Below are 72,089 nucleotides of genomic sequence, written 5' to 3'. Positions count from 1 at the left end.
ATTTCTTGACTTTCCCATGCTTATCTGTTGACACTCCACTTTTAATGCTGTGTGATTGACATCTTTCACATACCACTTTGCTCCAATGAGCTTGATTTCTTCCTGAAATTCCCCCCTGTGATGTCACCTATCTCCTACTCTGTTACTCCCCCTTATCTAACTCTTACCCTACATGGAATGTGCTCATTTGCTATGTGACAGTGTGATTCACTATCCTACCACTAATTTACATAGGATTGCCTACTAATGCTTAGTTACATGTCTTACACTCAGCTTCCCCCCTTAGCAACCACTAGACGGTGGCCATGTTGTTTTTGGTCTGCTAGTCCCTGCATTGCAAATCCATGCATTACATAAAACCCACATTTGTGGGTTTCAAACCTTTATTTTTCTGTTTTATGTAGTGCAGCCCGTTTGCACAGGGCTGCTCTGCGTTTAAACCTCGCCGATCTTTGAAAAAAAAAATTATTTTATTTCATGTTTGCATCGGATTACCATGCCAATGGCCACATATTTGGCCATTGGCATGCTGACTGCAACATTTGCACACTTTATTTGGAGCTGTCATGGCTACGTTGTGTTATTTGCAGTAACGTACTCAGTTGTCAACCTAACACAACTCTTACACGAGCTGGTTTCAGCTTCGTGGATCACTAATCTACCTCATTTGCATGCCTTTCGGCTGCAAGTGAGGTGATTAGCATATCCATGCCCAGCCCATGTAAGACTCATTTTAGCTGTCTCTTACACGGGATTTCAGGCTGTTCCTGGATCGCGATGGCTGCATGGAGTCTTACACGACTCTTAGACTCTGTGCAAGTCATTGTGAATCCTGCCCTAGGTGATCCACTTAAATAAGTGCCTGAAGGGTGGAGTTAGATGGGAATTATGAGATGCATGCTATACCAAGAAAATGTATAAACCCACCTGAGTAACTGTGCAGAAAAAGGCAGTTTTGACATGATGAAAATATAAAGAATGTAGCACTTCACTTCAGCATTTAAACATTTTCTGGGGACCATGCTCTCAGACCCTTTACCCCCAACACACACACACACACACAAATATGGAGATTTTCCTCCCATTCAAAATTTGTAATTGCATGATACCACTGGTCGCATACTAGCTACTTACAGCTTGTCATATTAAATGCCTTGTCAAGTGCACTTTAAATATGCGCCAAGAGGATAGTAACTTGCTATTACTCATGCTACATGTATTTTTATTGTAAGGGGGTTTTATTTTGCTTAGCAATTGATTCTTAATGTTTGTGTTGTACAATTTGACACATGCTTAAATTAAATCCAAATCTCTGTCATCAGTGCAAAAGGTACATGTAAAGAACAATACAGCAAATGCATTGATAAATATGAATATTATTTTGTGTCAATTGATGATAAATGGCTAAATAAAGGATAGTGGTATGACTGAGAGCTGGTCAATTACCCTGTTTAGTAAGCCATTTAACCACAACCTGTACTGGCCCTGACTTCTGACTTATGTCACAAAATCATACACATTTAATTACATAAACTATACTATTAGCAATTGTCTCATTCTAAATGAAACTAGATACTCTTAGTTGCGTATGCAAGTTATTCATTTGCCCTTGTAACTAGACACTGAGGAAGAACTCAGACATATCAAATGCATTCTATATATTGCTTCTCAGCATTAAAAGATGTAAAAATAAATTAAAAATTATTGAAAAAAAAGATGTAAAAATAAACAAAATGGTGCTCATATGCTGGAAAAGAGCAATTCATTAAGATTCAATACTGCTCTAAGGACTGTTCAATAGAAAGCTCTGTTATGTAAGCACAGGTTCTGTTTCTAAATTATTTTGTTTGTTAGTGGTCTCTTCTAGCAGTCTTGAGCATTCATTGTAGCCCTATTTAATTAGCAGAATATAAAAGGCATACATCCTAGCCAAAAATATTTACTTTAGCCATCTGTGTTTGGGTGTATGGCATTTCAATGACATACCATATCACAGAAACATACATGAACAAACTCAAATGTCTAATCCTCAAAATATTGAATAAAGCAGCAACCAAGAAAAGAAAGAAATCATCTGTTTTTACAGGGGACAAACCACCTGCACTGCCCATGTGTGTGCGTGTGTGTGTGTGGGGGGGGGGGGGGGTTGCAAAACCCCACTCTTTCTAGTAACTATATAAACACCAGGTCAGAGATTGCACTACAGCGGAAAGGTACAAATTTCCCATTCCCTACTGTACTGTGATCTTCCTTAGGAAAAGTTGGGATAGTTTGATCATTTGGTTTTTGGACAACTATACTGGATTTTCCTTAGTTCGAAAATGAAACATCTGTATCCTCTACTTGGACACAACGTCATCTGTGTCTGAACCAAAACACCAAAATCTAATGCTCAAAACAGAGAAGGGTGAAAAATAAACTGTGTTTTTTTTTTTCAGGGGATGCAAACTCCCCACCTCACCTACCAGATGTATCTACATTTATGTGTGCGTGTGTGTGTGTGTGTGTGTGTGTGTGTGTGTGTGTGTGTGTGTGTGCACGTATATCTATATATGTATATAGAGGTTCACTATGAAAGACCGAAAACCCACAAGACTGATGCCCGTAATCCCGAGACCAAATACTCGAAAGACGAGAAGACCGACGGACCACAAGCATGAAATTCAAAATCGCGAATGATCAACACACATACAGTACACACATACACATAAACACAATGTCCCCCAAACCCAAACAAATAATCCTACACTATAGTTAAGGAGGGAGGCAAGCTCCACTGCACCCCCATGTGGGGGCTTGTGCCCCCCACCCCCCAATTTAATATTCTAACTCCAAGATTGCACAAATACACACACAACACACAAGATAAACTCACACCCACACATTACAGTCCCTCACACACACACTCACACACTGCAGTCACAACACACACTAACACACACTAAAGCGCCTCACAAACACACACATACACAGATACTTACCTGAACCACAACACCAGAAGCGCTAACTCAGTATCCCTTAACAACGGAATTTTGAATTTTGCGCTTCTGGAATTTCGGTAATGTTGGGTATCGGGCTTCTGGTCTTGGTAATTTGACCATCGGGATTCTGAGCGTTCGGTGTTTCATAGGGGACCCATATATATATATATATATATATATATATATATATATATATATATATATATATATGGATCTCGTACTATTGCACGAAATCCTACCTAACCGAAACCAAAACAACCAAATACAATTTAGCGAAAGTGCTTTTCACCGACAAAGCACTTTCAATAAAACTGTGCAAAAAATATATATATATAAAACAAAATTAAAAAAAAAATAACATATTACTCATGTTTACGCAGGGGGGCATGCCCCCCTGCACCCCCATGCAGGGGGCTGTGCCCCCCACACCTCCACACCCCACCTACTTTTATATTCTCACTCCAAGATTGCACTACAGTGGGGAAAAGGGAATATTCCCTTATCCACACTCTACTACAATCTCAGCAATGGCCATTCCCCCATGTTTTTCTTCTTTTTTTTAGCACACTTTCATAAAAGTGTGCTCGGCCGTTTCACATTCGGTGAAACAGCCATTCGATGAAGAGTACGGATCCTATATATATATATATATATATATATATATATATATATATATATATATATAGATAGATATTAACATATATTAACTCCACATCTCGCAACTCAAAAAGGGAGACATATATAAAACAAAGAAATCCCTGCTGACACACTTTTAAAAAAATCACTGACAGTGATTTCATGTGCTTTGGTGTCCTGTGCATAGGGCAGTTGTCGCTCAGGGAACCTGCATATTTACCAAATGTATAGCACCTATTAGAAAACAGATTATGATTTTCACTTGTTTTTGTGAATGTTCAGGTGCATATTAAAAAGCATGTAGAATTTCCCCACACTAAATTTCTTAATTAGCCTTTGTTTTTATAGCTAATTAAAGTGGTATAAGTGGAAATTTCCTGCTTTCAAGTGTAGCCTGAGAAGGACTACAATAACCGTACAATATAGTTTATCACAGAAATTGTACAATAAACAGAAATACCATCCAGCATTGTAAATTATACTCACTAGCACAAACAAATTGTATTATGCATCTTTAAAAAAAGGTACTTTCTAGACTCGTTTTATAATTCCTTTATCTGAAGGAGCACTCTTCACCTGAATATACTTCACTCTCAAATAGCAGTCATCTGGAAGATTTGGCAGACTTATAAACATTTTGTCTTGTCCTTTTATAGGTTAAGCTAACATAAGTAATATTTAAAGTGTAATTTAAATACTCTCCTTGATGTGGTTCTTTTAAGGAGTTAAACCCCTGTTTTCACTTGATGTATTCTTCTGGCAATAACACGTGGACATAGTTGTTTAAATTTAGTTGTTTTATATAAAGTTAATTCTGCAACTAAATTAAAAAAGCATTCACAATAACAATGCAAAGTACATGCATCACACAAACATAGTCACAGGGTAAGAGTTTTAGTTTGCTTACTCCTTAAAGCCATCTACTTTCAGCATTCACAGGCTCTCTATTCATCACTGTATAAGAAGGCCACAGTACACCTACTTGAATTAAGCATAGATTGTATGGTTGTAACAGAAGGGCTTCAGTTTTCATATCCTGCTTATATTCCTTTTTGTTGATCAGAACTAAATGTGTTACCAAGACGGAGCCTTAACCATTCCCCACACCCTCTTCTTGTTCTGTTTCTTAACATTAGACAAAAATGCCGTTTACCAAATTTTATGAGCATTAAACTGATTAATATGTGAGTAGAACAACACTTATTCAAATTCTGGACAACTTTGAGGAGTAGTTTAAATTATAATCAATCTGCCATTTTACAGTCGCAATTAATTCTTTGCTGTGAAATGATGCAATCATGTTTTGAGTTGCAGTCAATGAATAAACACAGGCCTTCAGTTTCTAGTACTTTAAAACGCCAACCTTTAACCACCGCTCATTTCATTACTTTAAAGGAAAATCTGCACTTAGCCTGTCTTGTACCTGGTTGCTCAATAAACAGAGGCTTCAGTTTTCAAAGATGTTACTTTACTAACACATTAGAGAACAAGTGCAGTGCTGTTTAAATGTAATTGGTACTGAAGGTCAAATTATATATTTTTTTCTTGGTACGAGTTCTTTCCCAAGATAGATAACAGATTAATGGATGATATTTAGTCAATGAGGCAGAACAAAGTGGGCACTTCTTCGGTCATACTAGAAAGGATGACACGGTATCCTTGTGAATACTTTTATTTTTTAGCAGAGATTTATATTCACTGTGAAATCAGATAATTACTAGAAGCATGGCACAGACCTCACTAGCACATTATTATCATTATCTGCCATGTTCGTATTGTAAGAAGTGGCAACCAAACGCCACACTGTCAGTGAGTAATAAAAGGGACTGCCATGTTCATCTAAAACACTTCATAACAGAACTGGAAAAGAAAACAAATCTATTGATAGCCTTATAAATAATGTCACTTTTATGCTATAACTGTAGCCACTTTACTAGAAAGTGATGACATTAGTACATATTCATTTAGAAAAAACCAAGATATATATCAAAGATATACAAACAAGTTCTGCAGTTTTTATTCTATTTCGAATTTTAGCTGACATTTGTAATAGCCCTAATTCAGACTGAAAAGTTGGTACCTTCACAGTTTAATAACAGTTAAAGATTTTTTTATATTAAAATATTCATAGATTTGTCACATTTATTTTTATGAACTGAGCTGTTGGGCTTAGCCAATCTACCTTGTGTAGTGCACTGCCCAAAACCAATTACTGGGTGTATTTATTTATCTGTTAAACAAGAAAGGGAATTGGTCCATCTGCCAAGATTAAAGGAAATATATATGGACATTTTGGAGGAAAGTAGAATATCTGGAGGAGTGGATTTTTGGAATACTACACCCTCTTCTAGAATGTTGCTCCCACCCCATAAACATACACCAGAGAGTGCAAGTTTTAGATACCATAAATTTCCATTACTGATAAAAAAATGTGAAATCTTGAAATGGCAGGCTTGCAAAAAGTAGCACACACAGATATTAATTTTTAAAAAGGTATAGAAAATATATGATGTAATAACACAAAATTGTGGAGAAATCAAACAACTGTTTTTTTTTCTATTTAAATTTTAACTCATCTGTTATTACAAAATAAATAAATTATTTTTAAAAAAAGTGTGAGGAGTGCCATCCATTGCATGTGCCTAGCTATGCCTGTGACCTGGAGAAAAATGTAGTCTTTCAGAGAACAGGCAAACTCAGCACAGGTTGGATTTACATTATGGTTATTGACATTCACATGCAATGGGCAAGACCACAGATAGTTTGATGAATCATTTGGTGATGACACACTTAAGTGAGTGTTTGAGAATTCCTACTTATTTTATTTAATTTGTTAAACTGATATACCTAATTCAGTTTATGCTTCTTTATCAATGAAATCTGTCATGTGATTTATAAGTACTATGGGAAATTTGTCCAAGATACAGGGAAACTTCCCATCTTGGTTTGGGAAGTCTGTGAGTTACGAATAAGGAAGAAATCAAAGGGAATAAGGGTATCACAGTCATATATTCCTGTAGCTAACATGTTGTAAGAGACATATCCATATCCCCACTACCTTTGAATTAGAATGTGTACATTTGTTACCAGGAAAGTCTGACTGGGACAGAGACCATTTTCAGCAGAAGCCTGGGGTGAAACACTCCAGAGGCATTGTCTTTGGAATGCATCAATATTCCACCAAATGTCCTTAAAATCTCAGCTAATGACATTATTTTCTGGATAATGACAAATATGAAAGGGAAGTATTTGTACTTGACAACTTCATTATTAATTGCTATGTAAGAACCATTTTCTATCCCTATCCCTCTCTAAACCTCTGCAGTCTTAACCAGCAGATTACTGTTGCAATAAAGTTACAGGAAAAAGAAAAACACACTTGAGTGGTTCTTTCTTCTCCCCCTGACAACACAGCTACAGCTGTTACCCTGTTGGACTGCATTAGCGATTAGTGCCATGTCTTTACTATCTGATAGCATGCAAAAGTAGAAAAGTCCAACACCTTTGCTGGACAAATAAGACATATTTTGTTGCTTCTATTCTCACAAGACTCTTAAAATGATGAAATGACCATCCAAACCTATTTCATACTAGATAAAGTTCTTTAATATTTCAAAACTCCCTTCCTAAATCAGTTTGTGGTTTCTCCCTTGGCTCCTACCTGAACGGATAGTGCTTTTCAACAGTGTGATATACTGTTAAAATCATAACCACCACTATAAAATTTTGCAGTCACTTCAACTTTGCCAAAAACATACGAACAAAGCTAAATCCTTTTTTACTGTCACTTTACTGTCAAGTAAAACAAGTTATTATAGTCAACAACAAAATACACATATCATAATCCATGGGCTTTTTGGAATTCACTGGACAACCAATTGCACTATAAAAGAGCCCTAACCTGGCCATCTGCATGATTTTTCCATCCTCAGCAAAGCAGAAAAAAAGTATAGTTACTATTTCTTAAAGGGACAATCCCAGCATTTAAAATTCGGGTCCACTCTACAGCAGAGCAAAGTAATGCCCACTCGAACACGTTACTCAAATTCCCACCCACAGTGTCAATTAACTTGGAAACATCCTGTATAGCTTCAGTTCCAAGCCTGCTTTGGCTCCTAACCGCAACTGCCCTTTAACTTTGTGTTCCTGTCTCAGTGCTGTTGGACTTAAATCTATGAACTTTCTCACATTTGTTATGTTGGTTAAGCATATTTTTTTAATTATTTTCTATTTATGTGCCGATATATTGAACTGTATCCCTAACAGGCAGTTTCACTTATACTTGCTGAATGGTCCCATTCTGGTGTTTGTATTGAATACAATGTTTTTTCAACCATGCTTTTTAAATGTGATGACTTTTGCAGAATGTCCATGATTTTTGCCCATTTTTTCAGGTCTGTTTATCATTAAACTGCGCTTTTCAAGCAAATTAGTGTTGAATGCTAAAGAACTGTAGTTGGGCAATACTTACAGGCATTTGTGTTTCTGACTTCGTACCCTTCAGTAAATTCATGGTTATGTAGAAGCTGTAATTCTACAAACTGTATGGAAGAGTAATATTTAAAAAAAGTCTCCATTTCTATATATGGCTTTGTCTATTTTTCTTGCTCTAAGATGCTTCCAGTATTAACGTCACACACAAAATTCTACCTCTCACAAGTGTTTCTTATCCTCTACTGTGGTAGATTTTTAGGTTAATAAATAAAATGTTTCCCTCTTTTTATTCTATTGGCAAGCTCCCCTTGCTAGCCACCACTAGTTCAGACTTTGTCCACTCTAAGCACCTCTGTTGGATAAGCGGAAGGAACTCTGCATAACACCTGCCATCTCTCCTGTGCGTTCCATGCACGATCGTTACACTTGCAAATTAGTCACATTCAGAAAACCGGCGCTACCTGGGTCAGATGTTTCAATAATAAGTGTTTATCAACTGCTCCTGCCACTAAAAGTTGGCTTTTTAGAATGATTGTTCATTGTTGATTGTTTCTATGGTAACCATAATAAACAATCATTCTAAAAGGCAAAGTTTTGCTGGCAGGAACAGTTAATAAGCACTTAGTAATGAAACATCGGTCCCAATTGCAATTATTCATTCCTAGTGAACTGCACTGTATTCTTTACAACCTGGTAAAAAGCAATAGATATGGGATTTACATAACTCTCAACCTCTTAGTGCAAGAAATCTTGGACAAAACCTGACAAAAGGGGGGAGGGGGACAAAGGCATAAAAATAGAAACATATTTTAAATATTGCTTTTATAAACTTAGATAGTGGCTAGAGTAATAGGGTTTGTTTTAGCATGCATTTTCCGAAGGATTTGAAGACTGAAACTCAAATGTATGCCATTATTTATAGGTTCATAGGTTCATACTAGGCTATCTGCCCTAGGGCATTTATAAGCCTAGCCAGAATGCATTTTAAATTTATTTTGCTATGCCCTTTTTTGAGGTTAGTATACTGTGCCTCTGTCTAACAGTGACACAGAAGTGATACCCGGGGTAAACCTACGATCTCCCATCCACTCATCAAGATTCCTCTTGAAGAGAGTCAATGAGGGACTCTGCCTAACCTGGACTGGGATTTTATTCCAGAGTGAAGGGAGCCTCTGGGTTATGAATCTGTCCCTCCAGCATGTCCTATTTATTTCAGTGCTGAGGTTCAAGTCTCTCGAGCGTGTAGCTCGATGGGATTTGGATTTTCTGAGGTGCAGTATGTCCATTAATTCCGGGTTGGACATGGCTTTATACGTCAGGCACAGATTGCCTCTGAACAGGCGGTATGCCACTGAGTAGAGCTGGAGGTTCTTTAACCGGGCAGCATATGGCATCTGTTTGAGCCCTTTGATCCTCTTGGTGAGGTACTTTTGGGGTCTTTCCAGTTGCTGCAGGTGTCTGGTAAGGTACATCCCAAAAGGGGCATTGTACTCAATTATGGGCCTGATGAGGGATGAGTAAAGAGGCACGATGACCTCCCCTGATCTAGATGTGAATCCCTTCAAGATTAGGTGGGCTATATAAAATGTTTTTCTAACCACTTTGGCCACGTGGTTGTCAAATGAGAGATTGCTATCAACTTGGGTCCCCATGTCCCTAATTACTTCTTCTGTACTTAATGGATTACCACCTATGTGGTAATTTGTGAGCACTGTTTTGCCAAAGGGGATGACTACACACTTTTTGGCATTTAGCTTGAGGCCATGGCTCTGGCACCAGTTGTCTGTTTCTATGAGGCCCTTTTGGAGGATGCTTGTATCGGCTGGAGAGTCTATTATGGCACCCAGTTTGCAGTCATCTGCGAACTTGGTCAGCCACAGTCCTTCCGTGTTGGCCTGTACCTCAGAGAAATATATATCAAACAAGAGAGGTCCCAGGACTGAGCCTTGTGGAACACCACTTGTAACTGGTTTGGAGTCTGACATGGCTCCAGCAATTCTAACCATGTGGGTTCTGTCCTTGAGCTAGTTTGCAATCCATCTAGTGACATAGGGGTTTATATTTAAGCTATTGAGCTTATCTATAATGCCCGAGTGGCATTCAATCATCAGATCATCCCAGTGATTTGCCAGAAAACCATGAATTTTATGAGGAACAGACCAAAATTATAAGCCAAAAATGTAGACATTCTGCGAAAATCTGGACAGTTGACAGGATTTACGTTCCAAGATAATGCTGTTCAGTGATTAAAAATTGAATGGGGTGGTTGATTGTAATTTATTACAGTTGTTACTTTACAAGGAGCTAGAGACACTGCTCAGCCAACAAATATAGTTAGGCACATCAATAGCGATCCAATAAACGATCCAACGAGACTGTTTTCTGAATGTAAAAAATAAAATGTTTGTTTGATTCTAGCACGCTATGGATATGAAACGATGTTTCCTTCTGTGCAGGGTACTAATTAATGTACAACAGTTTGTTACAGAGGAAGTACTGCAACTAAAAACAGAGCTTTATATGGTTTTGGAATAAATGTTGGAAAAATGTCATATTTTGCAGGACATTGCGTACATTTTGGAGCGTAAAGGGTCTTATTTAACTTTACAGGCATGAACGATGCCTTGTTTTTCTATTCAGTTAATTACTGATATGGCACAAATAAATATTTATTTACTTATTTCAGTTAGATAAACGGCTAAGTGGACTATATGGCCAACCTATTTCAGTCACGATCTGGGCACCATTGTGTAAGACATTAGCATTACATTAGACAGAGAATAAAAAGAGTACACAGTGACAGTGAATATGATAAATTCTCTTTTGATTTAGAGTATGCAAATTTCAGGTAGTCATTCTACCATTGGTCATTTGTTAAAATTATGTCTTTACTGGAAATATGTGACTGCAGTGTTAGCTGTAAGAGACAGGCCTATAAATTATATAGTGCTACATTACTTAGTAGAGCTCATGGCCGGCCTTAGGCATAGGCTAACTAGGCAGCTGCCTAGGGCACCGCAGTAGCAGGGGCACTTTTCCAGTATTTATTTGGTGTATGTTAGACTAGGATGAGGGCACCGGGTGATGCTGGGGAGGGTGCCTAGGAAGCCTTTTGCCTAGGGTACCAGTTTACCTAAGGCCGCTCCTGGTATAGCTATGTACCTACAGATTCTTAACCCTGTCCAGAGGAATGTCTGGAGTTCTTCTTATGCTTTGGCCAGTACTCTTGAGATTTGCAATCTAATAAGCAATAGTCTTATCAAAATGTTATTTAAATGTGTCTCTGTAAATGCTTCCTTCAGTCTTTAAATGTAAACTGAGAAACTGTTTCTTTTTACGGCACTCTTGCAGTAAATAAGTGTGGAATATCTGTATTAATGTAAGTTTATGGTCATATTTGAAAATGAAAACAGGTTTTGCCTAAGCTTAATTCTTCTTTAAAGTACAAATAAACAAAATTAAAATGGAACATTTACTTCTCACACACCTCAGTGATTAACAAAGAAGTACAGAATTTTGAAGATACATGAGGACCAGATGACCATCTTTTGTAATTTGCCTGCCTTCTGGATATACTGCAAAACCCTAAAAAACTAACAGCTTAGTCATTTTTTAGCCACTGTTCCACCTCTTTACTTTCCACACAGCCTCATATAACCATGTCAAATGTATCACCTGGATCCAATGTCTGTTTTCATCTGAACAGACCAAATCCAACCTCAGCTCACCTTTTAGAAAGTTGTAGATCTAGGCCTCTGACTCCTCCCCTACCCATAATCCCCACAACTTCCCCTAAACTACTTAAGATCTTGTTTGACACCTGATTGCATCAGGTGTGTTTCCAAGGGCTCTGACGGTTTTCAACTAAGAGCTTATCTAAAGCTAAGAGCAACTAAATGTTTAAAAATTGTCTTCCTATATATTTCCTTTTTTTGCTACCTTCTTCTCCCATAATCTGTCAAAAAATAAAAAGAGTTAATTATTTTTATATATATCTTTCATAGGTAAAGTAGTGTTTGGATAGCTTAAATTGTTAAATAATTTAATAGTTTAAGAGTTTAACAGTTAAAATAGTTTTAGAGATGATATAGTCTATTTTAAAAAGTTGCTACTTGAAGTAGTTTGCATTGTTTGATAGCTTTACTTCATACATGCTGCAGTTTTTTTCTATCAATATGGCTGAGAAAGTTCAAGGCATTAAAAAGTGTACAGCCTGTGGCCATAAGATCCCACTGCAGGACCCTCTTTCACTCTATTTGTATTGCCTGGGGGCAGAGCACTAAGATGCTGACTGTGGGGCTTTTGCCTGTATTGAAATAAAGGCCCTACAAGTCCATTGGAACAAACTAATGTTTAAGGGTTCAATTCCTTCAAATATAGGGTTCATTCCTCAGCCCTCCTCTTCAGCTTCTTTAATTCCCTCTTCAGAGTCTCCAGTGTAAAGGCCTGAAAAACTGAAGACAAAGGATAAAGAGAATTCTAAGCAGAGAAAAGACAAGTCTGATGAAAAGAGATTAGACAAACCTAGAAAGTGGTCACTGGATCCACCTGGACTCTTAGGTCAGGTGTTAAACACTCTGAGACAGATCCATAGGTTTCTCAGATCCAATCTTCTACACTTCCTCCTCAATTCTCATTGAAGCTGGTGAGCCCTAGACTCAAGTCACCCTTTCTCCAGGAGAGAAATTCTCCTAGACCACCTTCTTTGGCATCTTCTTCAAATTCACTGAAGATCCTCACTGAAGCAGATGTCTACCAGATAATGTGAAATTTTTATGTACGCAGAAACAACTAGGGTCTCTCCGGGCACTATCATTTTCAGGCATGGCAGGTACGGGTCATCCCCCCATTAATATCTCTGGTACTGGTCCTAATCTCTGGGTCCAGTTTCCATGAGTCTTCTTGAGGCTTCTTCTTAGGGGCCAACAGTCCTCGTGACTTTCACTCCGCAGCATTCCTAACTATCTTGACTGCAATATTGTTGGATTGGGATGAATCTTGGAACCAAAGTCTCAGAGCTGGGACTTTGGGGGTGAAGTTGACTCTAAAATTGCCAGATCTATCTCTTCCCCTCAAGGCCTTGACTCTCAATAGCTTGATTTTGATGTCAGCCACAGAGCTGTGTCTGGCCTGAATTAAAATCATTGATCCTTTTTCAGATAAGATGGATGACCCCTCAGTCCTGATTGTGGTCTCACCTTTCCAGGCTTTTGATAGGACATTGGTTAGTCCAAGGAAAGAGGTGCCACTCTTATGCTATGCTCCTTCCCAGTCCTTATTGGATTCTGTTACCAACTCCATTCTTTCAAATCAATGGGGACAATCACCTGTACTTGGTCTTGAGGTTATTTGATTTCTTGAGTTCACAGCCTAATTCTGACCCTTTCTTGAAACTTATCCAAGACAGGGCCCTAACAATCAGACTTGCAAATCGAGACACTTAGACTCCTCCTGGGAGTCAGTCATGGAAGATGCAGATTTGGATGATGGTGACGGGTCTCTGTGATCCCCTCTAGAAGATATCACCTTTGGTGATATCCTAGAATTGATGAAACAATAAGGGAGTTGATCCACCAATATACCCTGTCCAGAACAATCTTTCTTCCTTGAGGTTTTGGAACTGGTTCATCTGCATCTTGGGAGCTACTGCCTGCTGATGAATTCATAGAAATAGTGGTTCAGTGGGCATGGAAGGACCCTGATGTGGTGGAGTCAATCCCCCCAAAAAACTTACAAGAATTTTGGTTGCCCCCAAAGACAGGAAGCATTGGATCATAGGAGATTACTAAGCTATCGACCCAGAGATCATTTTAATTCTAGCCATTTCAACCCAATGTAATGCCATAGATGTGCTAGTCAATACCCAAGATTGCATTTAGAGATGACTGCCCATGTCCAGGAGGGTTGTGGGTGCTATCCCTGGTCACAGTGCCCCATCCACGCATCCAGGTTCCTCTTGAACAGCATCATAGAGGTGCTCTGTTTCACATGAATTGGTAGCCTGTTCCAAAGACATGGCAGTTGGCAGGAGAAAAATCTGTCCCTTCAGCATGTCCTACTTAATTTTAAAGCCATATTTAAGTCCCTGGAATGGGTAACACTAAACTCATTTGATTTACAGGTATGCAGAAGGTCATTATGTTTGGGTCTCAGATTGCTCTGTAGGCCTGGCATAAGTCTCCCCTAAGAAGTTTGTACAATACAAAGTATAGTGACAGGGATTTTAGTTGGTCTGTGGCATATGCTGGAGGCCCTTGATCTTTTTTGTTAGAAACCTCTGAGGTCTCTCTAATTGCTGCAGATGCTTTGTACTGCACATGCCGAATGGGGCATTATACTCAATTATGGGCCGGAAAAGTGATGATTATAGGGTGGGCTATAACTTCCTTTGCTCTCAAGGTGATGCCTTTACTAATCAAGTGTGCTACATGGAAAGCTTTCCTTACTATGGTAGACACGTGGTGGTTGAAGTTAAGGTCACATTCAACCTATGATTCCAGGTCCCTTAACATTTCATGGATACTTAGTCTATTGCTGTTGATTTTACAGTGTGAACAGACATTGTTTATGCTGAAGGGAATTATGATTGATGCATTTCTTTGCATTCAGTTTAAGACCATGACTACACCAGTTGTTGGTCTGTGTGAGACCATCCTAGAGTATACTGACATCATTTGAGGATTTAATGATTGCACCTGTTTTGCAGTCATCTGCAAACTTGGTCAGCCACAGCACCTTAGTTTTGACCTGAACTTCTGAGAAGTATATAACAGTAGCTGGCCCAGCACTGATCCCTGTGGCACCCTGCTGGAAACAGGTTTGCTGGTTGATGTGGAGTCACCCACTTTGCTAGTGTGTGTCTGGTTTGTGAGCCATTTGGCAACTCATCTTACAACAAAGGGGTTGGGATTGTGGCTTAATGGCTAAGGTGTTTGCCTTACAAACACAAGGTGCAGCGTTAGAGTCTCACAAGGAATAATTGGCTAGGCTTAAAATGGCTTGCAAGGGCAGTTAGCTTAGTACTAAACTATGAACCTATGAACATTCAGTTTGCTAAGTTTATTGATAATGCCTGGATGTGGGATTGTGTTGAAAGCCTTTGTCAAGTTGAGTTCTGCTGTGTGCACAGATTTGGCCTCATCAATGGCCTTGGTCACAATTTCAAAGAAATCCACCAGATTTTAACAGGCAGGATCTGCTCTTCATGAAGCTGAATTGGGTAGGATCTAATGTTTAGAGGTCAGCCATGTCTTTATTTATGAGGTCCATAATGATATGTTCCATGGCCTTACAGAGGAAGCTGATCAGGCTTATGGGTCTGTAATTAGGTTTCTCTCAAAAGAGCTCTTGGAACATTTGATCAGTTGTCTTATTTGCCTGTTATGGCTGAGGAGGGTGCTTTTCCATTGTTGCGGTCTAGCCTTAGTTTTCTTGGACAGAAAATTTGTGTGTTATTGTAGAGTTGTTGATGCTGGATGTCCACCATGGCAGCTTGGTTTTACTTGGGGCTCTTGCTTGGATTCTTTCTGGCACAGCCAGTTTATACACGTATGCAAGTGATTGTATAGGGCTTTAGTGTAAGCTTTGGCATGGTTACTACTTTCAGCTTGGGGTGTGGCTTTGAATGCATTTATACCTTTACCTAGGAGGATATAGTTTGCCTTGGTGAAGCTTCTTAGTCTAATTTCACCCTTTGTGAATTCTGCTGTTAGTGTCTGTTCAGAGGTGACTGATTTGTGGTCAGTTTTAACTAATGAGGGTCCAACAGTTCCAGTAGTGCATCTATTAGACATGCTGGTGAGGACCAGAATTAGAATGATTGTTCCTCTTGTTGGGGTATGGACAATTTGTGCCAGAGCATTTGATTTCACAAAATAAAGGAACTTTTGTGCTAACGAGTTTGTGCTGGAGTAGGTTTCTCAGTTAATGGTGGGATAATTGATATCTCCCATAACCAATGTGTTCGGTAAAATTTGGATTGTCTTCAGTTTGGTTAAGTAGGCTTCATGGGCGGCATGGCCCAAGGAGGGGGATCTATAACTGGCTATGGCTTGAATGGGGGTCTTACCCACTGTAACCTGGATCTTGAATAATTCAATGGAGTTGTCCAGTCTAACTAGATGGAAGGTGAATTTATCTCTAATATAGATTGAAACACCACCTCCTTTTGTTTTCACATGTTAATTTTGTGGTCTAAAGGTGGAGAAGGCACTGTAGATTTGCATGGCCGGGGTACTCTCTGAGGCCTTAAACCAGGTTTCTGTAACTGCACAGATGTCTACATCTTCTTGTGATAGAAGGGCTTCAAGGGAGTGCAGTTTGTGGTTTAAGCTCCTAGCATTTAGCAGCATGACCCTTATTTTGTTCTGATTGGTTAATTTCACATCAGTAATGTTGTTTTCGAGACCTTGACTAAAAAAGGCACTATGGGGGAGGCAAAAGCCTTTGCCAGCAGCCAAATGTCTATGGCTGCCAGCTGCAAACTATCTCTGGCAAAGCAGTAAGCATTGTCAGCCATGGCTTCCCAGGCAGACTGGATCTGGATCCCCTTTGAATGACACCAAAAAACTAAGCCAATTATTGACATCAATCATTTTTTCTTTATACTGTGGCATCATTCTAGGTGAGGGTAGCATGCTGCTCAAAGCTAGAGAGATACCTGTCTGGGAAACATACTCAGAGAGCTTGATTATGTCTCTCTCTTCATATAGTCCAGTGAGGTACATCTCAGGTCATTCACACCAATATGAACTATAACAGAGACATAACAGTATATGTTGCTGAGAGACCTGAGTGCATGTGTGATTTGATGAATCCAGGCACCAGACAGGCAGATGATTATGACTTTCTCCTTGTCCAACGTGGTGAGTGGGACATCTGTGTGTCTCACTATTGAGTCTCCAATGACAAGAAAAATTGTGTTTTGAGTGTTACACCTTATTGGCTTGGTGGGTGAGACACTGGTGTTGCTATGTGTCATGGGTGCTGTAGAGACTGTGTTAGATGTAGCAGTCTTGTGTTCTGGAGGTCTCTAGTGTTTCGGTAAGTTTTTCAAGAGAACCTCCACATATGTGGATTTATGTTTTTGATGCATGACACGTGTATGAGTAGTAGTTTGTGTATGAGTAGTGTTACTATGTGAATATGTAGTGGTGGGCGAGTTGACAACCTTCTACGTGTTACTGTTTTGAGGACAACAGAGAGCATGGATTCTAGATTCTTAGTGTAAATACATCTCGCACTCTGTGCTAGATTGTGTTATTAGTAGAGAGTTGTCTATGTACATGATGCAATTGCTACACTGCCTCAAGAGACCCAAGTCAACAAGGCCGGCAGGCAGGAGAAACAAGGGTAGTCCAACTGTCCATAATGCTAGGTTGATGACTGTTGTCACAAGGAGAGGCTTTTCAGAAATGATTATGGAGGAGCTCAGTGAATGGATATTTTTGCCTGGCTTTTTAGGGAGTAAGGTTCCAGAAGTGGATGCCATGGTAGTAGTGGCAATCAGTAAAAAGGAACTTTCTGAGGAAAGTACTTCTCTCCATCCCCCTAATAAGGAGTCAAGGGCTTTGGACAGATTCAGGAAATAGACACATTTGTCAGCAACCCTCACACTCAGACTACAAAACTATCTTGTCCACATGGCATGTTTTCAGAGGGACTTCACTAAAGAGCTTACCAAGTCCCTCTCGGGTAACCTTACTGCCTACTGTACAATACATGTCGAATGTGTCCATGCGTCTGATTTCTAGTGCAGCTGATGGTACAGCTAAAGGAGCAGGCACTGACATAACCATCCATTGACACATTGGGATGGGATTATATGTCTTTATGGAAGGCTTTAAGATATCCTTTGCTAACACTCCATTTTATGGCCTGACTCTATTCAGATCGAAAGACAAGAAAATGCTTATCTGAAGAGAACAAGATGGTAAAATCCTGTCTGCCATTAGAATTCATTTTTTAACCCCTCAGTGGTCTTTTTCTATTCACCAGAGAGGGGAAAAGATGTGGTTCATAAAATCACAGGGTTTTTACCAGAACGCTCCTGCAGACAGCCCCCCCCCTGAGGTAGAGGGGGAGGCAGTTATAATTGATGTCACCTTAGGTGCTGAAGAGGATAGCCCTTTCAACAAGAAATCCTGAAAGACTGTCCAACTGCTGCACTCTGGAGGCAGTTGAGGGGCACTTATTTCTGCACCCTCAAGCCTGATGAGACATTGCAAAAGACTGCTGGGTGCTGTGGATAATCAGCTGAGGTTATTCCATTCCCTTTTCTTATTCCCTCAGAGAAAATTAGAAAGATTCCTGATGTTCCATCCAGTTAGATGGAATCTGTAGCAATGTGAGTACAGAAGTTGCTAGAAAAAAGAGTCATCCAACAGGTTCCCCTGGGCCAGTTAGCATCCAGAGTCTATTCCATGTTCTTTTTACTTCCAAAGAAAACAGGGGACCTCAGGCCATTTCTGGACCTAAGTCATCTCAATCAGTTCATAAAGCAGACAAATTCTGTATGGTCATGATTCAGTTCATTTTGCCTCTTCTGATGAAGGATAATTGAATGTGCTCTATAGATCTCCAGTACACCTACTATCATATAAGGATACAGAAGCAGTTCTGGAGGTTTCTATTTCTTGTTGGGGGCCCATCATTTTCAGTGCAGAACACTGCTGTTTGGTCTCACCATAACCCCTGGGTGCTCACCAAAACTATGGCAGTGGTTGCAGCATATCTCAGATTGCTAGAGTTCAGGGTTTTCCCATATCTAGATTATTGGCTTCTTACAGTTACAACCAGGGATCTCCTTGTCCAGCATCAGGACTTCTTGATCCAGGTTGTACAGAGATTAGGAATTGCAGTCAGTCAAATAAAGAGGCAGTTGACACCCATTCAACAGACAGAGTTTATTGGATGTCAACTCTATATGCTCCTGCAGACTGTCAAACTTCCAGAGTCAAGATTTTTTCTCTGTGACAAGTAGCTCCTCAAGTTCTTTAGCACTCCTTCCCTCCAGCAAGACTGATCCATTGTTTACTAGGGTTAATTGCATTAATAATCACACTAGTTGCCCTAGTGAGATATCACATGAGAGTACTTTAGGGAACCTTTTAATTTCAATGATCACAAATGTTTTATCCCCTACATGCTTGAATCCTCTTAATGCCACTAAGCAGCGATCATATCAAGTGGTGGTTAACCTCACCAGTAATAGTCAAAAGTCAACCCTTTACCCAACCAAACCCACTGACTACATTAACCATGACTGCATTCTTACTGGGATGCGGGGAGGCATTTTGAAAAGGAAGCAATTCAAGGTTCTTGGTCAGCATCATCCCTGGATGCCAAACTTCACATCAATATCCTGGAGATGAGGGTGGTTTTCCTGGCACTGCACACTTTTAAGGACTCCCATCCTGAGGGTGTGATCTGTATCTAGACTGACAGCATGGCAAATCTGGTATGTCAACAAGGAAGGGGGAACACGATCATACCTACTTTGCCAGGAACTCATGAGGTTACGGCACTGGACAACATTTTCCCATTGCTTTCCTTTAACAGTGTACATCCCAGAGACATACAGTGCTGTAGGAGACAGGTGGAGCAGCTTGATTCTTTTGCCTTACAAGTGGTCCCTCAGTCAAATGGTGACAAGTCAGATTTTCAGTCAGTGGGACCAATCTTGCTGCAATCTTTTTACTTTGTACTTAAGCAAGTGTGGCAGTTTCTTCACTCTCCACAGGGTCAATCACCGAAGGATGGTCTAGTCCACACCTGGCTCCCAGGTCACCTATATGCCCCCCCCCCACCTTTGACAACACAATTCTTTCAGAAAGCCAGAAGATACAAGGCCATGGTGATCCTTATTACTCCCTTTTGGCACAAGCAGTTTTGATTCCCCTTTCAGTGGACTCACCTGGTACATCTAACGTGTATGTTAGATTAAAATCCAAATCTATTGAGTCACCTCTTCAGACTAACTCTACCTGATCTAAGGACCTTAAAAATAGACACATGGTTTCACCAGTTCTGCTAGGTTGTCCTCTTGAATGATTCAAATTATCTCAGCTTCTCAGAAACAGACTACTACAAAGATGTAGCAAAGCAAATGGAAAAGATTTTCTATCTGGGCTTCTTCAAAGAGATTAGATCCCTTTTCAGCACCGCTTCCTTCTATCTTGAACTTCTTATCATATCTTTTTCACAACAAATCTATGTTTTCAACAATGAAAGTACAAATGGCTGACATTTCTAATTTTCACATTGAGCACAATCAAAAGCCCATAACCTCACCTAAGATTTCTAAAGCCTTTTTCTAGGGAATATTTTTACTGAGACTGACTATTAGACACCCTGTTCCTCCATTTGATATTACCATAATGCTTCAGGCTTTAACTCAAGCTCCATTTGAACCAACAGGCACAATCAACTTAAAATTTCTCTCTTGGAAGACTATTTTTCTTGTGGCAGTTGCATTTGCTAGGAAGATTTTTGAACTACAAACACTATCTTGCAAACCTCCGTATTTGGTTTTCTCTTTCCTTTTAAAGGTGACATCCAAAGAAAACCTAAATCAGACAATTTACCAGTATTTTTCCCAAGGTTATCAGACAAGGTAGATTATATATTACTTCTGCTGGATGTTCACAGATAGCTCAGATTCTATCTATGTAGGACCAAGAATTTTAGGAATCTGATCAATTATTTGTTGTTTTCTAGATCCAAACTTGGCCAAAGTATATCAAATGTCACTTTATCTAGGTGGCTTTCAGACTGTATTACCTTTGTTTATGACAAGTTGAGTCTATCATTACATAAAAAACAGAAGCTCATTCTCCCAGGACTGTAGCTACGTCTACTGCCTTTATACTTAACTGCCCCCATTGATGACATTTGTGCTGCTGCAAAATGGTGCACTGTTCACGCTTTTGTGGCTCACTACAAGTTGGATGCACAGACCAGATCATGTGCTTCTTTTAGTTCCACCATTCTCAAAAATTTCCTTTATTGGTACCACCAAATGTTCAGCAGCGTGTGAATCTGTCCCAAAGTTTGAATTGTATGAACATAGACAACACTGGATACAAAAGTTATACACTTACCATAATGCTAGATTTGTCTTATTTTATTTTCTCCCAGTTTAACATCCCTACCGCTTTCCCCCTTCCAATATTGTCATTTATTTCTCATGATGATTGAATAGACCTCACCTGGAACTCTGCCTTTGAACAACCTTAGTTGCTGTGCTTTCCCTTCTCTACCTCATATGAGCATTCCTCTCTCTTACAACTCAATTTAAGTGTTTGTTTTCCAAGCTGTAGTTAAAAGTAAGCTGACAAATTCACTCTGAGGTACTTTGGGGAAGTTGAAGGGGTTATTAGTAGGGGTAGTCAGAACCCCAGATCCACAGCTTTCTAAAAGGCAACAAAGACAGTCCAAGCTGGATCCAGTAACCCAAAGGCTGAACCAGACAAAAATAAGGTAACACAGATTTAGTGTTTTGGTAAGTATATAATTTTCATTTCTCCTTCCCTCCCCTTCACTAGTATGAACTCACCCCACAATTATATGTATTTCACTGAAAATAAACAAATCCTCAGGTGATTATCTTTGCAGCTGATTAGATAGCCTATCCAGTATATTTCCAGTTTCTATCTGAATCAACCACTTTATATGAGAAAATTATGCCCATAAATCAAAGTTTTAAACTAAATATGAGATACTTATTATATACACAATACATTGAAACTTAACATATTTAAAAGACTGATAACATCTCATCTCACCTCACACTGGCTATATTTGTAATTTGAGCATCACTAGTAAATGTGTTATTCATTCCAACCGTACTGTCTGCTACTTCATTTCCACACCATCCAGGACAACTGTAACCATTCTTAGCATTTACAGCTCTGTTACTTTATTATCACACATATGATATTCCTTTTCTTTATTGTTCTCTATAAATTCTTGTCCTACCTTCAGCTCTCCGTTGTGACTGTAATATTCTACTACTTCCTCGGTACTTTCTTCATTTTGTAGTAGGAACTGCTTCCTCCTGTAATTCTCTAACAACAAAAATTATTTCTCCAGATATACTCAAAAGGTTCTGCATGTTTATTTGCAACAATAATATTTTTACCTTCAATTTTTGATGTATGAGCACTCCAGTTCTGATATTATGTTCATGCTTTCTGGTGAGACAGATTCACTATGTGACATTTCACATACTACTGTTTATACTATGGATGCCATGCACTTCCTGACCTTACAGATTACCATTCCGGAACTATGGACTATTTTCTCATGCTTATAACCTTGCAAAAATATTGATTACTATCTATAAACCACTTTATGCAATTTCTTTGCAATATTGATTTGGTACCATGTATTGTATTTTGGTCTTCATCCCCTGTATCAATATTAATTGGTAGATTATGTATTGGAGCTTGTCTCCCTGGGCCACCACTAAAGACTGACTATGCACAGTTTGACGATCTTGAGCAACAATTAAACAAATAAATAAGAAACTTTCTCAGCTTTTTTGCAATTCCTTAGTTGTAAAAAGTATTAAATGAGTATGTTGTTGAGGAGGCATCTGCTGAATTCTCACAGCAGAACAAATTACACTTACTGCTAAATGTGTATATATGCTGCAGATGAGCCGATGTGCAATAACCTATTGTACACTTTGTTTGTAAACTTGTTAATGGTAACCTTCTAAAAATGAATAACTCTATTGGGATCAGTGAGGTATACTTGTGTTGGATAAGAACAGTGTCTTAAACAGGATGTGCATTTTGACTTGAAAAAGTAATAATGTAACTTATAGCAAAGTTTATGATGCAATTCAAAATATTTATAATTATTATAATCATGATTGCCACCAATATTTCTTGAATATTTATACTATTTCATGTTATCCGTATATTAAATTGTCTTCCTGGGCTGCTACTAAAAATGGGCCTCAACACAGTGGACATCAAAGCAAACAAACAAATGAATGAATCAATGGATAAATATATAAATAAATAACAGACAGCCAAATATGTCGGTGAATAACATGATGTCAATAGATGGTTTTATGTGTGTGTGCTAGGTGGTAAAAGCTGAAATGCTGGAACTTACCATGGACTACTTTCTTGAGTATGAAGTGATCCACTTACCAGATTAGTTACTGTAGTTCATGTGGTGCCAAATCACAGAATAAATTTCAAAGGAAATGGTGGACAAAGAATGTAATTACTTTGCTAGACGTGTTACATGAGTTAAGGCTATGAATTATTGATATGCCTCATCCTGTAGCTCATACTTTGATTCCCGCAGACTCTATTTTCCTGCTCTGTGACTCCACAAGTCACATTATGAGACAGGTCCCCTGGGTTACACTGAACAGATATGTTAAGAGCACACTTAAAGGAATTTAATGTAATTTAAAAGCGATGTTACATTTTTAAAATTAAATGCCTCAACATTGCAAGCAGACAAAACAACCAACATAATAGCTGGGCTAGCAAGCTGCTGCCATCATGTATTTGGTTTAGACTGATATGAGAAGCTAGTTCATAGGTTCATAGGTTCATACTAGGCTATCTGCCCTAGGACATTTATAAGCCTAGCCAGAGTGTGTTTGGCTTTCGCCACCCATTTTAAATTAATTTTGCTATGCCTTTTTTTGAGGTTAGTATACTGTGCCTCTGTCTAACAGTGACACAGAAGTGATAGCCGGGGTAAACCTACGATCTCCCATCCACTCATCAAGATTCCTCTTGAAGAGAGTCAATGTGGGACTCTGCCTAACCTGGACTGGGATTTTATTCCAGAGTGAAGGGAACCTGGGTTATGAATCTGTCCCTCCAGCATGTCCTATTTATTTCAGTGCTGAGGTTCAAGTCTCTTGAGCGTGTAGCTCGATGGGATTTTGATTTTCTGAGGTGCAGCGTGTCCATTAATTCCGGGTTGGACATGGCTTTGCTCGTCGATCGTGCCACAGATCGCCTCTGAGCAGGCGGTATGCCACTGAGTAGAGCTGGAGTTTCTTTAACCGGGCAGCATATGGCATCTGTTTGAGCCCTTTGATCCTCTTGGTGAGGTACTTTTGGGGTCTTTCCAGTTGCTGCAGGTGTCTGGTAAGGTACATCCCAAAGGGCATTGTACTCAATTATGGGCCTGATGAGGGATGAGTAAAGAGGTACGCAATGACCTCCCTGATCTAGATGTGAATCCCTTCATGATTAGGTGGGCTATATAAAATGTTTTTCTAACCATTTGGCCACGTGGTTGTCAAATGAGAGATTGCTATCAACTTGGGTCCCCAGGTCCCTAATGACTTCTTCTGTACTTAATGGATTACCACCTATGTGGTAATTTGTGGGCACTTTGTTTTTGCCAAAGGGATGACTATACACTTTTGGCTAGCTTGAGGCCATGGCTCTGGCACCAGTTGTCTGTTTCTATGAGGCCCTTTTGGAGGATGCCTGTGTGGAGTTGATTATGGCCCAGTTTGCAGTCATCTGGTCAGCCACAGTCCTTCCGTGTTGGCCTGTACCGCCGAGAAATATATACCGAACAAGAGAGGTCCCAGGACTGAACCTTGTGGGACGCCACTTGTAATTGGTTTGGAGTCTGACATGGCTCCAGCAATTCTAACCATGTGGGTTCTGTCCTTGAGCCAGTTTGCAACCCATCTAGTGACATAGGGGTTTATATTTAAGCTGGTGAGCTTATCTATAATGCCTGAGTGGGGTATTGTATCGAAGGCTTTTGCGAGGTCCAGGTAGGCTGTGTGGACCACCTTCCCCTCGTCAATGGCCTTGGTGACTGTTTCAAAGAAATCAACCAGGTTTAAGAGGCAGGATCTGCCCTTAACAAAGCCAAACTGGGTAGGATCCAGTGTCTGTAGGTCCCCAATATCTTTATTTATGAGGTCCATGATGATCCTTTCCATAGCTTTGCAGACCAAGCTAGTCAGGCTTATGGGGCGATAGTTTCCAGGATCCGTTGAGGCACCATCTTTGTGGAGAGGGACCACTGTTGCTGTACGCCACTCTTTGGGTACATATCCTGTAGTAAGGCTAAGACTGAACAGTAGTTTTATGTTTGGGTTTAGCTCTTCTTGGAGTTCATGTAGGACGCAGCCGGCACCATCTGGTCCCATTGATGCTGTATTTTTGCTTTGGAGGGCGGCTCTTACCTGAGCATCTGAGATGTCAGGGGGCCAGCACTCTGTTGGGATAGATATTTGCCCTTTTGGTGGGGAGGGGAGAAGTTTGCACTGAACCTGTCAGCTAGGATGTTGGCAATGTCTGTGGGCTCGGTGTATTTTGTCATTTTGGACTAATTCTGAGCATATCTGGGAATTCCCACCCAGGTTCCTAACATAACTAAAGAAAGGCTTGTGATTATCCTTAGTGTCCTGTGCAATTTTTCTCTCAAAGCTGGCCTTAGACGATTTTATGAGTGCCCGTAGTTTTTTGCTAATACTGATCAGAGATGCCTTCCCTTTTTGGGATTTTGCTCTAACATGTAGTAGCTTCCTCCTTCTATTGTATAGTTTGTTTATGGCTGGGGTCCACCAGACAGGACGTCTGCCTTTGGAGGATTGGGTCTTGGTTTTATTTGGGATTGCATGATCCATGCATTCCTGAAGGTGTTCATAGAATGCGTTTATAAAGGATTCTGCGGTCTGGGACATATTTTTCACAGGCCCGGGGGCTTTGAAGGATTTCGCCTCGGTTTTGAGGTGTGTGAAATTTGCTTTAGAGAAGTTTTTCACTGTGGTTTTCTGGGCAGGGGTGGGGGGGATGTGAATATCCAGTGAGATTAGTTTATGGTCTGATCTTACCAGTGAGGGATACACTTCTGGTCTGGAGCATAGTGTCCCCATGTTGGTGATGATCAGGTCCAGCATGTTTTCCCCTCTTGTGGGAGTGGTAACAAGTTGTTCCATAGCATTTGAGTTTATAAATTCTAGGAACCTTTGGGCTAGGGTGTTGGAGCTAGAGTAATGCTCCCAGTCTATGTTTGGGTAGTTGAAGTCGCCCAATATAATGGTGTTTGGAGAGACCTTCATATTTTCCAGTATTCTCAGGAAGGCCAAGTGGGGTTCCTGTGTTTGGGAGGGTGGTCTGTAGCAGGCTATAAACTGGAAGGCAGTTTTACCCACAGTTAGTTGCACATGGATAGTCTCAGATGCTTCTGCCACCAACCTGGAGGTGTGGGTATCTTTGACGAATATTGATACTCCCTCCTTTTGTGGTTCGGTCCAAGTTTTGGGGAAAGCATGGTATGAGGTATAACCTGGTAGTGCTGGGGTGCTCGGAGCCTTGAACCAGGTTTCTGTTACTGCACAGATATCGATGTTCTCCATGCTAAGGAGAGTTTCATCTTGAGGTTTAGACTTCTGGTCTGTGAGTAGCATTACTCTTAGTTTCTTATCCCTTGTGATACCTATGCAGGTGGGTTTGTCTTTTGAGCCTTGCCTAAAAAAGGCACTATGGGGGTAGCAAGAGCCTTTGCCAATATCCAAAAGCCCAGGGGTGACAGGCCCATCGTGGCTTGTCGAGCATGTCATCCCAGGCTGACAGGCATTGGATCCCCTTTGAATGACACCAACACTTAAGCCAATTGTTGAAATTGATCATCTTGTCTTCATATTGTGGCATCATTCTTGGTGAGGGTAAGATGCTACTCAAGGTCAGGGTCTGTAAACATTTTCCAGATTGTTCAGGTCAAGAGGTTGTTTCCTAACCTCCCCATCCTCTTAGTCAGTTTTACCACCTGCCAAGTCATGTCGTCAAGAATGATGTAATTAACTCATTCACTTCAGAGCAGCTCAGAAAATGCTACCTGCTTGCTTTCACCATGGGAACAACAGTGTAGTCTGAGCTCATTTTCAGAAAATCCATTTGTAATACCATACAGAAAACAAATGTTCATAACTGTTTAACTATAAGAGCTAGACTAAAAATGTAAATGCAAAAGTTGTTCAGCAGACACTGACATTTCCAACAGTGTAAATGTTGGTAGTGTGTATCAAAGTCATTATTAAATATGAAAAAAATCATAATTTCCATAACCTAAGTCCTAAACAAACGTTAATATCTGTACATGTGTACAACATACAGACACAGTTTTTTTACCATGTTGGAACTATGAATGCTGTCTTCAAAATGAGATATTACTTAGCACACTGAGAAGCTCCCTTGCAAAGTTATTTTGCCAAAATATGAAAAAAAATCATAATTTCCATAACCTAAGTCCAAAACAAACTTTGATATCTGTACATATGTACAATATACAGACACATGTTTTACCATGTTGGAACTATTAATACTGTCTTCACAATGAGGTATTACCTAGTGCATTGAGGTGCTCAAAGTTATTTACCAAAATATGAAATAAATACCTAAGTCCTAAACAAACATTGATATATGTACATGTGTACAACATACAGTCACAGTTCTTTTACCATGTTGGAACTATTAATACTGTCTTCAACATGATGTATTACTTAGCACAGTGACATGCTCCCTTGTACAGCCATTTACTTAAAATATTAAAAAAATCATAATTTCCATAACATAAGCCCTAAACAAAATGTGATATGTGTACATGTGTACAACACAAGGCCACATTTCTTTCACCATGTTGTGAGGTCTAATGCTGTCTTGAAAAAGAGGTATTACTTAGCACGTTGACATCTTTCCTTAGCTAAGTCATTCACTAAAATACAAAAAAAAATATAATTTTTGATATCTGTACATGTTTACAGCATGCAGACAGTTCTTTTACGATGTTGTAAGGACTGACACTATCTTCAAAATGAGGTATGACTTAGCACAATTACATGCTACCTAGCAAAGTTACTTACCAAAATATGAAAAAAAATCATAATTTCCATAACCTGAGTCCTAAACAAACTGATATCTGTGCATTTGTATGTGTACAGCATTCAGACCCAGTTGTACGATGTAGACACATATCATTGTAAATATACACATTCTTGGTGTAGCCAACATACTGCTGAATGGGTACACATAAAGAGAAAAAGCACAGTAAGGACTGCCACACCACTAATGAACCCAGGACAGGCAAGGGACTTCAGTGGCATGCAAGGCCATTGGATCTATCTGATACCTGTGCTGGCTACCCACTCAGACATCTGATACCACTACAGTCTCACAATTTCCTTCAGTGTCAGCAGTCTGCTTTAACTATGCCTTTTCTCTTTACATTTGTCCATTCAGCAATGGACCTAAGGGATCAAGTTCTGTATTCCTAAGACCTTCCTTTCATCTAAACTCTACACATGCCTAATAAAAGCAGAAGAAAAAAAAATGATTGCAGGATGGTTACTGACATATTCGATTGCACGTGGTAGCACTCTCCTGAAACAGTTTTTCTTTCTCAGCATCTTGACCAGCTCCCTACCATAGTTATTTGCCAAACTCAGAAAAATATCATATTTTACACAACACAATTCATAAGTGAATGCTTATTTGTACCTGTGCACAGCATACAGATAGTTCTTTAACAATCTGAAAATGAAGTGTTACTCAGCATGTGTACAAATTCCCTAGCACGTCTTTTCCTGTGTTGTAAGTAGTGATAACGGTGTTCATAAATATAACAATAGCATTTTACTTACTGTACTGGTCCTACTTGGTCATGGGTGTTTTCCATTCTTCTCACAACCTGAATGTTACCAATTTATCACGCATGGATCTCCTCATGCCATTGTGGAGGTCAGTCAAGAACAATGCAATGCCCTCCTCAATTAGGTGAATGCCATCTCTTCTGAAAAGGTGAACATCTTCTGCAGTGATGCTGTCATGGCAGATTGTAGATTGACCAACCCTGTGCATCAAGCCATGCATTAACCCATTCTGTAAACATTTGGCCTTGTGCGCTGCCCATTTACTGTTTGCAGTTTTCCATATCTGGCGAGGAATTATGTCAGACCACACAAAATGACAACGTGGCCACCACGACTGCAGGTGTTCAAAATTGCTCTGATTTGAAACCAAACCATAGTCTTCCGAGTGGGTGACTGATGGCATCATTCCCTCCAATGTGCAGCAAAAGAATGTCAGGCTCAGGGTAGATGGGAGACTTCTCTTCCAGCAACTCCAGGAGTCTGCTCCAATGCATACCTCTTCTTGCAATCTAGTATATCTTCACACTAGATGTGGTGAAGCTCAAGTTGTAGTGGTTTTCACTGTCTTATCAGAAAATCAAGGAGGAAAAGAGAATAAAAATCAACCTAAAATTAGAGATAGCCGTAACAATATAAGACAGTTACAGGAGACCCCTCCCACTGCCCCAAACGTCAACTAACACCTACAGGAGCACAGGACTACACTTCCTTACTAAACTAAATATTAAAGATATAACTTTAAACATAAATGCAAAGAAGAATGCAAGTTATTGTTAACAGTGCTTGGGATTGTCAATGTTTACAGGCAAAGTACATGTCACTATGATGGCATCACTTCTATCTTCGGTTATCACATGCCATTTCATTAACAACATATACCTGAAAGAGTAAAACTACAACAACACATAAACACATATTACCATCTAACACACATACTAATGTCAGTGTGTTCTGCCTCACGTGCTCCCACTCTGTTGGTAACTGTAATGAGGGCTGATATATTCCCCAAATTGAATGAAGAAAAGTTCCCACATAAGAAAGAAGAGCTCCAGTAAGGTAATCAGACCATGCCATTGTCACTTCACCTTTCATAGATTCATAGGTTCATAGGTGTGTACTAGGCTAATGGCCCTGGAGCCTTTACAAGCCTAGCCCACAGGATTACCCTGGCATCATGTCACACAACCTCAGTTCCCAGTGCCTCTGTTGAGTAGAGCCACTGGAGTGATCCACGGGGTGAATTTTCTATTTCCCATCCACTCAATAAGTCTCATCAACATGTCTTTCTCAGTGCTGGATTGCATTTGAGTATGTCTTCTCTGTATTTAGTACTGTGACCACTTCATCTTCAGGCTTCTCTTGATACAGAACCAGCATGGTGAGCAGTGCAGACCTATACAGAAATGACTCCTCAGATTCTTTTCTTTCTTCATTCTTCTCATTATCAGCAGTACAACACATAAACTACAAATGAACTTGAAGGTGCTAAATCTTTCAGTTAAACAACACTATTAGTCCTAACAAAATCAAAGTCCCTAATACAATATAAACTTCACACAAGTGTGTAGAGCTGCTGGGATCACTCTCCATAGCAGTGTGAAGAACTTGACAATTCAGGATGATATTTAAGTAAAACCAGTGCTCTTCTGGCCTGGAAAGAGCCACTTGGGGCTGTCTGAGTATTCTGTGGGAGAAGGTACTCATGCAGACCAAGGACATACCAGAATGATGATATTTCCCTGACAATCTGAAAATATTGGCATCCCCTGAGGAGTAAGTAGAGCTTATTGTTGGGGTATTACAGATTTCAACCACTGTGACCTTCACTGAGATATGCATTTAGAAAATGCATGGACGGACGGATGGATGGATGGATGGAAGGATGGATGGATGGATGGATGGATGGATGGATGGATGGATGGATGGATGGATGGATGAGAAGTGGCGTAATGGTAGCTATAGACCCATAGCTTAAAACAGTTTTAGAAGATTAGTGCATCTCCACCATAAAAGCATGTCAGCATTGATTGAGAACTAAGAACAGCAGCTAATTGTTACCATTAAATGAATGCAAGTGAGTAGCTTATATAAATATTAAGAAATGCTTATCTGTGTAGCACAAATCTGAAGTGCAGTAAAACAAAAAGTAAATAGTAAGCATATTATACCGATCAAAGCAGGTGTAGGGCTGATTCAATAGATTTCTTAATCTAGAATTCAGTAAATAAACTATTAAAAATCAGTTATCACATTTGATATATTAACACAGCAAAGCTGCTAGATGGCACCAGTGATATAATGGAATATTTTCAGATGACAGCTTGGATAACAGTCTAACAACTTCATTTGATCCTTCTGTGTGAGGCACATCACCAGAAAATCACAAGAATTATATTGCAGCTGTATACATAGTCAGAAAATATTCATGGAAAATTGTTCTGTTTGGGTAACCCCAGTATCACTACAGTGATCTGTCTTACTTATTGTAATCAACTTCATGGTCACTGCGATTCAGAGGAACAGGCATTGTTCCCTGTGCAGTAACCATGTTCAAAAAAACCCCACTCTCTAACTAATACCTACACAATTCTGTCATCCAGTTATCTCTACAAGCACCATGCATATATATAAAAACTTGTAAATAAGTGAAACTCAGATAAAACTAAGAAACCTGTCATGCATGGTATAGTGCAGCTGAACATGACAAAACTGCCACATCAAAAACTCATCCCTCATATAGTTGAACTATGCATACCTCGACACAATAAATTCATAGAAATAAATGTGCCATGACCACCTATCATTATCGCATTCTGAGCTAGTAAAGCCTTTTGGCACAAGGCATTCTTCTTGAAAACATAATGGATAAAAAGTGGATGGGAATTAATTACAATTGCAAGGCAAGAAAGAAGCAATATCATAACAGAATGGCAACTTCCTTTAAATATTACTGCTTTCTGCTATTCTTTAACATTAATAAACAAAACTGTCTCATTATGAGGGTACTAACATTTGTATTGTACAAAAACAAGTGAATTTTGCTATATTAGAGGTTTAAGACAACAACCTAATTCAGTAGAAGAATCAAAGAATATATGTATGGATTGCAACTACATTTACTGCTCAAGGATAGCAGCTTTTGTTACAGCCTTTGATTTTCTATTCAGCCTTGGATGACTCTGGTGGAGGAAAGTTGTTTATCTATGTACACCGATTACAAGGGATTTCAGGTTTAGTTGTTTAGTTTTCATATTATTGTTATAGGCTGACATGCAGTTAAAGAAAACATTGCAGTCATATCTTGCTACTTATAAAGGAATTTTGTAAATGGAAGTTTTGAAATGCTTCAAAATGGTGCATGTTTCTTCCAGGGCTTACTGCAACTTTATTCAAATATAGATGTGATCACAGAATAAAATCAAATTGTTTTTTTCTAATCATTAATTTTGTCTGAAGTCTGTGCTAGATGACATATATTTTTCTATGCTCCTTTTTTTAAATAAGAAATATCTTTATTACATTATTACATATTAATCAAAATGGAATTCAAATGTATATTATCAATTACAGAAAATGCATATATTTAAATTCAATAAACTTTGCAGAAAGGTTAATATTTGGTTACTGTTTTAAAAGTTATCAGTAATCATATCTTATTGTATATTTTTGAAACAGATTTTGCACTGTTTCAAAATAACCTTGTTGGAAAAAGCACATGTAATAAAATTCACTCATTAAAGTTTGAGATCCACTGTGAGCAAAGTAAATAATTTATATGAGAAATTGACCAAATATTGAATATAAATATTGCTAAGTAAATGAAAATTTACTTAGCAATATTTATATTAAATATTTGGTCAATTTCGGTGGTGGTGCTGCGGTAGCGTTGTCGCCTCACAGTAAGACGGTGTCCTGTTCAGTTCTTCGCTAGAGCGTCTTCTGTGTGGAGACATGCGTGAATGGGCGTACCTTCATTGAAGGTTGTGCATCAGGGCTGGCAACTATGCACATAAAAATCTACTGACAATCATTAGCGGACCGGAGTTTCGCTGTGGCGACCCCTAACCGGGAAAAGCCGAAAGACACAACAACATTGCTAAGTAAATGAAAATAAGAATATTTTCAAATTCCATAAATCATTGGAAACAAAAGCAGATTTTGACACTTTTTGCTTAGTAAGGCTGCTAATTTTTAATCTTTAAAAGTTTTGTTTCCATCTACTGTCCACTATGGAAATATATATATTTTAAGATATTGAGATCGATTATTTCAGAATGTAAAAGAAATTAACTTTTTCTCATTATTTTAAGTGGAAAATTAGTGAAGAGGGAATTTGTCTACCAAAGAGTTTGACTTACATATAAAAATTACCAAATGCAGTGAATGAAGGCCTACAGAAAATACCTAGTAAGATGTACAAGAAATAATATAAAAGTAAGCTATGTATTGGCAATGACAGCCTTATGAGATTTGTAAAGATTTTTGTTTTAATTTAATGTGACAGTATAGGAGATTGTGAATGTGAATATTTTTACTTAAAAAGGAAAGACATAAACCTTTTAAGCTTCAGATTCTGTTTAAACAAAAATACTACCTTTACCTCTGATAGAAATTGCCTAATGTTTTCTTAATTGAATGTATAAAGCTAATTTAATGCTGTAATTTAGATAAGGCTGATGAATATGAGTAAGTTCTCTTCCACAGAGTCTAGTTCAGCAATTTCCTCACATGCTTATTTTTTAATCATTGTGTAATTAATTTATTGATTTACATATTTATGGTTGCGTTTATGTGTTTATGTATGTATGTATTTGTTTGACTTTCTTAAGAGACACTGGTATTTTGGGGTTATGAAGCCTCATGTTTTGCATGTGTTTGATCGCACTGGCCTTGGAGTTTTAAGCTGCTTTCAGCAAGATTTGACTTTCTTGATAACAGATAAGTTAGATAAGTTGTTTAAAATAGCTGTGGTTTTCAGCTTTTCTGTTTATATTCAATTATTGCAGTGGTTATAGGATTCAAATTGAAAGAAAAGGCGTCTATATTATAACATCAAAGTCTTACAACTTCGAATATTATAAAATCAAACCCAGTAGAGCGAACACTGGAAATAGCGAAGCTGCAGAACACTGAATACTTTCCTAGGGAAAGTAATCGGTGGGCTGTTTCTGCAGCTTCACTATTTCCTTGACTGTGGAGCGAAGGTTATGGACCAGGTTAAGGTAAGTGCGCGAACAAAGGTGAGTGTGCGATTGGGTTCGGGTTAGGTGAGTTAGGGTTAGGGCATGGGTGAGGTAAGTGTGCGATTGTGTGGAAGTGTGGGTTAGGGTTGCGTAGGTTAGTTAAGGTTAGGGAGCAGGTAAGGTGAGTGTGTGATAGTGATGAACCTTATGGTTAGGGTTGGGTTAAGGTAAGTGGATAGCTACCGGTGTATGTATGGTTTAGTGTAGGGTTTTTTGAAGTGTGAGTGTGTGTGTGTGTGTGTGTGTGTGTGTGTGTGTGTGTGTGTGTGTGTTTGGATTATTTATTTGGGTGTGCTTGTATTGTGTGTATGTTTGTTGGAACAGCAATTTTTTTCCCTGGGAAAAAATTCTCTATTCTGACTGTTCGGTTTTCTGGTGTTTCGCTCTACTGGGTTCGATATTATAACATTCAAAGTTGTAAGACTTCGATGTTATAATATAGACCCAAGAAAAGTACAGCATATGTTTGCTCTTAGTTGCTTCTAATTTTCAACAGTTATATCAGTTCTTTCTTTATCAGCTCTTCTTGACAATGCAATACCATATTTAGTGATCAGTAGCACATGAAAGAATTCTCATTCATGGTAGTCATTGCTACTAAATAGCATAGTTGTAGGATTTGTTTATTTTATTTATTTAACATTTGTTGACCGGGCTAGTCTAGCTGGATGTATGTCCATTTTCTGTAGAGGCCCGGGGAGAAAAGCTCCAATGATTATAAAGGTTTAAACATAGTCAGGCAATACAACAATAGAAACATATAGAAAAAAAGCTAGTGAATACGCATAGTAATAAAATAAGGTTAGAGCACAACTCAACTAATATAATGAACAGAAAATGTTAACATTTTTTTTTTTTTTTTTTTTTTTTTTTTTTAGTTCTGCAGTATGTGAGGGATAACATATTTCTATAAAGTTGATATATGACGTAGACTTTACAAGGCTAAGGTAGTAGAGATGCTAAGGATTAAGGAGGTAGTAACGGATAGAGAGGAAGTGGAAGGATTAAGCTGGGAAGGTGCAGGAGCAAAGCCAGTGTTTGTTGAGATGAACTTTCAAATGTCTTTTAAAAAGAGGGAGGGATGATAGAGATGTGATATCAGAGGGTAGATTGTTCCACATTTTTCCAACGGAGTTGGAAAAGAGACAGTCACCTGCAGAGTTAGAGGGTTTGGTTATATTAATCAGTAGTTTGTTGGAAGATCGTAGATGTTTCAGGTTGTTATATGGTGAAATGAGGTTAGAGAGTATAGGAATTTTAGTTGGTTGGTATAAGATCTTGTGTGCTATTAATAATTGATGAAGACTGAGTAGGTTGGGAAATTCAAGCCAACCTAGATGTTTTAAGTTCAGACAATGATGAGTTATAAATGGGGATCATGTGGCAAATCTAGCAATGTTATGGTAAGATGTTGCAAGTTTCTTGAGGTTGTTTTTGGAGAGATTAGTGAAGATGGGGGAAGCGTATAGGAGAGTAGAGATAAGATGTGATCTGGCTATGGTGGTCCTAGCTTCAGGTGTCAGGAAGGGTTTTATTCTGTAAAGGGATCCAATTTTTTTATTAACAGATTTGATAGTGTTGTTGATATGGGGGTCAAAGCTGAGATTATTGTCAATAGTTATTCCTAATAGTTTAGCTGTCGAGTCTGGAGAAATAAATGTGTTGTCAGTGGAAGTAAGAGTTAAATTGAGTGGGGCAGTTTTGTGTGAAGGTGAGAAAAGTAGCAGTTTGGTTTTCTAGGTGTTAAGGAGTAGGCAACGGTCGCAGAACCATTGTTCAACAGTGGTAAAAGCTTTTTGGGTGAGTGACTGAAGTTCATTTAGTGAGTTGGCAGAGCAGACTATGGTAGAATCATCTGCATATTGTATGCAGGTAGATTTTGGGATAGCAGATTGTAGGTCATTGATTAAGATAGAAAATAGAAGGTGGCCTAAGATGGAGCCTTGAGGTACACCCAAAGATATAGGAAGGAGATTAGATAATGTATTTTTCCAGAGAACTGCTTGCTGGCGGTTTTCTAGGTAAGATGTGAACCAGGTTATGGATGGAGGATCAAGTGAGGGAGATTTTAGTATGTGCAGAAGAAGTTTATGGTTAACCATGTCGAATGCTTTAGATAAGTCAATGAAGACTGCAGATGATAGGTAGTTATTGTTGCGGTTATAGTTGATCGAGTTGGTAAAGGAGAGTAGTGCAGTGGTAGTGCTGTGGGAGGGTCTGATACCATGCTGACAGTTGGCAAGTAGGTTGTGATGTAGAAGGTGGTTAAGAAGCTGCTTGTGGATACATTTTTCCATGATTTTAGCTATAGGTGATAGAAGAGCTATAGGACGACGAGGATCAATTACCTGAGTCAAAGGATATGTTGATAAACACACACAGTCCAAAGAAGACAATGATTTCTTAATGAATAAACATCAGAATTTCACATCAGAAATGTAATAATTATTCAGCAGATCTTCAGCAAAATAAAATATAAATGTACAGAAGAAAATCCTTAGCCATATATCTCTGCTATTATTCAATAAGTCATGTAGATGTTACAATTATTAAAACAGAAGTTCTCAGAAATTATAAAAGGTTCATCTTTAAATGAAAGTCATAGAACAAATATTCACTGACTTTATGAAATTCCACCAGTCTGCTTGCATAAAGTTGATCTGCTTGAACATAAAATGCTGGAGTAACTGAACCTCTTTTGGTTAAAATGTGAAATACTTTGAAAACTAAAATAAAGGGATACAAATGTGCACTTTTCCTAGAATACTAGAAACAACATTTATTTTGCTTTAACTTTACAGAAAACGTCTAATTCTGCAACTAAAAAATTCCTGAGAAGCTGGACAGTTAATTGTGACTTATTTATTTTATTTTATTTTACATTTGTTGACTGGGATAGAGGCCCAAGGAGAAAAGCTGCACATACCAAAAAAGAGACAGTACATACATCACTGAATGATAAACTCAGGCAGACATGTTTAGAAAAATATAGACAAAGAATACATGCAGACATCAATATACACAATGTGCCGACTTACATCTGATTGGCAAAGACGTATCAGAAAATGTGAACATAGAATACAATCAGATGTCATAGTTCACAATGCTTAGACATTCAAATGCTATGAGGCATAGATACTTGGCTAAACAGCAGGTTGGGTAGCAATACATGTATTAGTGAAGTTGTTAGTCAGGTTTAGAACAAGAGCACAGCCAATGAGATGCGAGGTATTTGAGTTCTCTTTTAAATAGGGGTAGTGAGGTTTCCTTGGTAATGGCAGAAGGGAGTAGATTCCAGGTTTTACCAATTGACTTTGCAAATATAGCATCGCCTGCAGAGTTGTTGGATTTTTGGGTCAGTATCATTAGTTTATCAGCTGAGCGTAATGGCCTGGGGGCACTATGAGGGGTGAGAATATTTTTGAGGGCAGGGGTATTATCAGGTTGATGGAGTATTTTATGCACAACTATAAGCTGCTTGAACTGTAGAAGGGTAGGATACTCTAGCTATCCCAGTACTTTGAGGTTCTGGCAATGGTGAGTCCTAAAGGCCATGCCTGTAGTGAATCTGGGTATATGATTGCAACATCCTGATAATTTGTTGAGATCAGTTTTGGATAGGTTGGTGAGTACAGGGGAGGCATATGTAAGGGTAGAGAGGAGGTGTGATCTTGCAATACCTACCTTAGCTGGGGGGGGGGGTGAGGAAAGGTTTGGTTCTGTACAGAGAGCCAAGTTTTTTGTTGGAGGACTTAATAGTGTGATTGACATGTTTATTAAATTTAAGGTTGTTGTCTATTATTACGCCTAGAAGCTTTGTATGGTCATCAGGGGAGATAATGGTGTCATTGTTAGATTTGATGTTGAAGGAAGGAGGAGGAATTCTATGGTTAGGGAAGAAATGTAGCAGCTTGGTTTTGTTAGGATTTAGAAGCAGGCAGTGATTAGCTAGCCATTTTTCTACCGTACTAAAAGTGGTCTGGGTGAGGGTTAGAAGTTGTGTAGGAGAGGAGGTGGAGCATATTAGCGTTGAGTCATCTGCATATTGGCTGCAGGTAGCTCCAAGGATGGTGGTGTGCAGATCATTGATAAAGATAGAGAAAAGAAGGGGACCTAGTATGGACCCTTGTGGGACACCTAGGGTTAGAGGAAGTTGGGATGACAACTTGCTTTGCCATGAGACAGCCTGCTGTCTACCGTTTAGGTAGGAGTGAAACCATTGTATTGCGTGTTGGACTAAACCGATGGTTTGTAGGGTATTGAGCAGTAGCTGATGGTTGACCATATCAAAATCTTTTGAGAGATGTAGGAAGAGTGCTGAAGATAGTTTGTTGTTGTTACGATGAAGATTGATGACATTAGAGAAAGATAGAAGAGCCATGGTGGTACTGTGGAATGGCCTAAAGCCATGCTGATAGTCGGTGAGCTTTCCGTTTTGAATAAGAAAGTGCATGATTTTTTTGTGTATGCATCTTTCCATGATTTTAGCTAGTGGGGAAAGAATAGCTATAGGTCAAAAGTTAGATAATTCTGTGGAACTTCCTCCTTTATGGAGAGGTATAACGTGCTATTTTCCATATTGCTGGAATGGATCCTTCTGAGATGGATCTGTTGATCAGAATAGAAATGGGAAGTGCTATGGCATCAGCTGCTTTTTGAAGATATTCAGCTGGGAGGTGGTCGGCAGCTAGTGTAGTAGGTTTTAGCTTTTTGAGTAAGGTCTGGATCAGGTTGGTAGGTACGGTTTGAAAGGTAAAGGTGGGTTGGGTGCTGGGTAGATCAGGGCTAGATGTGCCAGAGCTGGTGTTTGTAATGGATGGAGTGAGATGGGTAGCTAGAGACTGGATAGTTTCAGTAAAGAAGGAGTTTAAGCTGTTTGCAATTTCTACAGGGGATTTATGAAGAGCAGCTGATGGGGTAGGAGTGGCGGAACAGCCTGGGTGGAGAAGATTGTTAATACCAGCCCATATATTTTGAGGTTTTAGCTGATATTTTTGTTGTAGGAGGGTGTAGTGATTTTTTTTTTTGTCTAGAATGACAGATATTTTGGTCTGGTTCCTTAGCTGCCGGTATCTTACTTGGTCCATAGGGGCTTTGGTAACATGCCACCTGGCCCAGGCGTTGTTTCTTAGCTTAATTTTGTTTTTTGTTTCTTCAGATAGCCACGGTGCAACCGTGGCTTTTACACAGATGGTACAGGTAGGAGCATGCTGGTTAAGGATAGCCAGAAATTTGGTATTGAAGTACTCAACTGCTTCTTGTAATAGGAGTCATTTCAAGACATTCCAATTACATGCTTTGAGTTTTTTCTGGAAGTTGTCAAGGTTAAAGTTCCTGACATGTCTTATAGTTTTGTAGGTGCTCTGGTTGGGAATGTTGGCTTTGACCCTAATAATATAGGTAAGGCAGTGATCACTTAGATCATCAGGTAATGTACCTAACTTGTACTTTTAGGGGTGGCTGTTAATAAGTATCCAATCAAGGATACTATCTTTGACTCTCTTTTTGCTAAATCTGGTGGGGGTGGCAATGATCTGAGTAAACCCATGAAGGTTTAAATGGGAGTTTCAGAGGAACAGGTGTCCCAATCAATGTTAAAATCCCCCAAGACAATGGTTTCCTGGGGATAGTTAGACGCTAGCCAATGTAAGATATTTTCTAGACTATTATCATTCTTGCTGGGTGGAATATAAATTCAGAAAATGTATCTGCATTTATATTTTTTTATTATTAGTTTGGTGATGAGAATTTCTGCATTGCCAAACTGGGGTGGCTGTTGGTTGTCAATTGTTATTGCTAGGTAGACTTGTATAGTACAGCTACCCCGCCACCTTTCCTGGAGATCCGGTCCAGTCTAAGGATGTTGTACTGTAGGGGGGGTTATTTCATTAACTTTGGTCATTGGTTTTAGCCAGGTTTCTGTGAGGCAGAGGATATCAGGGGAGTGAACAGCTAAGAGTCCATGTAGGCTATGGATCTTGTTGTTTAGGCTTCTGATGTTGATATGAGAGACCAGAAATGAGTTTGGAAGTCTATCAATCTGGGTAGTACACATTGGGATCTTAGATGGTGTGCTTGGGTCTACTGTTGTGGATGGGCCAGGTTTGGGGTGGATGTCTCCATCCTTCATAAGATTAATTTTTAAGTTGCTTATGAGTCTTAAAAATCTGTTTATGATTTTTCCGTAGTTTTTGGTTTTTAAGCTAATGTAGCGGTATTTAGTTGGGTGAAGGTAATTGGGGGGCAAGGAATTAGGAGAGGGGGTGGTTATGTGGTGGATAAGCTTATTAAATGCTGGGCTGGTGTCTGTTTGAGAGTTTGAGTATTGGATTTCAAGATGCTGTACATATTCGTAGGAGCTTAGGTGATAAGGAATGAATAGCAGGGGTACTAAGGGTAGCAGCATTAATGTTTTAGCTGTAGTCATAGTAAATTACTAGGGTAGGGTCTGTGTTTAGTGTATGTGGTGGATAAAAGATTAAAGAAAATATAATCGCTATTATCCTCACACTAAGCTGGTAACTTTGTCCATAAGACCTTTCTATTTCTTTTTCTTCAACTAACTGGCACAAAAGTTCTACTGTAAATATTTTCTGGGGTCCACAAAAAGGCAAATGCTTCAAGAATTTAAAATGTATACAAACAATGATTATGAATACCACGGATGAAAAACATAATTTTTTTTTTATTTTTTCAAGAACTGAAAGTACACTATTTGTTGACTGAGTCCTAGGTATCCAATTACCCTAATAGCTATCATTATACAAGCTTTAAAATTGTTGACGTCTGTCTTGTAATATTTCAAGAAATGTATTAACTAAAGGTGATCCAATATGAAACATTTAACTCCACTAAGTAATTAAGGAAAAAAAGATCAGTTTTATCTTTACTTCACCAAAATTTGAGGTATCACTAGAAAATTGTCTCTTGATTCTTAAAAAAAAATTGAGATTTCTGAAGCATTCAAAGACATTCATGCAACAGGTCTATCTGAATTTTTCAGATACTCTACTGTAACATATTCTATCTTCATGTGTAGCATGGAAACAATCTCCTTCTGCTTGTTATGCTCAAATTAAGAAAAATTACCATGAGGTATACACCTCAAGGGAACTGCTTTGTATTCAGAGACAATTCCATCACAGTGATTTTGCAAGAAGATGTGCAGCTCCACATTGAAATTTCTTCATAGCCACTCTGGATGCTAATGAGGCATTGCAGGGGATAGTCATGTGATAATCGGCCATCTGTCCTCCCTTGAAATTGCCTGCAGTAAGGAATTTATAGAGCCAAGTGATTCAGGCTGCTCCTGGTATCTCATGGTAATGAACACAGCCAATAGGATGAGTCTATCAGTCATAGTCAGTAGAGGAAAGTGCTGGGAAATTAAGGTGTGTACACACGTGTGTGTGTGTGTGTGTGTGTGTGTGTGTGTGTGTGTGTGTGTGTGTGTGTGTGTGTGTGTGGGGGGGGGGAGGCTACACGTGTGAGTGCACATATGAGTTTGCATCAGTCTGGAAGATTGCAGTAGGGGAGTTGTTAGGAGTTAGGTAAAATGTGAGTGTGATGGGGTTGGCAGGGGGCTGTGTGTGTGTAGAGTAAATCTGTGTGTGTGCGTGTGTGTGTGTGTGTGTGTGTGTGTGTGTGTGTGTGTGTGTGTGTGTGTGTGTGTGTGTGTGTGTGTGTGTGTGTGTGTCCATGTGTGTTTGTGTGTGTTTGGGTTGTTGTTGCTGTCATATTTCTACACATCCCCTAAACTAATGAACAAGGACTGCAACATTAGGGTGGAAGAACCATTAGGTACCAGGTGTAACTCTGAAGAGGTGAGCTAGGGAGACTACTAGCCATCAGGGATAAATCTGAAGACTTCAGTTGTGGGGAACAATAAACACCAGGGATATTCTATAAAATGTGCCTTAAAGGCACAAAAAAAGCAGTGATGTGCAGAGAACCACTTGATGCCAGAGATACTATAAATAATATGCCATAAAAGCAATAAAGAGGAATCCACCCCTGTACCCTCCCAAAAACAATACTAATCCTCTACACTACCACTTGAAATCAGTTATATAATATGAAACAAAAATAAAGCTTGAGGAAAAATAATGTGTATTGGAAACTGGGGAAAAGACTTCAAAGCCTGCACTCACGTCTAAGGAAACATCAGCATTAACATGCTGGTCTAACTGATAAGTTAGTGTAGCAAGGAGTTTTAACAAATAATGTGGATCGTTGACATTATTAAATGCCTGCAAGAGTTCGTGAGTTACAAGGGAGAGGAACAGGGAATATAAAGCATACTTTTCAGCCTTGCATAACAAGAAATCTAGACAAAACAAAAATTAATTTTGGGACAGAAGCAAACAGAGATCGATTTTAATTATTCCTCTTATACACTTAGAAAGTCACTAGAACAGCAGCTTTTCCACTATCATGCATTTACTGAATGTCTTTTTTATAATACTTTAGTAAACAGATTAACTGGAGGTGATGCACGTGTTTGCCATTCTTTGCAAAGTGAACATGAAGTGTGAAACTCTAATATCTAGTGTTAATGACTGACTGTAATCATTTTCAATTTACAAAGGCAGGAGAAAAAGGGGATACTGGGGATGTTCTGATAACATAGGTTCAGAATTGGGGGGAGATGCATCTTTTACTGTGTTTGTCTGGGAGAATGAATCAGGTAGGATCCTTGTGCTAACATGATATATCAGCTACCAGTGCTGTCTTAGAAAGTGCTTATTAGTACTTGTAGTAGTTAATGGTGATTTGTAGACATACAAATCAGCCAGTAATGAGTTTTTTCTTCATTGCAGCTAATGTGACACTGAATCAAATAGTGCCATGTTGTAGAAATGCAAACTTTTTACTGTGGCCCTTAAAATTATACATGTCAAGCATTTTATGGAAACACATATTTGCAACATAATCTTAACTGAATCAAGGATTAGAAATGTTTTTTCAGAAACGCTGATTGTCTCTCTTTCTCTCTCTCTCTCTCTATATATATATATATATATATATATATATATATATATGTATGTCTCCTTACATAGGTTCATAGGTGTGTAGAAGGCTAATGACCACTTGGGCCTTTTTAAGTCTAGCCATGCATTCTAAATCTCTGAGATATTCTGGTACATTTACTAAGTGTAAGCAGGGTCTTGGGAGATGAAACATTTACAAGCAGGGGACCCAGAGATGACCCATTTACTGGCTGCCTGTGTCCATTAAAGCCATACGTGCCAAACCAGAGATGAATTTCCTTTTCCCCATCCAATTGTCAAAGTAACATTTGAATTGGGTTAGAGAGGAACTCTGCTTCACATGGATAGGAAGCCTGTTCCACAGATGAGATAGTCTCTGGGCTGCATACCTGCATCTCCAGCAGGTCCTATTGATATCACATACAAGGTTTAAGTCTTTATAAACAAGGATATAAGAAATCTCCAAACTCTGGATCCCACACAGTTTAGTTTTGTGAAGGTAGATCATGCCTGCTCAACTTGGTTGACTTCTTTGAGTTAGTTACCAGAGCTGTGGATGAAGGCAAGATGGTTCATACAGCCTACCTTGATCTGGCCAAAGCCTTTGATACTATTCCCCCCTCAGGAATCATAGAAAAACTTACTAAGCTAGGCATCAACCCCTATATCTCTAGGTGGGTTGCAAAATGGCTCACAGAACCCACAGTGTGAAAGTAGCTGATTCCAAGTCAGACTGCCGACCAGTCATGAGTGGAGTCTCACAGAGTTCAGTCCTGGGTCCTCTCCTGTTTGATATCTACTTCTAAGTAGCCCAGGCCAACATGAAGGGACACTAACAAAGTTCACAGACGATTACAAGTTGGGAGCTATTATTAACTCCTCAAGTGATGTTGACATCCTACAGAAAGGCCTCACTGAGATCAACGTCTGGTGTCAGAACCATGGCCTTAAGCTCAATGCCAAAAAATGTGCATCATCCCCTTTGGAAAAAATCCAGTTCCCATAAATTACCACATTGATGGTAGTCCACTGAACACAGAAGGCATTATAAGAGATCTGGGAATACAGGTTGACAGCAGCCTCTCTTTTGATCACCACACTGCCACTGTTGTCAGAAAGTTCTTCTATGTGGCACATCTCATTACTAACGGTTTTGCATCTAGGAAGAAAGAGGTCACTATTGACTGGCCTGTTTGTGGAGGTGGTCTTCCCTATCATAACTTCCTGGGTCCTTTCTGAGATCTAGCTGGCTATCTGGTGTGTAACATAGAGGTTTATGTCTATATCCATGAGTTTGTTTACAATGCCCAAGCTGGGTATTGTATCAAATGCCTCTCGATAGTCAGTATGCTCTATTCTGCCCTCTTTCATTGACTTAGTGAATTTCATAAAGCAGTTCACCAGGTTGATTAGGCATGATCTGCCCTGGATGAAACCAAACTGGTTTGGATTCAGTAATTGATGGTTTTCTATGTCCTTAATATTCATTTCCGTTATTATTCATTCCATGGCTTTGCATACAAGACTTCTTCTTCTTCTTCTTTCGGCTTTTCCCGGTTAGGGGTCGCCACAGCAGATCACCTTGTCCACTCATGATTGGCAGTGGAGTTTTACAGTGTCGAGTTGCCAGCCCAGCACCCAACCTTCCACAGAAGGGACACACATGCACACACTCACACCTAGGGCCAATTTAGAGTGTCCAGTCCACCTGCAGCATGTCTTTGGGATGTTGGAGGAAACCGGAGCACCCAGAGGAAACCCACATGACCAGAGGGAGGACATGCAGACTCTGCACAGAAGGCACCCCAGCCAAGGACTGAACCGGAGAACCTCTTGCTGTGAGGCAGCAATGCTAACCACTGCACCACCGTGGCCGCCCATGGCTTTGCATACAAGACTTGTCAGACTTAATGATCTGTACTTTACAGGGTCCACTGATGGTCCGCCCTTGTTTAAAGGGATGACCATTAGAGTTCTCAATTTGAGTGCTTCAGAGCCTTTCTGGAAACTATGGTTTAACAATGACTCCAGTGGTCTTGATAGATCATGTGTCATGCTATTTAGGAGGCATCCTGGCATATTATCTGGGCCCATAGATGCAGTGTTTTTGGCCTTAGAGAGCACATCTATGGCCTGTTCTTAAGTGATATTGGGGAGAATAGAAAATGCTTGATGTATTTATTTATTTATTTATTTGACATTTGTTTACTGGGGTGGTCTGACTGGGTCTACAGAAAACCATTTTCAGTGGAGTCCCAGGGAGAAAAGCTCTACATACAGTACAATACAAATACTTTATAGTCCAAAAACAATACAAGTGACATAAGGAATACTATACAAAAATAAGCTGATAGAACGTAAACTAATTTACAAGATATACTACACATCTGCATAATTCTAGTTGTCATTCTAGCAATATATATACATAGGCTATGAGTAGATAAAGTGTACAAAAGTAGTATGTAGGTAGTACAATGTATGACATCGGTTGTTGAAGTAAATGAAAAATAAAATGATGGTTTCAGTTAGGAAAATAATAGCAGAAGAGTTAATGATGCAGAAAGATAGTGAGAGAGTTACAAACAATAGAGGCATTACAGACTGAGCAGTAGCTTAAGCATATAGTATAGAAACAGAGAAGGAGTTGTGAGAGACATTAGGATCGTGTAGGCTGTGAATACATGTGATGCGACAGAAGAAGAAAATTAAGCTAGTGTGGAAGATGAAGGGCTGAGCATTAGGCTGGGTTTATACAGGGGCAGAAACACGTATTTTTGAGATGATTTTTTAAAGAGGCTTTAAAACATGTAAGGGCAGGTACAGACCTTGTACCAAGAGGTAGTGAATTCCATAGTTTAGAGACAGAATATGAATACAGAGAGCGACCTGTTTTTTTTTTTTTTTTTTTGTGGGCTATGAGATAGCTAAGAGATTTTTATCTCCTGACTGCAGGGATCTGTTTGGTGTATAAGGTGTGACTAAGTTGGCTAGCACAGGGCAGGCACTAGGCTTGAAAATAAGGTTGTGCAAAGTGGATAGCTGAATAAAAGCAAGTTGGTTGGTAATCTCAAGACACTTTAGTTCTTGTAGTGGTTTACAGTGGTGTGTGCTGTATTTAGAGTTTGTGGCAAACTTTGCAACTTTGTTGTAGCACTATTCAATCTTGTTTAGGGTAGAAGTTTGTAAATAAGTTAGAATAGAGGCACTGTAAAGAAGGGTGGGAAGTAAAAATGTTTTCATGAGGGGACATGTTTGTTTCGTTACAAATCCCAGTTTTTTATGAGTTTTCTTTATATTATGCTATTTATAGTGGTCAAAGAAAGTTTATTGTCAATAATTACTCCTAGACATTTGGTTTCCTGCACTATTTCTATAACAGTTTTGTCAGTTGCTAAGATGTTGAAATGATCAGTGACTGGGGATGTGTTTTGGATTAAGAAAGAGTTGGGCATTTTTTAGCCAGGATTCGACTGCAGTAAAGGACTGTTGAGCTTTTGAAAGCAGTTCTGGTAGTGATTGAGCAGTACAGATTATAGTGGAATCATCAGCATATTGAATGAGTGTTCTACAGTGGGAGGAAGTGTGAAGGTTGTTAGTGAAAATGTTGAAGAGTAGGGAGTCTGAGGATGGAGCCTTGAGGAACTCCAGTAGGGTTGCGGAGAAAGGGTGAGAGTTTTTTAGACCATTCACTGCTTGTTTACAATCATTGAGGATGCTTTGAAACTATTTTACTGTGTTGTGTGAGAAGCCTAAGTTAGACAGTGTGTTCAGTAGCAGGGGGTGAGAGACTGTGTCAGAGGCCTTAGAGAGGTCATGGAATACTGAGGCTGTATAGCCTCCTGCATCTCTGACCTTGTTCAGTGTCTATAAATGATAATAGGGCTGTAGATGTGCTGCGGCTGGGTCAGAAATCATGTTGGGTTTGGGTTAAATGATTGTGTTGCAATAGGTATTGCATTATCTGGTGATGGATACCTCTCTCAAGAATTTTGCATATGGGTGACAAGATGGATATAGGACGGAAATTGGATAGTTCAATAGAGTTACCTCCTTTGTGGATGGGGGTGATGTGAGATTATTTCCATCTGGTTGGTACTTCTGATTTAGACAAAGGCCTGTTAATAAGGATACTGATTTGGTAGGCGATTGGGTTGACAACCAGTTTGAGGTAGTGTGGTGAAAGATTATCAGATGAGGTGGAACAGGGTTTTAGTTTTTGTAGCAGTTTCTTTATGATCTTTGTGGGTATGTGCTGAAATGAGAATGGGTTTTTTATGACATTTTGTTGAATAGGGGGATTATTAATGACAGGGTTGGAGATAGTTGATGGTATAGGATTGATGCCTGAATAGGTTGAAGGGTAGGGGGGTCCAGTGTTAGGGGTGTTCATATGTCTCATATTGATTTTATGAAATGCTTGTTAAACTTTTCTGCTATTTGTGATGGAGGGGTATGAGGTGATGGGGTGTGATATCTATTTTTCCAGGGTAAAGTAGACTAGATATGGAACCCCAAAATTGTTTAGGTTTCATTTTATGCTGGAGATGAAGCTGGGAAAAGTATGATTTTTTATCTTTGTTGATTAATTTTGTCACTTTGTTACATAGTGTTTAGAAGTTGATATGATTTTGCTTATTTTTATTTAGTTTCCAGGTTTTCCAGGCTAGGTCCCTTTGCTTCATCAGGTGATTACATTACTTAGAGAGCCATGGGACTGAGTTATTTTTGATTCCTTTCAAATGAATGCGGGCTAGGGTATTAAGTATGTAAAGGAAGGTGTTTTTAAAGTATAGTATGGCATCATTAAGAAGTAGTAGTTTAAGAGGTGTCCATTCTATCTCATGCACAAGATTGTTGAATTTATGCTGACAAAAATTTGTTAAATTCCTAACTGATTTTACAGTGTGCGCACTTAATTGTTGGTAGTTTTTTCTAATTGCATAAGCTGGCAGATGATCGGTCAGGGAAATAGACAGTGTACCTGAAGAGGGGATAATCCATGGGGTGGGATACTAGGATCCAGTCTAGGGTAGATTGGGAGGTAGGATCTTTGATGTATCTTGTTGGACTATTGATGAGCTGTGAAAAAACATACAGATTGATGCTATTTATGGGGGGGTTGGAAGATATATTATCCTGTCTATATTAATGTCTCCTAAGATTATTGTTTCATGATCTATTGTATGGAATGTCCAGGATAATATATTTTCCAACACTGGTATAGTATGACCTGTTGGGATATATATTACTATTATGCAATTTTTTTTTTTTTTTTCGTGTTGAGGTTCTAAAAAGAGGTTAGTACCTTAGCATAAGAAAAGGTGGATATATTACTGGTGTAGGGTGTTATACTGAGTGAAGAGGGTTATAGAAGGGCCACCCCTACCACTTTCTTATTATATCTATCTCGTCTGGTTATTGCAAAGTTTGGAGGTATTATTTCTAAGTTTTTTACATACGGGTGTAGACATGTTTCACTCCCAAATGATATTAGTGACCACTCACCAGCATTCATGATATGTAAGCCGACCACTGTACCAAACATACAGCAATATAGGCGTACCAGAGATTTATCCCACTTCTACCCAAGTACCTTTAATGATATCTTGCAGAACACTAACTGGAATCCACTAAAATATTTCTGACTCAGTGAAGCTGTGGAATTCTTTAATTCCACATTTCTTAGGATCCTAAATAGTCTTGCCCCTCTCTGGCTAAAAATGTGAAAGGCAGATCAAGCCTCCTGAACCTGATTGACTTCTTTGAGGCAGTCACCAAAGCTGTAGATGAGGGTAAGGTGGTTCACACAGCCTGTCTTGGCCTCACCAAAGCTTTTGACACCATCCCCCATTCTGGAATTATAGCTAAACTCACTAAACTAGGTATAAATCCCTATGTCACAAGATGGGTTGCCAAATGGCTCACTGACAGAACCCACACTGAAAAAGTTGCAGACTCCAAATCTGACCTCAAAGCAGTGACAAGTGGAGTACCACAGGGTTCCATCCTGAGACCTCTCCTGTTTGGTATCTACTTCTCTGAAGTACAGGCTAACACAGAAGGCCTCTGGCTAGCGAAGGTCACAGATGACTGCAAACTAGGAGCCATAGTCAAGTCCCCAAATGATGTGGACATCCTACAGAAGGGCCTCGCTGAGACAGATGCCTGGTGTCAGAGCCATGGCCTCAAGTTCAGTACCAAAAGGTGCAGTGTCATCCCCTATCACATAGGCAGCAATCTACTTAACACCGGATGTGTGATAAGAGACCTTGTGACCCAGGTGGAAGTAGTCTCTCCTTTGATAGTCACATCACCACAGTAGTCAGGAAGTCCTTCTACATGGCACACTTCATCATAAAAGAGTTCTCATCCGGAAAAAAAGAGGTAATTGTTCTCCTCTACTCGACACTCATTAGACCCATTATAGAGTACAATACCCCTTTTGGAATGTACCTCACAAGATATCTGCAGCAGTTGGAAAGGCCACAGAAGTACCTCACAAAGAGGATTACTGGCCAAAAACAAATGCCCTACACTGACTAGCTCAAAAAACTCCAGCTTTACTCCGTAGCATATCACCTACTCCAAGGTGATCTCTGTCTAACATATAAAGGTATGCCAACCCCAGAGCTGTTGGTCATGCTACACCTAAAGAAATCCCAATCCCTCCACGCTACAAGCTCTAGGGACCTAAACCTTGTCACCACAATAAACAGGACTTGCTGGACAGATAGATTCCTGTCCCAGAGATTTCCCATACTCTGGAATAGGCTACCCATCTATGTCCAGCAAAGTTCTTCATTAGCACTCTTCAAGCAAAATCTTGATGAGTGGATGGGAAATAGAAAATACACCCTGGGGATCATTTCTGTGTCTCTGCTCGACAGTGGCACAGGAAAATAACTTTCTTGGGTGGCGTAAGCCAGGGAAACTTGTTGGCTAGGTTTACATAGGCCCTTGGGCCAATAGCCTAGTACCTATCTATGTACCTATGAACATGCCAGCTGGCTTGAAAAGTCCACAAAGCAAATTATGTCCTTTAGGGATAAAGCCTGGAAAGCCTGGCAGAAAAACAAAAATCCTTCTGACCTCATGCAATATAAACAACTTCACAATCAGGCTAAACGTGTAGTTGTCAAAAACACATAGCCCACAAACTCAGTGTGCCACACAGCCACAGCCCGTAAGGCATAACAATGTATCCAACATCTAGTCATAGATGATTCTATAGTCAGGCACACTGATGTTCCACACACCAGGCTAAACAAGGAGAAAGTTACTGTCAGCTGCCTGGCAGGTGCCAAGATCCACCACATAACACATGCACTCAGGTCAATCCACAACAAGTACAAATATGACTCTATCACTGTTCATGTTGGTGTGAATGACCTGCGATGTACCTCCAGGGACTACATGAAAAGAGCAATGGAGGAGTTCTTCAATCTTGTAGCCCAGGCAGGTATTATGCTAGCCCTGAGTATCATCCTGCCATCACCAAGAATGATACCACAGTACAAGGACAAAATGATTGATTTCAACAATTGGCTAAGCTTCTGGTGTCATTCTAAGGGGATCCAATATCTGTCTGCTTGAGATGACATGATCGACAGACCACGATGCTTTGTCAGAGATGGCCTGCATGTGTCGCCCTTGGAATTCTGGATACTGTTTAAGACTCTTGCTACCCCTATAGTGCCTTTTTTAGGCAAGGTTCAAATGACAAATTCACTAGCATAACAGGTACAAGCAAATAAAATCTGAGGGTAATGCTACTTAATGCTAGAAGTCTAAACCTCAAAATGCATTCACACAAGGCACTCCTTAAAATTGGGAACATTGACATCTGTGCAGTGACAGAGACCTGGTTCAAGGCTTCAGAGAGCATCCCTGCAATTCATACCACACCTTTCGGCCACCTAACCTGGACTGAAACACTAAAGGCGGAGGCGTGTCCATACTCATTAAGGATATCCACACCTCCAGGCTACTTGCTTAGCAAAATGCATCCAAGATTATCCAAGTGCAACTAACTCTGGGCAAGACCACAATCCAAATTGTAACTTGCTACAGATCCCCCATCATGCCCCAGGATTCCCACTCCTCATTTCTTGATACACTGGAAAATATTAGGGTATAACCCAACACCTTAATAATGGGCGATTTCATCTACCACACCATTAACTGGGAACTACTCATGTACCAACTCTTTTGCTCAATGTTTTCTGGAATTCATAAATTCCAACACCTTGGATCAACGTATCTACACCCCCACCAGGGGCAGCAATACCCTAGTCATTACCAACATGGGCAACCGGTGTTTCACACCAGAGTTCAGTTCATTAGTCAGATCCAACCACAAGCTAATCACCCTAGACATCCACATCCCGACGCCACCCCCCATTAGGGAAACCACCATAAAAATTTCTCCAAAGCCAACTTCATGCTTCTTAAGACAAAAGTGGCAAACTTCATGATGCCCATGCAGACAGACAATAGAGGTATGACTGCTGAATCCTACACAAATGCACTTTATAAGCACTTACATGAGTGCATGGATCATGCTATCCCTAACAGAACCAAGATGCTATCCTCCAAAAAAATAAAGCCAATCTGGTGGTCCCCTGCCATAAACAAACTCTACAACAGAAGAAAAAATTGTTGCAAAAAAGAGTAAAATCCCATGATTGGAGGAACTCCCTGGTCAGCCTCAGTAAGAAACTAAGATCCCTCATAAAATCCTCCAAAGCTAGTTACAAAAAAAAAATCGCCAATGATTTTAAAGAGAACCACAAAGCATTCTATAGCTATGTCAAGAATCTAAATGGCAACACTCAGATCTGCTCTGAGTTACAACACAATGGCACTAAGTATACAGAGCCAACTGATATTGCCAACATCCTGGCAGATAGGTTCAGTGCTAACTTTACCTGCCTCTCACCCCCTAAAGGTCCAATCTCTATACTGGATGAATGCAAAGTTCCTGTATTCATGGCTGCACAGGTAAAAAACACACTCTCCAAAGCCAAGAACACAGCATCCATGGGAACTGACAGCATCCCAGGCTGTGTTCTGCATGAACTACAGAATGAACTGGCACCCCACCTAAGCACCATGTTCAATCATAGCCTCATCTCAGGCTTTGTGCCAACTGAATGGAGCACAGTGATGGTTATCCCACTCCACAAAGGGGAAGCCACCATGGACCCCAGGAACTACCACCCAATTAGTCTAATGAGCCTGGTCTGCATGGTCATGGAACGTATCATCATGGTACTTATAAACAAAGATATTGGTAATCTCCAACTCTGGACCCCATCCAATTTGGGTTTGTAAAAGGCAGATCATGTCTCCTAAACCTGATTGACTTCTTTGAAGCAATCACCAAAGCCATAGATGAGGGTAAGGTGATTCACACAGCCTATCTAGATCTTTCCAAGGCTTTTGACACCATCCCCCACTCTGAAATTATAGGTAAACTCACTAAACTAGGTATAAATCCCTATGTCACAAAATGGGTTGCCAACTGGCTCACTGACAGAACCCACACTGTGAAAGTAGCAGACTCCAAATCCGACTTCAGAACAGTGACAAGTGGAGTTCCACAGGGTTCACTCCTGGATCCCCTCCTGTTTGGTATCTACCTTTCCGAAGTACAGGCTAACACAGAAGGTCTTTGGCTAATGAAGTTCGCAGATGACTGCAAACTAGGAGACATAATCGAAACTCCTAACAATGTGGAAATCCTACAAAAGGGCCTCACTGAGACAGATGCCTGCTGTCAAAGCCATGGCCTCAAGCTCAATGCCAAACAGTGCATTGTCGTCCCCTTTGGTAAAAAATCTGTACCTATGAGCTACCATATAGGTGGTAGTCTACTTAACACTGAAAGTGTGATAAGAGACCTTGGGACACAGGTGGACAGTAGTCCCTCCTTTGATAATCACATCACCACAGTAGTCAGGAAATCCTTCTACGTGGCACACCTCATCACAAAAGGTTTCTCATCCAGGAAAAAAGAGGTCATTGTTCCCCTCTACTCGTCACTCATTAGACCCATTATAGAGTACAATGCCCCTTTTGGTATGTACCTCACAAGACATCTACAACAACTGGAAAGGCTGCAGAACTACCTCACAAAGAGGATTACCAGCCTCAAACAGATGCCCTATGCAGACCGTCTCAAAAAACTCTAGCTTTACTCCATCGCATATCACCTACTCAGAGGCAAACTCTGCCTAACATACAAAGCTATGTCAAACCCAGAGCTGTTGGACATGCTCCACTTTAAGAAATCCCAATCCCTCCAAGCTACATGCTCTAGAGACGTAAACCTTGTCACCACAATAAACAGAACATGCTGGAGGGATAGATTCCTGTCCCAGAGACTTCCCATACTCTGGAATAAATTACCTATCTATATCAAACAAAGCTCCTCATTAGCACTCTTCAAGAAAAAAATTGATGACTGGATGGGAAATAGGAAATTCACCACAGGGATCACCTCTGTGGCTCTGCTCTACAGGGGCACAGGAAAATAATTTTCTTGGGTGGTGAAAGCCAGGGTACCTTTTTGGCTAGGCTTATATAGGCCCTAGGGCCAATAGCCGAGTACCTACCTATGAACAAAAAAGAACACTTCTAATCCCTCCAAAACAAACATAGTCAAAACCCCAAGAAATTTTGGGGAGCAATCTGCTCCCTACTCCATCCAGGAACTAGCAATAATCCATGCCCAAACCCAGAAAAAAACACCCTCTGTGTTAGCCTCTCTCTTTAACTCATATTTTATTGACACCATTGCTAAGGTTACCACCACCTTTCCACCTATCAATGTAGAACCACTAGATTCACCATCAGCATTTTCCCCATCTACTCCTCTACCTACTTTCTCACTCTCACCCATACTGACCTCCACCATACAAAATGTCTTCATAAACTAAAACCATGCACCAATGCCCAGATAACCTACCTGCAGAATTCTTACAACTATCAGCCTACTCCATAGCTTACTCCATCAGCACTCTCCTCAATAGGTCCATTCAGAAATCACGTATACCTGATATCTGGAAAAAAACATTTGTTTTCCCACTTCATAAGTGTGATAACAACTCTTACATCTCCAACTTCTGGCCTATCGCCATTCTTTCCCCCATCTCCAAAATACTAGAGAAGTGCATTCACTCTCAGCTTCTTGGTTACCTGGTCAAACACCAACCCCTTTCCCCCACTCAGCATAGCTTTAGGCCTGGACATAGCACTAGCACCACTCTCACTTCCTTCCTGGACACAGTAAACAGAGCTCAAGATGCTGGCTGCATATAGTCTCTGTACTCTTTCTTAAGATATAAAAAGCATTTGACACAGTTTCCCACTCCCTTCTGTTTACTAAACTCTCGAACCTTGGTATCTCACCCCCTAACTTACACTGCTTTTCTAACTATCTCAGCAATATGTATTTATTATTTATTTCATGTTTGTTAACCAGGATAGTCCAACTGAGTTTGCAAACAAACCCATTTTCAGAGGAGACGCGAGGGGAAAAGCCCCAGCAAACATAAGTAAAAATAAAGTGACAATATACAAATATTAAATAACAATCACAATACAAAATAATTGTAAAAAAAAAAAAAAAAAGGTTATTAACTATTTGCATTGCATTGATAGTAAGCAACCCATTTGTAGTGGAGACCCAAAGGGAATGAGCCCCAGCAAACATAAGCAAGCATAAGCAAAGATAAACATACAGAACAAAAATTATTAAAAACACTGCAAATACCAAATTAATAATACAGAAAAAAGAAAAAAAATATGAAGATTAAGGGTTGCACTGATAGTAGTGGGCTAAAATTTACTACATATGAGAGTAAAAACAAAAAGAGTTGAGTATGGAAAAGGTAGTGTGAAGTTGTGATTGTATGAGAAGATGCAGAAATTCCAGCCACTGAAGTTTGCTTAGTGAGAGTCAGTGATGTGAAGAGAATAGGCAGCAATTTACTATATGGCAGCACTCCATCTCCCCTTTCATCAATACAAATACAGGGGTACCCCAGGGTTCTATAATGGGTCCCCTTTTATTCAGTATATTTGTAACAACTCCCATGCCACTCTTATCCATAGTACTGTTGTCCAATATGCTGATGACTCCACTATTATTTGCTCTTCTAAATCTGTCTCTGAACTACAGTGTCTTACTCAAGAAGCATTTACTTCAACTGAAACCTGGATGTCACAGAACCATCTTGCCCTCAACCTCAGTAAAACAAAACTCTTAATATTTATCCCCCCCCAAAAAAAAAATTATATATCTAGCCCCGTTGACAAGTCTGAATTCTCTGTTCATTTCCAAAATAACACTATCATTGAAGTCGTCCCTAGTACCACACTGCTTGGTGTCATCATTGATGATAACTGAACTTTTGACCTTCACATCTACAGTAACATCAAAAAACCCATCAAAAGCTAGGTGTCCTTTATAGGCACAAATATTTTCTTAGCTTCTGTGCTAAAAAGACTCCTGACTTATCATTCCTGCTTCCAACTCTCTTATATGGTGCCCCTATCCTCACCAATATTCAATCCTCCCTGTAAACTAAACTCGACTCATGCTACAACAAAGTTGCCAAATTTGTAATTAATGCAAAATTTTCAGCCCACCACTATTCATCTCTGCATCAACTAAATTAGCTTGAATTCCCTCACAACCTCACTTATCTACAATTAACTACTGACTATAAACGTATTTACTACCCAGTAATCTGCCCATATCTCTCCTCCATACTGACCATGTACCATCCTAATTGACCCCTTAGGTCTGAAAACAAAATGTTACTGACAGTTCATAAACCTAAACTCTCAGCCGACCAAATGTTCGATTCTTTTACTGTCTCAAAGCTATGGAAAAATCTCCCTCCTTCAATCAGAACCATCAGTAGTCCTGCTTCCTTTACAACATCCCTCAGACTACATCTCTCATCTCTCTGGATATACATCTGCATCCTAACAAATAACCCCAAAGCCTGACTTCCCTCTCTGGAACCTTACTCTTCTCCATTTATTTACTGGTATATCTTTTCCTTCTGTCTACCATTCTAACTCCTTCTGCTGTCACTTTATCCCTACCACTTAGCCCATCTGTCTCCTGCGATTCTTACCCTTAAGTGAATAGTCATCACTGCCACAAATATTATATCTATATATATATATATATATATATATATATATATATATATATATATATATATATATATATATATATTCTTATAAGTTATTTGAATGCATACTGTTTTTCTAGTTCTACATTCATACCATGATTGTTACAATTCTTCACTGTTGTTATCAATTTGATTTTCATGTACTATAACTGTTTTATATACTCTATATTGTGTGCAACTTTTCCTTGCATGTAATTAAATGTGGAGGTCTTCTCCCCAGGCCGTCATTGAAAATGGGCTAATTTTAGGCCCAGTGAACTTTCCTGGTTAAGAAATGTAATAAATAAATGAATAAATAAGTGCTAATATGTCAGGTTTATTTTGATCATTTCAAGCATGCAGTGGGGCATACTTCTATGTTTCAGTGTTAGTATGTTTAAACCATTGGGATTACTTTTGGGGTTCGGATTATAGGGTGGGCCTGGGTTAGAATGTATGTCTCCACTTTAGAGTAGGTAAGTGAAGAGGAATGAGTACCATGGAATACATTTTTATACATAGGTGATGGTACTGGTGTCAAGTCTGGTTTCATAGGAGGTGATGAGGACAATTTGTAGATTGAATAATATGGGACGGTATACGGGAAATATGTGAGAAACTGTGTTGTTTATTGGGGAGATGGTTAGACATGGTTACTAATGTGTATTGGTAAATGGGGGTATGTGAGAATATAGTTGTAGCGTAGTTGAAAATTAAGATTAAGGAAGTTAAGGTGATTAAGAGGAGCATGTATAGTGTGAGGGTGGGTATACAAATAGTAGAAGTGGTATTTATATGTTAGAATGACATATCAGGTGTAAGGAGAGATGCATGTTAACTAGTGATATGGGAGTGGCTTAAGGTAAGGTTGGAAATGTGTTGCCTTCAGGGTGGACTTTGACAGTTTGGGTAGGTGTTTTGTCTTAAATTTCTGATATGTGGAGGGGAGACGTGATTGGTGAATAGAAAATGTATGGTGTTATTTTAGTTTGATGTGTGTATTAATAGGTGGAGTGAAAAACATAGGAGTAGGAGGAGAGAAGGAGGTAACCCTGGAGTGATTGTAAGATAGTCAGAGGTAGTGTTTATATAGGGAGGACTAAAGTATAGCAAGATGCAAAGAATTGTATTAGGGGGAAGTGATATTCAAAGTGATAGAGAAAGGGGAAAGCAAATCAATTTGGATGAACTAAAAATAGGTACATTATGAAAGTGATGTGAGGGTGGACAGGGTAGATGTCTATATAATTGGATAAGGAAATTAGTGGGAGTGGTTTACCAGGGATATGAGTAGAGGCCCTGTACTGGGTGGGATATGGTGGCAGGGAGGGGAGCAGAGTGAGCGGAGTGAATGGAGTGGGAAGAACAGAACCAGACTGCATCTGTCAGCAGAACCCTATCATTGGAAATGTAAGTAGAATACAATAATCAGTACTTAGACTATTATAGAATATTTATTGACAGGAATGCAAAGGAAAGGGTAAAAGGAAGAGAAATGCAAGGTTTACTAGATATCACAGAGTTAACACAAAGTAGTGAGATGGGGTAAAAAGGAAGGAAGGAAATATAAGGGGGTGACAAGTATTTGCAGAAAAATGGAGATGAACAAGGAGGGTGATAGTAAAGGTGGTGCCCAGTGGAGTTCAGACAGCCTTACAAAGAACATATAGGTTATAGGAGAATGATAAAATGAATCTGAAACATTTACTTTATTTCAGTGCACTGCAGACCAGAGTATTAAAGCAGTGAGCTTGGTGTAGATGTTACTCGAAATTCACATTGGGTGATTTGTAGACTTTTACAACCCAGGAGAAAAATGGAAGAAAGGAGAAGTGAAATAGGTAAATGAGACAAGCAACCAACTGAACAACATAGATAAGGAAAGAAAAAGACAGAAAAGGAGACAAGCTGCAGCATTCAGAGTATGAGAGAATGCTTACTGTTATATTACAGGTGCAGATAGACTAACAGTATGTACATATACAGCAGCCTACATTTAAAACACATAGTCAACAGACGTTAGAAACTGTACAATTATAGAAGTAGTTTCAGTATCATTATTACGAGATAACAGACAATATTTATTTATTTATTTACTTTTATTTATTTGACATTTGTTTACGGGGGTGATCTGACTGGGTCTACAAAACCCATTTTCAGCAATGGCACTGGGAGAAAAGCTCCACATAAAGAACAAATACAGTATGATCCAATACAATACAAATGAGATTAGAAATACTATACGATACTATACAAAATAAGTTGAATGAAACTATGTTACAACATTACACATCTAGACAAGTCTAAGTCACTCTCATCATATACAGAGCCTATGAGTAGATTGTCTCCAAATGTAGTACGTAGGTAGTGCAATATATGATACTGACAATTATAGTACATGAAAAAAATGGAAGGTTGATTTCACTTAGGAAAATAATAGCCAGAAAGTTAGTGATGCAGAAAGACAGTGAGAGTGCTAAGAAGAGAGACATTACAGCTTGAGCAGTAACTTAAGGATATGGTATAAAGACATAAATGGAGTTAGGAGAGCTTTATGGCCTTGCAGACTGTGAGGGAGTGAAATGTGACAAAAGAGGAGGACGAGGCTAGTGTGGAAGAAGAGGAAAGAGCAGAGCATTAGGCAGCCGTTATGCAGCAGCAGAGCCATGTATTTTTGAGATGATTTTTTTAAGGAGGATTTGAAATGGGTTAGAATAGGCAAAGACCTGATAGTTAGAGGTAGTGAATTTCATAGTATAGAGACAGAGTAAAAATACAGAGAGTGACCTGGTTTTCTTGTGGGTTTTGAGATAGCCAAGAGATTTTTGTCTTCTGATCGTAGAGATCAGTTTAGTGTGTAAGGCGTGACTAAATTGGCTAGTGCAGGGCAGTCAGTAGGCTTGAGGTTGTGTAAGGCAGATAGCTGAATAAATGAGTTCAAGCCAATTTTGTTCTAGTAGTGGTTTACAGTGGTGTGTGAGATATCTAGAGGTTGTGACAAACTTTGCAACTTTGTTGTAACACTGTTCCATCTTGCTTAGGGTATAGGTTTGTAAGTTAGTTAGGATAGGGGTACTGTAAAGAAGTGAGGGAAGTAAAAATGTTTTTGCAAAGGTAGTTTTGGTTGCTGCAGTAAAGAAACATTTGTTTCTAACAGTCCCAATTTTTGATTAGTTTTCTTTATATTTTGCTGTTTATGGGGGTCAAATGAAAATTTATTGTCAATGATAACTCCTAAAAGTTTGGTTTACTGCATAATTTCTATGACAGTGTTGTCAGATGCAAGGATGTTGAAATGATCAGTGACAGGGGAAGTGTTTTGGGGGGTGAACGAGTACTAGTTTAGTCTTCTTTGGATTAAGAAAAAGTTGGGCATTTCTTAGCCAGGATTTGACTGCAGTAAAGGACTGTTGAGTTTTTGAAAGTAATTCTGGTAGTGATTGAGCGGTACATATTATGGTAGGATCACCAGCGTACTGAATGAGGGTTCTAGTGTGCGAGGTAGTGTGAAGGTTGTTTGTGAAAATGTTGAAGAGTAGTGGTCCGAGGATGGAGCCTTGAGCGACTCCAGTGGGGTTGTGGAGAAAGGGTGAAAGTTCAATGGACCATTTCACTGCTTGTTTACAATGCTTGTGGTAGCTCTGAAACCATTTTACTGTGTTATGTGAGAAGCCTAAGTTAGTGTGTTCAATAGTAAGGGGTGAGACAGTGTATCAAAGGCCTTGGAGAGATCAAAGAATACTGAAGCAGTATAGGATCCTGCATCTCTGGCCTTGTTTACAGTGTCTGTAAAAGATGACAGGGCTGTAGCTGTGTTGTGGCTGGGTCGGAAGCCATGTTGAGTTTTGGTAAGAAGATTATTTTGCAATAGATATTGCATTACCTGCTGATGTATACCTTTCTCGAGAATTTTGGATATGGGTGACAAGATGGATATAGGATGGAAACTGGATGGTTAAAAAGAGTTGCCTTCTCTGAGGATGGGGGTGATGTGAGATTGTTTCCATATGGTAGGTACTTCTGATTCAGATAAAGACTTATTTATAAGGATACTGATTGGATAGGTGATTATGTTGGCAGCCAGTTTGAGTTAGTGAGGTGGAAGATTATCAACTGAGGTGGAGCAGGGTTTTAGTTTTTGTAGCAGTTTCTTAATGGTGTCAGAGGGTATGGGCTGAAATGAGAATGGGGTTTGTAAGACACATTGTTGAGTAGGAGGGTTATCAATGACAGGGTCAGAAGTAGTTGATAGTCTAGGGTTGATGTCTGACAAGGGTGAAGGGTAGGGGGGAGCATAAGTGGTGCTCGTTAGTAGGTCTGATATTGATTTTATGAAAAGCTTGTTAAAGGTGTCAGCTATTTGTGATGGAATGGTATCAGGTGATGAGGTGTGCTCTCTCTTTGTTCCAGGGTTAAGTAGTGAAGATATGGAATGCAAAAATTTATTGGGGTTAATTTTCAGCTGGAGTTGAAGCTTGGAATAGTATGACTGCTTATCTATGTTGATTAGATTTGTCACTTTGTTATGTAGTGTTCTGAAACTGACATGATTTTGTTCAGGTCTCTTTGCTTCATCAGGTATTTAAATTCCTTAGATAGACATTGTGCAGAGTTATTTTTGATTCTTTTCATACAAATGGGAACTAGGGTATTAAGTATGTGAAGGAAGGTGTTATTAAAGTATAGTACAGCATCATTAAGGGGTAGTTGTTTAAGGGGTGTCCAAGCTATTTCATGTAGTAGATAGTTGAATTTATGCTGATAGAAATGAGTTGAGTTCCTAACTGGTTTTACAGTGTGTAGTCTTAGTTGTTGGGAGTCTGTTCTAATGGATTAAACTGGCAGATGATCACTCAGGGAGCTAGACAATGTACTGAAAGAGGGGTAATTGGTGGTGTGGGATACTAGGATCCAGTCAAGGATGGACTGACAGGTAAGATATTTGCTGTATCTTGTTGGCGTATTTGTAAGCTGAGAAAAAACATACAGATTTATACTATTTGTGGGGGAGTTGAAAGCTATGATTTGCCAATCAAATTTTTTCATCTCCCAAGATTATTGTTTCGAGGTTTATTGTTTGGGATGTCCAGGATAAACTAATTTCCAATACTGGTATATTGTGACCTGGTGAGATATATATTACTATTATGCAATTCTTTTTGATGTGTTGAAATTCAAAAGAGATTAGTACCTCAGCATTAGAAAATATAGGTATATTACTGGTGTAAGGTGTGATGTTGAGTGTAGAGGGATATAGAAGGGCTAACCCTCACCCTTATTTTTAGATCTATCTCTTCTGGTTATTGCAAAGTTTAGAGGTATTATTTCTGAGTCTTTAACACTGGGGCCATGTTTCAGTAAGGACTAGAGTGTCAGGTTTATTTTGATAAATCCAGGCATGCAGTGGGGTTATTTTATTACACATACTTTTAATGTTCAGTGTAAGTATGTTTAAATCTTTGCGGTTACTCTTGTGGTTAGGATAAAAGGGTGAGCCTGGGTTAGGCTGTATGTCTCACATTTGAGTAGATAGTTAATGAGGACTGAGAACAATGGGAAGTGTGTTATATTCATAGTTGACAGTACTGGTATCAAATGTGGTTTCATAGATGATGAGGAGGCCAATTTGCAGTTTGAATAATATGAGACGGTATAGGAAAAGCTTGGAGGAGATATGTAAGAAGCTGTATTGTTTATTGAGGAGATGGTTGGAGGAGGTTGTTGATATGTATTGGTGTGTGGAGGTATGAGAAGATATGGTTGTAGTGAGGTTGAGAATTAAGAGTAAAGAGGTTAGACAGGTAAGAAGTAGCATGTCAGCTGTGATGATGGGTTTAAAAAATAGTAAAAGTTGTATTTGTGTGTTAGAATGCAGTGTCAGGTGAAAATAGACATGTATGCTATCTAGTGATATGTGAGTAGGTTAAAATAAGGTTGGAAATATTTTGACTTCAGGGTGGGATATGGCAATGTGGTTAGGTGTTTTGCTTTGTGGACTGTGTGGTAAAGTGGGGTGGGGGGAAAATGGGATTGGTCAGTAGGAAAATGATGGTGCAAAGTTAGTTTGACGTGTGTATAATAGAAGAGAAGTTGGCAAGCCTGGAGTTAATTTAAGATAGTTTGAGATGGTGATTCTACTGATAGTGGAGTAGAGTAAGGTGTAAGGCATTATAGTTCTTTAGTTATTTAGTTAGTTTAGTTAATTATAGTTATAAAACTATCTCCAGTTCCTCATTAACCTAATTTCATTAATGACCCTAATAGCTCTATACTCATATTTTTCCCCTCTTAAGTGTCGCTCTTAAAAACCTTCTAACAACTTACTTTCCCTAACAATGTTATATGACAAACAGTGTAGTTACATATACTTGTTTATGCATACTATATAAGCCAATCTGCATAGTCTGTCAAAAATATTACTATATAAATGTATACATGTATATCTTATCTGTATTCTGTAAACAACCAAGTCCAAACTAAACTATAATGAATGAAATAAGCTCCAGGCCACCAACAGGATAAAAAATTCCACAGCTTTTAATAAATCTAACAAAACATGAGCACTTTCGTCTTGATGCAAGACTTCATCAGATAAAACAGTACTAGTGCTACACTTGTTATATATAATACCCTATGACCTAAACAATTGAAATTTTAAAGTGACACCGACAGCTAAAAAATGCATTGCTTGACAATTTTATATAAAAACCATGAATCAAATATTGTACCACTTTTTTTTGTATAGAAAACATCATTGTATAATTTATACATAAAATGTAAATAAATAAGTAAATAAGTGTAGCACTAGTACTGTTTTTATCTGATGAAGTCTTGCATCAAGATGAAAGCGCTCATGTTTTGTTGGATTTATTAAATGCTGTGGAATTTTTTATCCTGTTGGTGGCCTGGAGCTTATTTCGTTCATTATCTGTATTCTGTGTTACACACTTTATACACTGGATACATTGACAAGAATCAATGTTGATTTCATAACTTCTAGCAACATAATTGAAATAAGTTCCAAGTATTTCTTCTGACTGTATATAAGTTATAAAATGCTTATCACTTTTGGAAACTCTTGTTTAACTAGCTTCCACTATCTTGTATTATGTTATGGAGCGTTTCTCCCAGGCCCTCCACTGAAAATGGGCTCATTTCAGCCCATTGGACTTTCCCGGTCAACAAAAGCAAATAAATAAATAAATAGTAGGAAGACAATTCAACATGATGCATATAAGGGAAAGCAGATAAGTTTGGTTATATAAAAGTTTGTAAGGCGTGAATGAAATGTGGGTGTGGACAAGGTAGAGTTGTATATAATTAGATTACAGGAATGAGGGGGAGTGGCTTGATTGGGATATGAGAAGAGGTACTGGGGTGGGTGGGATAGGGGGCAAGGCAGAGGAGCAGAGTGAGTAAAGCAAACGGAGTGGGAAAAACACCCTCAGATGGTTTACCACCAAGAATAATCAGTGAGGTAGAACATTCATGGATACAAAGACAAGGTCTCTGAACTCTAAATACTTGACTCAAGTCACAGCATCTAATTTTATAGTCATGAGCTTTTCATTGTCTTTCCAAGGATATATTACACTGATAAAAGTAAAATATGGTAAAATGTTAATTTAGCTTCACCTTCAGCAGTAAAAGGCCTGTGATTGTGGGCAAGTAAGTAGTGGTGGGGATATCCTTCCAGCAGATTCAGCAGTACAAAACACAACACACTAATGCATGACTTCTCAAATTAAGTTATTAGTCTGAGGCTTGGAATTGCCTTACATAGATTTAATTTAGTGTATTGTTCCTTGTGAACCTTTGCAACTGCAGGTGAAATTCAGCTGTGCAAGTGTATTTAGGTAATGGTATATGATAACTTTTGGAACAGCAGCAGCAGTAGTCAGGCTTACTATGCACTTGGTTCACTGGGGAGAGACAAAGAGAGAAGTTAATAAGGATTGCTTGATGGTTGAATTAGATTGGTACAGTACTATATGATAATACTCAGACACATTAGGTCATTTTTGGCAAACAAGAGTACTGCACTATATTTCACAGTTGTGCATTTCAGCTTTCTAGCCTTTAAACAGGAAAACAAGAAAGCCAAAAGAAGATATATGTAGGTGTGCAGGTTTGGGAATACTAACTGCAGAAAAATGGTGGCTTCCACACTATAGAAAGACAGAAAGAATAATAAAACTTAAAAATAGGTATGTCTGTGCATGCAAGTGTGGGGTTAGTGAGATGTAGGATTACATATGTTAGAGCAAGAGGTAGTATGCCTATCTGTTAGTTCCCACTCTTTGATACCCAACATACAATCTGTAAATGTGATATTTAACCTTTCATAAAAGGCAGCTAGGGTATGCAACATATGAAAAAACATGTAATCCTAGTCAATGACAAAACTCTTCATAAACAGAAACTCTGCAGTTATCCAGTAACTGTGCTGTTCATACAAACAAAGTCAGGTGTTACAACAAAAAACATGAAATTATGGCCTCCACCTAAGTAGTACAGATATAATATTATAGCAGGATTAATCAGATACCGTATCAGTTAACAGAGATATAACATAGTTCTATAGGCAGAGAAATACAGCAGAATTCAACCAAGCAGCAGTGCTAATACTGTATAAGCTAACAAAGTTGTGACAAGACACAATCTATAGGCAGAGAAATGCAATTTATTTGATGCTATTTCTTGGCAGGCAGCTGGAAGAAAGAGGGGGTTAAAATTGGTGCTGAATTTGTCAGCTAGCAAATTTGTTGTATCTTCCAGTTCTATGTAGGTGGCTCTATTTATAATCAGTTCTGCACATGGCTGTGTGCTGCCTTTGAGGTTTCAGTCATAGCTAAATAAAACATTGTGGTTGTCTGGGGGCTATCTTTATCTCAAATGTGGCTTAAGTACACTTGTTTGGTTAGATTGGTAAGAGTGTTTTTGTCATGCTGGGTGTATCACTTCCTAATCTTGGCTATGACCTTTTTCCTTTTGTTTCATAACCTGATTTATGTTTGGATTCTATCAGGGTGTTTTTTAAATAGTTTTGGGGTTATTTCTGGTGGCCACTGCTGTCTATATTCATTTATTGATATGATTGTCAGGGATTCTGTGAACAATTCCACATAGGTAGCTGTGTTCTCAGGGTTTGGGGCATGACATTTTAAAAGGTTATCACCTAGTAGTATGAAGTTTGCCTTAAAATAGTTCCTAAATGCTAGGTTCACATAATTATTTTTTATTAGAAAGTGGGCAGCTTTGTAGTCTCACCTTACAAGTGAAGACATTACAGTAGGGGGGATACAGCATTATCCCATGTTTGTGAGCACCAGGTTGAGTATGTTGTACCCAGAGTTGGCATATGGACTATCTGGTCCAAGATGTTTGTGTCTACAAAGTCCAGGGATCTAAGCTTTTCAGTTTGTGGCTATTAAGTATCCCAGTTTAGAGTGAGGTATGGATTGGGTTGAATGTTGAGAGCTTTCAGTAAGTCCATGTGTGAGCAATGAGTTTCTTGGATCATAGATGGGGATCTATAGTTTGCAAGGATACGATGTGGGACTTTGCCTATTGACATCTGAACATTGAGAGATCAAGCCTGTCGTCCTATTTGACTAGTTTTGAGGTATGTTTGTTGTTGATATATATTGACACACCTCCACATTTGGTCCCTGCCTGTACAGTAGCTGGCCCAAATCTGTGGAAGGCATTGTAGCCCTGCACTGCTGGGTTGCTCTCTATGGCTTTAAACAATATTTCCATAAATGCACAGATGTCCACATTATCCAGGGTTAGGGGAGCTTGGAGGGAGTAGAGTTTCTTGTTTAGGCTCCAGGCATTGAGCAGTAACACCTTTAGATTTCTTTGGTTTGGTTTTGCAATGTTGGAAGGTTGCCAGTTTGACATTGCCTGAAAAGGCACTAAGGGGGTGGACAATGTTTTAGCCAATATTCAAAAAAGCAAGAGAGGACAGGGACAGACTAGCCTTAACAAACAAACATCACCTGTTTCAAATATCCTCACATGATGACAAATATTGTGCCCCCTTGGAATGACACCAGAAACTAGGCAAAATATAGACGTCAGTCATATTTTGTTCATATTGTGGCACCATCCTTAGCAAAAGTAATACTATCTCTCTTCATACAGTCCAGGGAGGTATGCCTCGGGTCATTTACACCCATGTGGGCTATGGTTTGTGAGGAAGAGAGTATAGACTCTAGGTTCCTAATGTAAATGCATCTCGTAAATTGTGTTCCTATGTGGGAGTAGTAGATGGTTGCCTTTGTACATGAGGCAGTTGCTACACTGTCTCAGGATGCCCATATCAACCAGACTGGCAGGAGAAACTGCAGGAAATCGTCCATCCATATTTGATAGAATCTGAGGGATAAAAGTCAGGGAGAGCTTATAGAGGGCATAGTCATTCAGAAAAACAAATCAGTTATGGCAATAGAATAAAAAGGTGGCATAAAAGTCATGTGGAGCAAAAAATCATGTTGATAAATAAAGGTATAAAAGAGAATTGTAAAAAGGGGAAGAATTTAAGTACAACATAGATTGCAAAAAATTATTTGACAGCATCTCACATTCATGTTACAGATGTGTAAGATACAACCTGCATTGATTATTCATATTGCAGTGACCATGACACAGGGGCAAGCCACTCTGAAGTTGAGCCATGACAAAAAGCAGTTATTAACCCAGGGGAAACAAATCAATGAGGGTGTTCTAGGGTGATTATTTGTCACTGTTGCTGTTTTGTCTTGTCCTTAATCATTAAGCTGTTTACTTAACAGATTAGGCTATGGTTTCAGTTTGGCTGCCAGGAAATAGCCTTTTCTAATGATTTCTTATCTGCTTTTTGTGGATGACTTTAAACTGTATAGTTCATCAGAGGAGGAGTTGAAAGCACAACTACATATGATAAAAACTTTCTCAGATGGTACAAGATTGACATTTGGTTTTGATAAATGTACTCAAGCAATGACTGAAAGAAGAAAGCTCCAGAACCAGGAAAATATCAACCTGAGACAGGAATGTGAAACAAAAGAACTGGAGCAGGACGGAGTATATACATATTTGGGAATCGACAAAGGATTTACATTAAAACATGAAAAAGTGCACATAAAGCTAAGTAAGAAATACTTCAAAAGACTGAAACCGGCAATGAAAACTGCCTTTAAATCTAGGAATAAAGTCCTAGCTATAAATAATTTGCTCTTCCTGTTCTAACTTACAATTTTGGGATGATTGACTGGACATGAAGACAAGAAAAATGCTTCATGCTTATCAAATGATACGTAAAAATTAGTGTATACCAACATTATATATGCCTCACTCTGAAGGAGGAATGGGCCTCAAAACTGATTGATCTGCAATCACAGGATTGCATATATATCTGCTGACCTCATTAGATCCAAACATAGTGAAAGTTTTCAAGCGAACAAGAAGTGTCCTTTACCTCCCAAAGACTCAGCAAACACAATGAAAAACAGCTTGGTATAAATAGATTGTTGAGTCTTCCACGAATACACAAAGTCTTAGCTTAAATTCCACACGTTTTATTGAAGAAGGAAAAAAGAGATGAGCGCTTTCGCATGCTACCTGCACGCTTCATCAGATCTAACAGAATGAACCATTCTGATCCTTATATACATAAGTATAAGAATCAATTTAACAAAATTGATCAATTAACCACTTAACGTTCAGTTAACATTCAAATTTCAAGTGGCAAGTGCAAAGTCGCTCAACCTAATAACTATGAAACAAGTAAAAATGCATTAAAAAAGCTTTGAAGAAGCATTAACACAGATATATAAATATATGGGCTTAAGAACCATATGGCCTCTTCTTATTTAAGTATATAACATGTTTTATGTTAAAACTTTAAAAAAAAATTTTTTTTAAATACACTTCTAAAATTGCTGCCTTCATAAATACATGTATATTATATATCTAAACTACAGTAATCTGCTATAAATAAATAGCCAGGGAATTGTTATGGCCGGGCTTGTAGAGGCCCTAGGGCCGATAGCCTAGTACCAACCTATGAACCTATGATGAAGCTTATAAGGGCCTCAGGGCCAATAGCCCAGTAACTTCCAATGATCCTCTGTTTGCATCATTTTTATTATATAGTTTGCACATATAAGTTTCTTACTCAGGGTTAAATATTTGTGAAAGTATGTTAATGCTTTTAACCTGAAGTTAGGTAGTTCATCTGAGCCTGGAGTTTTCTTGTTAGGAGCTTTTCTTAACTTTGTCTTGAATTCCCTGAATGTTATGTCATCTCATTTCATGTCCTTTACATTAGAACCCCTTACTGTTTCCTTTAATTCTTCTTCTCTATTCAGTATCTTTGTTATGTTCAACAGGGTACTCTTCTTTAGGTAGTGTTTCTATTCCTTTTTCTTTATTTCCCAGTTTTCTGTAAATCATTTAAGTAATCAATGGATTGCTTATTTTGAAGTTTTCATTTATATTTATCTGCATCCCTTCCAAGTTGCACTGCCTGTGCTGATATTTTTAAAGTATTATTGGCAATTGTATATGATAAATATTTGTTTTGATACTGCCCATTGTTTTTACCACGTCTATCTTTGTATGTATTTTCGATGATCTGCTCCTTTTCTGTATTCTTTTCATAGTGATACTTCTTGTCTTAATTGCTTTATAGAGTTCTATATTTTTTTCTTCCACGGTGGCATTTTACTTGGTTCCTTCCTTTCCTCTGTTACACTATTTTTTCTGGTAACACTTTATCCATTTTTAGTTTAGCTACACAAGGATATATTCTTTTTATTTCTGTTATATCACATGAATTTCTCTTAATAGTTCTGATTACTGTCTTCATCTGTTTGACCTTTCTTCTCACATATTCGCATTGTGGGTCTTAATTAGTTTCTATAATATACTTATTTCATCTGTCTTAACAAATCCATCCATCTCAAGTAAATCAAACAGGTTTTCTCTTAAATCATTTTCTTTTGTAATGAGAGTACTATCTTTGTTCTTTGTTTCCTTCAAGTTATATACATAAAATTAAAAAAAAAACAACTCATATAACAAATCCTCTTCAGACGCACTCTGCTTCATCTGCTGCTCTTTCACATGGAAACCCATTGGCCCATCACTCTGCAACACTACCTGTGTTGAGTTTCTGCTGTTTCCTGCTCCCTCCCTGGATGTGTTCCTTCAACTAGACTTTCATGCCAGCCTCCTACAGAAGGCTCCAGAGTAACATCACGTTACAAACCTTCTTTAGATGCCTCCTGCTCTACCTGTTGTTCCTTGATCTAGGGACCCATATTTCCATTATGCTGCTATATTGCTTGTGTTGGGTTCACCACACTAAATCCTTTACTTCACATATAATCCATAAATTCAAGTTCTTTTTGTTTAACTTCTACCATATTAATTTCTACATGTCCTCTTTGTTTTCTTATGTGTGTGCCTTTGCCTGTATTTTTCTTCAAATATCTGGAGTTTTTTTTTTGTATTGATTAGTTTGGCTTTCTTCTTTGTATAAATATTCAAAACCAGTGTTCCCAGTATGGAACCTTGTGGAGCACCTGTTTTGACAAGTAGGAAGGATAAGTAAGAATTAATCCATTTAACAGGTTGGAGTTGGATAAGGCATATGGAGAGTTGTATGAAAGGTTGGACACTAAAGAGGGAGAAAAGTACCTGTCTAGACTAGACAAAGGGACCGAGCTGGGAAAGATGTGCAGCAGGTAAGGGTGATAAAGAGTAGTGAGGGAAACGTACTCACAAGTGATGATAGTGTGTTGAGCAGATGGAAAGAGAACTTTGAGGGGCTGATGAATGAAGAGAATGACAGAGAGAGAAAGTTGCATGATGTGGGGATAATGAATCAGGAAGTGAAACAGATTAGCAAGGATGAAGTACGGACAGCTATGAAGCGGATGAAGAATGGAAAGGCTGTTGGTCCAGATGACATACCAGTGGAAGCATGGAGGTGCTTAGGAGAAATGGTAGTGGAGTTTTTAACCAGATTATTTAATAAAATCTTGGCAAGTCAGAGGATGCCTGAGGAGTGGAGAAAAAGTGTTTTGGTACCCATTTTTAAGAGTAAGGGTGATGTGCAGAGTTGTAGTAACTACAGAGGGATAAAAACTGATCAGTCACAGCTTGAAGTTATGGGAAAGAGTAGTGGAAGCTAGGTTAAGAAGGGAGGTGATGATTAGCGATCAGCAGTATGGTTTTATGCCGGGAAAGAGCACTACAGATGTGATGTTTGCTCTGAGAGTGTTGATGGAGAAATTTAGAGAAGGTCAGAAGGAGTTGCATTGTGTCTTTGTGGACTTGGAGAAAGCATATGATAGGGTGCCTAGAGAGGAGTTGCGGTATTGTATGAGGAAGTCAGGAGTGGCAGAGAAATATGTAAAAGTGGTACAGGATATGTACGAGGGTAGTGTGACAGTGGTGAAGTCTGCAGTGGGAGTGACAGATCCATTTAAGGTGGAGGTGGGATTACATCAAGGATCAGCTCTGAGCCCTTTCTTATTTGCAATGGTGATGGACAGGGTGACAGATGAGATCAGACAGGAGGCCCCATGGGTTATGATGTGTGCAGATGACATTGTAATCTGTAGTGAGAGTAGGGAACAGGTGGAGGAGACCCTGGAGAGGTGGAGATATGCTCTAGAGAGGAGAGGAATGAAGGTCAGCAGGACTAAGACAGAATATGTGTGCGTGAATGAGAGGGAGGATAGAGGAATGCTGAGGATGCAGGGAGTAGAGTTGGCGAAGGTGGATGAGTTTAAGTACTTGGGATCAACAGTTCAGAGTAATGGTGACTGTGGAAGAGAGGTGAAGAAGAGAGTACAGGCAGGGTGGAATGGATGAAGAGTGTCAGGAGTGATTTGTGAGAGACGGGTACCAGTAAGAGTGAAAGGGAAGGTCTACAAGAGGGTAGTGAGACCAGCTATGTTGTATGGGTTGGAGACAGTGGCACTGACAAAAAGGCAGGAGTCAGAGCTGGAAGTGGCAGAGCTAAAGATGTTAGGATTTGCACTGGGCATGACAAGGATGGACAGGATTTGGAATCAGTATATTAGAGGGTCAGCTCAGATTGGACACTTTGGAGACGCAGTCAGACAGGCGAGATTGCATTGGTTTGGACATGTGCTGAGGAGGGATGATGGGTATAATGGGAAAAGCATTTTAAGAATGGAGCTGCCAGGTAAGAGGAAAAGAGGAAGGCCTAAGATAAGGTTTATGGTCATGGTGAAAGAGGACATGCAGGTGGTTGGTGTAACAGAGCAACATGCAGAGGACAGGAAGAAATGGAAACAGATGATCCGCTGTGGTGACCCCTAACAGGAACAGCCAAAAGAGAGGAAGAAGAACAGGCTGGAGTCTATTGGAAAGGTAGCTGGAGAATCAGTTGGTGAAGTGTCTGATAGACCAAGTGAAGAGAAATGGTACTGAAGGCCTTAGACAGATCCAGAAATATGGTAGAAACCAGCTGGCCTTTGTCTCTATCTAGGTTAATAGTGCTAGGGAAGTTTTAACAGAGCTGTGGTAGCGTTGTGACCTGGTCTGAAACTATGTTGCATGGAGGTCAGCAGGCTGCTTGTTTATAAATGGACCATTAATTGCTCATGACTGCATTTTTCAAGAATTTTTGAAAGAGGGGAGAAAATGGCAGTGGGTCAGATATATCATTGGAGTTGCATCACTTGTGAAGTGGGATTATGTAAGATTTTTTCCATGAAGCTGGGACATGTGATTCTGAACAGACTTATTTTTTATTCGAAAGAAACTTAGCAAGTACAGCCAAGGATAACCATAAAACCTTTTACAGCTATGTGCATAACCTAAGGGCTAGTACCCAAGCATGTGCAGAACTGGTGGCCAAATGGTATCACACACACTGACCCCACAGATATAGCAAACCTGCCAGCTGATACATTTGGTAAATATTTCACTCC

This window comes from Protopterus annectens, chromosome 7.part0 (assembly GCF_019279795.1).
Source record: "Protopterus annectens isolate FY-2018-M chromosome 7.part0, PAN1.0, whole genome shotgun sequence".
NCBI classification, from domain to species: Eukaryota; Metazoa; Chordata; order Ceratodontiformes; family Protopteridae; genus Protopterus; species Protopterus annectens.
The sequence above is the reverse complement of the archived record's forward strand: the minus strand, read 5'-3'. Positions refer to the sequence as shown.